Source organism: Balaenoptera borealis (genome assembly GCF_965194805.1).
Source record: "Balaenoptera borealis genome assembly, chromosome: 13".
Taxonomy (NCBI): domain Eukaryota; kingdom Metazoa; phylum Chordata; class Mammalia; order Artiodactyla; family Balaenopteridae; genus Balaenoptera; species Balaenoptera borealis.
In genome coordinates this window covers 97529070-97599201 of record NC_138870.1, presented here as the reverse complement: position 1 = coordinate 97599201, position 70132 = coordinate 97529070, and the positions used below count along the sequence as shown (strand labels likewise).

The window sequence follows — 70132 nt, the reverse complement described above, 5'->3', positions numbered from 1 at the left end:
AAAGGTGCCAGCAGTGGCCCTGGCTGTCACCACCAGCCAGAAAAGGCCACTCTGGAGACTGTTCCAGAGAAAGAGATAAAGGCAGAGAGACAGCCAGAAAGATACCACCACCAGGAACAATCTCTCCCAGAAGTAAGCAGCCTGGCAAATACCACTTATCAAATAAACACAGGGAGGAGCCACGTCAAACTATTTACAACAGAAACAAGGAAAAGTGGGTCAGGGCATTGGTGCGGTGTGTTTGACCAGGTCAGATCCTGACGACAACTGATCCAGCAAGGAACAAGGTTTGCTGGAACAAGCCCTAGAGTCAGAGCCCTAGTCTCAGACTACTCCGTGCCCAGCACTGTTCTGAGCACTTCATATCCTCAGAACAGCTGGGCGAGGCAGGCATCACTTTCCCCTTTTAGAGAAGAGGAAACTGAAACTCCGGCCTGCAGTGGCTGGCCCCAGGCCACACGCAGGCCAAGGCCAGAGCACCTGAGGAACTGAGGACCATAGGGCCCAGAGCTCATGTGCTCTCCCTGCCAGGAGGCTGCCTTCTTACAGAATCAGCAGTGCTCCTGGACCAGGGCCAGAGGCCTGAGGAGCCCTGGGCCCGGTGGGAGGGGCTCACCTGAGACGTCACTGGAGCCCTGGTTGGGCCTCTTCCCCGTCACAAACTCCGCTTCGGCCAAGGCCTCGGGGGAGAGGGCACCGGCCGTGCTATTGGGCGCTGCGGGCCTCTTGGACCGCCGGCTGAAGAACCTGCTGCTGAAGCGCCTGCCCTCCTTGGCCGCGGTGGCCTCCCCGTTGGCAGTTTCTCCCCTGCCGTTTCGGGCAAGGGCCTCCCGGGGTCTGGGCTTCAGGTCCACACGCAGGTGGGAGACCACCCTGCCATCCTGACTCAGCTCTCCCGAGAGAACGGGCTCCACCGGGGGCAGCACCTGCTCCAGCGTGGCCAGGTCGTGCAGGAAGCTCTCCAGGCGCCGTGCTGACTCGCCGCCCTTGCCGCCCTCCTCCTGCCCCTCTGCGTTGCTGCCCGCCTCCCGCTGCCGCCGGGCAGCCCAGCGCGTCATCTCCCCAGGTGGGTGGCGGCCGCCTGCCACCAGGGTGTACTTGGGGTTGATTAGCTTGCGAGCCACAGTGGAGGCGTGGTTGAGGCCCAGCCTGCCAGCGCCTCCTGCCAGGCCCAGCTGCTGGTACAAGTCCACCTCCTCGGAGATGGCGTACAGCTCCCGGAACTCCACGTCGAAGGGCTCCACGTTCTGCCCCGTCAGGAGGAGGAGAAGGTTCCTGTCCACGTGGGAGGAACTCCAGGTGAATCTGGGAACGTGGGGACAGAAAAGCAACATACATGTGCCCGGGCCTGCAGCCTCGCCCTGCCAGCCGCCCCTCGGCGAGCCCATCTCAACACCCCGCTGTGCCCAGCCCAACCTGCTCCACCACTGAGGCTGGATGTCTTGCTGCCTTCGTGCTGGGGTGCTCTCCCTCCACAGACCCAAATCCTCCCTTGGCCCAGGTCTTGGCCTCAAATGCAGAAAGCAGGCAGTGGGTGCAGGGCAAGGGCAAGGGCAAGAGAAGTCAGGCCTGGATTCAAACCTGCTTTCTGCCCTGCGTGCCTTGTAAAATGGGGCTTGTAAGGGGTACAGTCACAGCGTTGTTGTGAGGCTCAAAGTCCAATAACGAATATAAAAGGTTTCGCTCAGTACCTGGCACAAACATACATTTAATAAGTAGTACCTATAGCTGCCACTACTGTTAGTATTCTGTTAGCATTCCATTCCTCAATAGTTCTTCTCTGAATTTTTAGAGCACTTAGCGTCTGCAAAACCCCATACTTTAACCATGTAAGAGGACTGACGCCATTTATTAATTGTTTCATGTGCCCGGGTCTCTTCCAGCCTCAAAAGGCAACCAGCTGTTGTGGACCATGAAAGGCAGGCAGTGCTTAATGCTCAATAAAAGTTGACCCTCTTTCTTGAATAATCCATTAGCCAGAAAGTTTGAGGGAAGGGACTGGCCAGGAGGCTATTCTTTGCTATCAGAATAGACAATAGCTCTTAAACTCATGATTGTGGAGGCTCTAGCCCAGCATCTTTCTGAACACGAACACTTCTGACCATGAACTAAGGCCTCCCAGGTCCTTCTCTGACCTGGCCCAACTCACCTGTAGGATCCAGTGGCTACTTTTTCACCATCTACCATTAGGAACTTGGATGACAGGGTCCCCTTGATCTTCCCCATGGGCATGTAAAAGCCAACACCTGTCACAGAGCGGACACGGATGTTCTGTTGAGAAGAGGAGAAGGGCACTGTCACTCAGGCTGGGGGCCCAGAGGCTCTAAGCTGAGTCTCTGCTTGGGCGGAGGACGAATGCTCTTGTCCACGGGACCCTGACTCTGCTTCCTACGGCCTGAGGAAGTCAGCAAATCTTGCTTTGGGCTCGGACGGGCCCAGGGTGGCCCCGGTCTGCTCTCAAAGCTCTTCAGAAGAGAAGCACAGCCCTGCCTTCAACCCTGACAGTGACTCTGCGGGCTGAGTGCCCGGGATTGGGCCGGAGCTGCCTCCTTAGCCTCAGCAGCCCTGGGATAAGATGTAAGCTGGGCGTGCCGTTAGGGTTATCAGTTCATGAGGCAAGGTTTTAGACACCAGGAAAGGGGTTGAGAGTGCTGTTCCCCTGGGCCCCTGAACCGGGGAGCAGGCAGAGGCAGTCTCCATCCCACTTCCTTCCCCCCTCCCGCCCCCAGCCCCAGTGGTACAACTTACCCGAATACGGAAGTCAGCGAGCTCCAGGCCCTGACACATCTCCAGGAAGTACTTCACGCCTGCCTCGTCCAGGATGATGTACACGGGGACTCGGCGCTTGGAGGCAGCATCCACGATGTCTTGGAAGATCTCACCATCAGTGAAGAGGTCCATGACCACAGCAATGACCTGGACAGGGAAGGGCACCAGTGAGGCACGTGGTGACTACACACATACAGAGTCACACTGCGGCCCACGGAGGACCAGCTGGGCTGGGGTAAGCGTTGGCCAAGAGTCAAAAATGCCATCTGCACCACTCCTGGGTTTCGCACATCCCCACCCACCTCTGAGCGCATGTGAGCAGGAGATGGGCTCCCTGCTCTGGGAAATGAAGATGGTGCAGAGGGTGCAGGCCATGCTGCTTGTGCTTCATCCTTGGCAAATTCCCACCACCCACCCTGGGGATCTTCCAGCGGCTCTTCAGAAGCCGTTGTCAGTGGAGATCTAGGAGGCTGAGGAAAGTTGGTTCTGGTGCCTTCGGGAAATAAGCAGGTTCTAGGAGCTGCAGTCACCGAGAGGCATGAAATGGACCATTTCCACAAGCTGCAGATCTGCTCAGATACCACTTTCTTTGCAGACCTGGGTGCTTTGATCTCCCTGCAGCTGTGCAAAGCCCTGTGCTTCCCTGAGCACAGATTCGGGCAGAGCTCCAGTTAGCTCGGGCTCCCTTGGCCTCCAGGTGTCCAGACCATCCCACTTCATCCTCAAATCAAGGTCCCTGCCTAGGACCCTTGATTTCCAAAAGCCAGTCTTGATTATCCATCCTGGAAGGCGAGGCCTTCCACAGCCTGAGGCAGATTTGCCTTTCTGACCTCAACCTCCTCCACTTCCCTATACAAACCTTCTGCTCCAGAGGCAGGGTTTTCTTGTTTGCCCCTAGCACTGTGCCCATGATGCAGAGGAAAGTATGTGCTTTGGGGTCAGAGAGATCTGATTATAACCACTTTCTATTTATGTAACCTTAGGCAAATCCCTTAACTTTGATGAGCCTCTGTTTCCTCATCTGCAAAGTGGGGATACTCTGTACTTGCTACATTTGGCATCAGGATTAGAAATAACATCTGTAAGCATCAACAATGCCTGATACGTAGGTAAGTCTTCAATAAATGGTAACCATTGTATGGTCGAAGGAGTCTGCTTGTTGTTGTAACTGAAAGCCTGAACGCTGAAGCCAGGCAGACCAGGCCTGGTTCACTGACTCCACTGCTCACTCATCAGTGCCCCAGCTTCCTTGGCAGCAAAATCGAGCTCATAGTAGCACCTGTCTCAAAGGGTTGTTGAGAAGGCTTAGAGAAGCAAACTGTGAAAGCGTTTAGCACAGTGCCGGCACATGTTAAGCTCAATAAGTGTATCCTCCATCACCATCGTCATCATCACAATCACCATCACCTTCACGTGTGCTCTGCCATTATCTCTGCCTCTAAAGACCACCCCTCAACACCATTTACACAATATTACATAAGGCCCTTCTTACCTCCTACATTTAATACCCAATCATTCATACAGGTAACATTTACAAATCCCCACAGGCAGAGGGAGGATCTATGGACAAACTATAGGCCCTAACTTCAAGGGGTTAATCCAGTTGGAATCATAAGACAGTCACACAAAATAATGACATAAGGTAAAACGAGATAAATGCCTTAGGAGATGCACAAATGATGTGTGATGTGAGTTCGAAGGAGGGGTGGTAGGAAGAGAAGGAGGGACTTAGGGAGGGGGAAGATTGAAAGATTACTTTCAGCCAGGGGAGAACAGGAAAGGTTTCACCGAGGAAGCTGAAACCTGAAGAATGGGCAGCCTTGGGTGCCATGAGAAATGAGCAGGGACTAAAAGCGAGCAGGGAAGTGGGCAGGGCTGCCATGCATGGGTATGCAGGTTGTGCACTGCACACAGGCACTGGGCTGATGGGGGTGAGTGGGAGCTGTGCCTGCCTGAGGAAGAGATGCCTTTTCCTAATCTGCGCACAGGTGCCACATGGGCTACCAGGGGCCTAGGAGGTGAACATTTCAGGCAAAGAAAACAGCACAAGCAAAGGCACTGAGGACAGGCATGACTGACAAAAACAGAGGAGATGCAAATAAAATACTGAATGAAGAAAGAGAAATAACTACAGATATATTTACTTTTCAAGAAATTCTTACTATTTAATAAATCTTACTATTTAAGAAATGGTAAAAAGACTAGGAACACTTACACATTGATGACTTTGAAAATGAAATTGACATGGATAAGTCATTAAAAGTGAATTCAACATATCAACTATAGTTCAGTTTTTTAAAAAGTAAATTAAATATAATACAGCATAATCAAGTAAGGTTATCCTAAAAATGAAAGGATTATTCAACATCAGAAACGTAGCAATTTATAACATTTATTGTGTCAAAGAGGGAAAATCATATATTATCTTAATAAGTTTTTAAAAAGTATTTGATAACACTATTTGTGATTAAAATTCTCAAAAAACTAGGAATAGAAGGGACCTTCCTTAATGTCATAAAGGCTATCTACTAAAAATCCTCATGAAACATACTTAAAGTTGCATTCCCTTTAAGTCTTAAGCAAGTTAAGAATGTTCACTTATCACCACTGCTGTTCAACAAAGTATTGGTGGTCCTGAGAAATGCAATATGACAAGAAAAAGAAATGAAACAGAAGGATTAGAAGAGACAAAACTACCAGTATTTAAAGATGATATTTTTTTAAAAAACCAATTAGAATGCAGAGAAAAACTATTAGAAGTAATAGGAGAATTTGGCAAGATTGCCAGATACAAGAAAAACTTACAAAAACCAATAGCATTCTTCTACTACAGCAATAACCAATTAAAAAAAGAAAAAGAAAAGAAGATCCATTCAAAATTGCAACTTAAGCACATAGTATTTAGGAATTAATACCTTTATGGAGAAATTTAGAAAACTCTATTAAAGGACAGTTACAAATATTTGAATAAATGAAAAGATAAACTGTGTTCATGGATAACATGATTTAATGTTTTAAAAATCCAGTTCTCCTCATATTAATAAAATCCAATGCAATTCCAATGAATGGTCAGTAAAATTTTTTGAGGAGCTCAAATATTTCTAAGATGTGAGGAAGAATGAAGATTCACAATAGCTAAGTCAATTTTGAAAAAGAAAAGCTAAAAGGGGACACTTGTCCTACTAGACAGTAAGACATACTGCAGAGCCAAATTAATAAGAATTGCGATACTGAGATAGGAAGGAACTGACAAATAGACCATGGGACAGAATAGAGAGACCAGAAATATATAGGTACCTACACACATACATAAAACTTTAAGTTAACTTAGTCTTAACTTTAAGGTAGAATCACAACTCAGTGGAGAAAGGATGCTGTTTAGTAGATGCTATTGGGACAATTGGAATACTAAATAGAGAAAAATAAAATGGATCCCTACCTCATACCATATATAAAGGTGAATTTCAGGTAGGCTGTATACCTAAATGCAGAAGATACAACTAATAAAGGAATTCATGAAATATAGGAAAATATCTTCATGGCATAGGTAAGATAGGATTTATTAAGATTCCAAAAGCATGAATCATAACACAAATAAAATTTTAAAAGAGGCATTTGGCAAATTAGGGATTTTCTGTTCAAAGAAAGATGTCAACAGACAAAGATAACTGACAGGGAGAAGATATCTGCAATATCTACAACCGAAAGGAACTAATAATATACAAGAGATGCTTGCATATCAGCAAGAAAAAGACAGAAAACTAATTAGAAAAATGGGCAAAGGATATGAATAGGCAATTCCTAGAGGAGATACCTGAATGGCTAATAAGTATGTCAAGAGAAGCAGACCTCATTAGTAAGCAGAAAGATTCAAATTAAAGCAAAGAGATAGTAATAACTGCAAATGAAGTGTAACCTTTAAAAATTGTATAAAAAATTTAAAATAAATTAAAAAAAAGCAAAGAGATAAGAGAGATACCACTTTACAACTATAACATTAACTAAAAACTAGAAAGTTGGATAGTCCTAAATGTTGGCGTGTGAGGAAAGGGGAACCCTCATTCACTGAGGGTGGGAGGGAACACTGGTACAGCTATTTCTTAGGGCAAGGGGCAGAGCTTCGTGGATTTAAGGTTGTGCATGCCTGGAAGCCAGCAACGCTACTCTTGGCCACACACCCAGGGAACCTCTTGGATCTTTGCACAGGTCTATAAGGGGGCAGGAACAAAGACATTCACTGTAGCTTTCTTTGGGATAGCAAGGAGTTGGCAACAACTTGGATGTCCATCTCTAGAAGAATGGGTGTGGAGAATGTGAGGGGTGCTCGGGACAGAGTGCTCTGCAGCAGACAGAAGCAATGGACGAGTTCCATGTGCAGAACCTGGGTAGTTCTTTTTTTTTTTTTTTTTTTAATTAATTTGTTTATTTATTTATTTTTGGCTGTGTTGGGTCTTCGTTTCTGTACGAGGGCTTTCTCCAGTTGCGGCGAGCGGGGGCCACTCTTCATCACGGTGCGCGGGCCTCTCACTGTTGCAGCCTCTCTTGTTGTGGAGCACAGGCTCCAGATGCGCAGGCTCAGTAGTTGTGGCGCATGTGCTTAGTTGCTCCGCGGCATGTGGGATCTTCCCAGACCAGGGCTCGAACCCTTGTCCCCTGCATTGGCAGGCAGATTCTTAACCACTGCACCACCAGGGAAGCCCTGGGTAGTTCTTTTTAAGATGAATGTTAGAGATAGAGATCTATAGCCTAATACCATTTATGTAAATAAAAACACACTACATAAAATAACTCTGCGAGTTTTTCAAGGATACGGACATGTCCAAGGACATACACTGCATATAGGAGGGTGGCTGCCTATGGAAGGAGAAAGGGACGGGAGGGAAGGAGAGAGTAAAATAAGAGGGGCCTTCCCTGGATTGACGATGGCAGCGGACCACGAACTGAGGTTCACAATCAGCTCTGCACTTGAGGTCCACAACAAACAAACAAACAAAAAACAATTGGCCTGCAACAGTTCAGGGTAGATGTAGCGTAAGGACAACGGGGTGGGGCTGGATCACGGAGGGTTTTAACAGGCCACTTTAGGCTTCATTCCAGCAGAACACAGCTCCCACCATCTCACAGGCCTCCTGATAGCTCCCAACTGCTGCCTGAGGCCAGAGTCTACTGTTTGCTCATTTCCAGACTCTCCAGTGCCCAGCTCAAAGCTGACTCTCAGTATGTCGCTGGGGAGGGCTTGGCTGGCTCAGGAAAGCGCTTCTGGATTCACTCTTGCTTTTGTTTTGTAATTGAAAGCGCAGGGAGCCAGCTCACCCTCACCCCCACCCGACAGAGGATGCGCTGTGAGAGCATCACAGACTAGAGGGAGAGACATCCCCAGGGGCCCTGCTTTCGGGAGGCTTGGTCTGCGGCGCCCTGGTGAGAGCCAGCCATCTGTGTCACTACCAATTAAGCAGTGAAATATCTGTAGTAGGAAAAAATCAATTGCTCGCTGACTCCTGCAATCTCGTTGTGGAGGAGAGGTGATAATTACCCTCCGCTTTGGTCTCTGAGGCCCTGCTTGACATTAGGATGCACGGCATCAGGCCCAGGAAAACGAGCTCCCCACTCCCTCCGCTCTGGTGTTTAATGTGCCACGTGATCCTACGAGCCAAATCTAACCTCAAGGCTCCCAGTATAAATGGAAAATCAGGTTTTATAAGAGAGACATCAAAGGCACAGAACCCGGGGAGCCGGATTTCGTCAGGAGGGAAAAGCCATCCCCTGGCCTCCAGGCAGGCTCCTAGCCTCCTTTACCTGGTTACCCACTGATGTGCAGCACCTGGGGAGAGAGGTTAATTTGAGGTGGCAGGAGTTTTTAGAAGCTGTCACAGGCTCTGGCAAAGCAGTTCTGATGCTGTAACACTTCTCATCAGGTGTTTGGTTAGCTTACCATCTCCTCCTTTGATATTCGGCCTCAGTGGTGGCGTGGGGGAACAGGGTGTGTTAGGGAGCCTCTGAATTCCACTCCATCTGTCACTTAACTTTAATTAAACTGCCAGCTTTTCAGATTCTCTTCCTGGACTCCTTAATTACCATTAGATTAACAAAATTAATGAAAAGGACTCCACCTTCCCCATGCACTCCACGGCAACTCTACTCAAGACAGCTGGGGAGGGGCTTCCCTGGTGGCGCAGTGGTTGGGAATCTGCCTGCCAGTGCGGGGGACACGGGTTCGAGCCCTGGTCTGGGAGGATCCCACATGCCGCGGAGCAGCTAAGCCCGTGAGCCACAATTACTGAGCTTGCGCGTCTGGAGCCTGTGCTCCGCAACAAGAGAGGCCGTGATAGTGAGAGGCCTGCGCACCGTGATGAAGAGTGGCCCCCGCTTGCCACAACTAGAGAAAGCCCTCACACAGAAACAAAGACCCAACACAGCCATAAATAAATAAAAAAAAAAAAAAAAAAAAAAAAAACTACCAGGAGATAACACTCCCCAATAAAATGGCTACAATTAAAAAAAAAAAAAAAAAAGAATCCACCTGCCAATGCAAGGGACATGGGTTCGTGCCCTGGCCTGGGAAGATCCCACATGCAGCGGAGCAACTAAGCCCGTGCACCACAACTACTGAGCCTGCGCTCTAGAGCCCGCAAGCCACAACTACTGAGTCCACGTGCCACAACTACTGAAGCCTGCGCAGCTAGAGCCCGTGCTCCGCTACAAGAGAAGCCAGGACATGAGAAGCCCGTGCACCGCTACAAAGACTAGCCCCCGCTCGCCGCAGCTAGAGAAAGCCCGCATGCAGCAACGAAGACCCAACACAGCCAAAAATAAATAAATAATTAAATAAATTTATTAAAAAAAAAAAAAAAAGACAGCTGGGGACTGACACCCTTGGTGTGTTTGGGTGACCCAGTCTGGACGGCCACTGCACTGCCAGTCTCCTCGTCACAGAGCTATGCTCACCAGCCTGCCCTGGAGGCCCTTCCAAAATCAATGTCCTCTAGGTCACCCGGGCCAGAAGCCCGAGTCTACTGGCCTCCTCCTTCTCCCCATGACCAAATCCAATCGGCCACCGATGCCAGCAGGTCCTCCTCTGTGCACCTTCTCTGTCTGGGTCAGCTCCGTTCTGTTCCCACTGCACTGCTGCCCTCGCTCGGGCCCCCCTCATTTCTCACTGCACTTCTGGAATAGTTTCCTAACTAGTCTCTCCTTCATCTCTGTGCTCCAATTCTTTCTCCGTAGCAGTGACCCTGCCAAAACAACAGACTGATGAAGTGGTGGGTCCCACAGCCAAACTCCTTAACTTGGCATTGAAGGGCCTTATGATGGCCCCTTTCCTCCTCTCCAGCTTCATCTCGGACCATCTCACGTCTGCCCCTTGTTTTCAGCCATGCAGGATGACCTGCAGTTACCCTAACTCAGGGTTTCTCCACTGTGGGACTTCCAGGGACCCAGGGACAGTATTCCTTGCTGTGGGGGGCTGTCCTGTGCATCGCAGGGTGTTCAGCAGCATGTCAGTAGCGCCACCCCCACTGGTGACAACCAAAAATGTTTGTAGACATCGATAAATATCTCCTGGGGGCAAAACTGCATCAACTCCCCACCCGCTTTTGAGAACAACTGCACACATCAGGCAGTTTCCAGTTCTGTTCCTACCCCTCCTGTACTCCTGTGAAACATCTACGCATCTTTCAAGACACAGGCAAGAATTTCCTGAACTTCTCCCCACCCAATATCGTTCACCACTCCCTGCTTCCTGCCCACGTTGTGTTCCGGGCACATAACAGAGGTCCTTGACATTTTATTGTAACATCTGCTGAATGGCTCTGTCCCTTACAGGGCTGTGGGCTCCCGGATGGCAGGGACCATCTGACTTCTCTCAGAATCTCCACCCTCAGGGGACATCTCAACACCAAGTCAGTTCTCCATGTTTGTGGAATGAATGTCTGGATGGAGGGTGTTTCATGTCTACTGTTTTATTTGCGGGGTGTGGACCTAGCTTTGTTGTTAACTCTTTTATTTCATTAATGACTAGACATTTCGGTGGAAGGACAAAAAAAAAAAAAAGAATGCTGAGCAAGATTCCCGGTTAGATCGTCCTGCTGGAAGGCAGAGTTGAAGTTCTTCCTCAAGGGCACAGAGAAGGGAAAAGAAGTGGCCGCCTTTTGGGACTACTGCCTGAGCCCCGGTCCCCGGGCTGGTCTGCCTCTGTTCCACCCGCCCGAGGTCTTGAAGGAGCAGCCAGCCCATTATTGAGGACAGTGCTTTACCAAGGGGTCAAAGTCCACGCCAAGAACATCAGACCAGGAAGCAGAGCTGCCACCAGCACGTACAGCCAGCGCCTCTGTGCAGATTACGAACGGGTACCCGTCCTCCCTGTGACGGAATGCAAGCCAGTAAGTGGAGCATGGGCTGCAAGTCAGCCCTACAAAGCCCCTGGGCCAGGCTCCAGTGCACTCGGCCCCTGCACTGAAGGACGTTCCAGGTGGGCAGCGCCTCAGAGCTGGGAGGAAACGTATCAGCTAGAGCCCAGCCCCAGGGTTAAGTTACCCAGCTGGGTCTTGGCAGAGGCGGGACTAAAGCCCAGGCTTCTGACCCCAGTCCAGAGCTGTCACCCCCAGATGATGTGGTCATGGAAGGCTCTGGGGACATCTACTCTGGCTAGGATCTGAGGTCACTTCTCGACACACAAAACCAGGATGCCTCCATAGAGCCAGACGATACCACCCTCTCCCTCACTGGTTTCCCCAGCTCTGCTGACGTGAGCCTAGGCACCGGGGTGGGCATGGCTGCTGCCGACAAAGACCCCCGTCCCGCTCAGCGCCGCGGTGGGGAAAAGGCAAGAGGCCCCAGGCCAGGCATGCTCCGTGCAGGTATGCGCTGGAGGTGGTCACTTTTTCCTGGGGGGGGAGGGGGGGAGGGAGGGGAGCCCACAGGGGCAGCTCCAGTCCCCACCTGACCACTGATCACCCATGTGAGCCTGGGGCCTGACTTTTACCTCCCACGCCTGCCCTGCCTGCCTCCCAGGGCCGTTGGGGGTTTCAGATGAGATCATGTCCACGAAATCCCATGAAAAAGCTGTGCGGTTTTGAGGGGCTATCACCAAACCAGGTGAATGGGGCCAAATGCCCACACCTCCAGCCCTAAGGTGCCTTGGGGTAGGAAGGGCAGCACCTGGGCAAACTGGTCAGCTGCTGCCTCCCAGAAGGTCCATCTGTCTGGCAGCCCAGGGGGGTCAGTTCTGGGCAGGCCAGCCAGCACCCGGCTCACACATCCCCAGCTGTGGATCGCCTTCTCTGATTTCCCCAGCGAGCGATCTAGGTCTCCAGGGCAGTGGCTGTCAAGCTCGAGCCTGTAGAGGATCAGCCGGGGCGGGGCGGGGCGGGGCGGGGTGTGCCCGCTGAATGTGCGCATGCTAGGGCCCCATCCTCAGAGAGTCTGACTCAGCGGCCCCTGGAAACGCGTTTTAACAACACCCTCCCCCTCAGGTGATCTGAATGCAGGTGGTGGAAGGATCACACTTTGAGTGACGGGGCCGGTGTTGGGAAGAGAATCTACCCTCTGGAAGCAGAAAGTCTCACTGGCTGTGGGGCCTTGAGTGAGTAATTTAATCTAAGTCTCCATTTCCTCATTTTAAAATGGGGAGGTGGTCCCTTCAGGGTTGTTCTGAGTTTTAAATGAGATAATGCAGCGGCACGAGGAACACAGTGCCTGGCCTGCTGTGAGCTGAGGGTCCACGTCGGCAGCCCCCTCTCTCCTCTGATGGAACCCAGAACAAAGGGGCCTCACTTCGGAGGCAGCTCCCAGGGAGCCAGCAGCACAGAGCTGCCCACCAGCCCCAGACATCAAGGTGGAGATGTCTTCCTTTGCCTGATACCATGTCCAGCAGGCCCAGCGCATGGTGATTAAAGCCCAGGCAACACTACACTTCCAGGAAGGTCAAAACTTGAACCGAGGGGAAGGGCAGCTCGATCAAGGGAAGAGTAAGTCAGTCTGTACAATGCACTGTCCCTCGAGTGATGCTGGGCATCAGCGCCCGCACACCGAGCGTGGAACGCACCCTAAGAAAACTGCGGCCCTGGGAATTCCCTGGTGGTCCAGTGGTTAGGACTCTGAGCTTTCACTGCCGAGGGCCTGGGTTCAACCCCTGGTCGGGGCCATGAGGCGCGGCCAAAAGAAAAAAAGAAAGAAAGAAAGGAAAGAAAACTGCAGCCTGAGTGGAGAGCACCTCCAGGTGGGCTCGGGACCCAATTGGCACGGCTGCCACTGAGCACGGAGAGGTGCTGCTGGAGGATGGACACAACTCACGGCGGAGGTGCCAGTGCTCCCGGCACACCGCAAAGGCTTTCTTTTGTCATCAAGGCTGCAACAGGCCCCATCCAATTTCTGCCCCGGTGGGATGTGAACAACTGGACAAGAAAGCCTTACCTTAAGCTTCCTTCCTGTCTGTGCTCCCTGGGGTGAGAGAGGAGAGGAAAGCCCAGGAGAGGAGGCCTGCATAACTGCCCGGGGAACACCCACGGACGCTGCCTGGCCCTGCCCCACCCGCCTTGCAGCCTCCTACCCGGGGACTCCAGAGTCATGTAGCTGAATCCCCAAAGTCCAAGGGCATCCTGCAGTGGGTGAAGCACAGACTTTGGAGTCAGGGGCCCCACAGGGGCGGTGAAACCACGGGTGTTACTTGACCCCTGGGAACTCTCCCTGTAAAGTGAGGCAGCCTCATGGTTCTTGTGAGGATGCAGAGAAACGCAGTGATGCCTGGAGAGCATCTGGCGCTGCGCTTCCTCCCCACAGCGCCTGGCGCACGGTGGTGGGGGCTCAGCGTCAGCGTGATGGGAGACTAGGGGTCGGTCCCCTGCTCTTGGCAGGTGGAGCCAATAGCCCAACCCTAATCGTGCCGTTTCCCTGCCCAAACCCTCGGCCTGAGTTCAGCCTGGCCAAAGACCCTCCGGGTGCTTCCAACCCACTCCCTCCCTTGACGATCAACTCCTCTGCGTTCTCCAAACACACCCAGCAACTCCCACCCTGGTGGCTTAACTCACCCTGTCACCACCTTCTCCCTGTGGTGATGGGAACATCCCTTCCCTGTTGAGGTCCTTACTTCACCCTCCCCCAGGCTGTCCCAGGTTCATTCTCGTCCTGGGTCCCCAGCCCCCAGGGCAGTGTGTGCCCTTTTCAGGAGGCACACCTGCTCAGGCCTGTGTCTCTCTGAGCACATGGTGGGGGGACAGAGACCTGTCATGCCGCCCTGCACTGGGCCCGACACGCGGTAAATGTCTAAACAGAGTACCTCCGCGGTAGGGGGCTTCCCTCGGGGGGGCTGAGGAAGCACTCTGGACCAGAGCCCTGGCCCACCGAGAGGACAGAGCCAAGACCACTGGGGTCTTGTTCTCTGCCTCGAGGCCGGGCTGCCCCCAGCCCAGCAGCCGGGCACCTGCGCTTTGTCAGCTGAGGCTTCCCAGCTGCCTGAGGCCATGCTACACTGTTTCAGGCTCACTAATTAGACGTCATTAAACACCAGGCTCCCTCCTGCACTGGCAGCCCAGCTCTGCCAGCCAGGCCACTTCCCCTCCCAGACCCCTTGGCCTCTGTGCCAGCTCTGCCCCCGCCTCTGCTGCGCACCACCGGGGCTCACTCCCCGTCCACCCCGGATCCGTACGAGGCACTCCTGACACCCATTCCCCAAACTAGGTGGATGAAGGGGTGATACAGAGGAGCCTCGGGCTGGCTCTCCAGAGAACAGGCTGTACCCCTGTGAGCGAGGTCAACTAACTCAGCCGTGAAGAACCATATGTGATCTGCCAGGCAGTGAGAAGAGCAATTCTTTTTAAGATCCTAGGCCAGCTTTTCCCTGCCCCGCGGCATGCTTCTGGGATGACTTCCCCTGCATTAAGTTGGTGTTAATTAGTGAAAATTATCTAATGCAAGCTCATTTTAACATTAGCTTAAAGCTAAACATAATTAGGAAGATAAATCAGCTGTTAAAAAAAAACCCAATGAGGATACACAGATGATTTTTAGGATCAGCTGCTGCTCTGGGTTACTGGCCTGGAGCTCTGAGCAACATACAATATGTGGGCAGAGTAAGGCAGGACTCGAGAAGTACCTTCTAGGTATTTCTTGATTGATCAATCAGGGCAAGACAACTGGAGTTGGCAGCTTGCCCGGGAGGTTCTGAGAAGCGGCAAGGAAAACTTGCTGGCCACTGCCAGGGCATGCCGCCTGGGAGGGCTTCGCCAGAGAGGCAAGTGGAGGGTGCGGGGAGCAGGGGAAGGTGGTCAGGAGGCGATGGGAGTAGTGTGAATCTGTGCACTCCTAGGCCTCCGGCCTTGCACACCCCGGCCCTCTGCCCGCCTTCCCTTCCATACTGGCTGCTTCAGCTGTCAATTCCCAGGAGGCCTCTGCACCCCTGGAGCTCAGTGGGATTCAGACTCAATCTCAAGTTCCCATCCAGCTCCACTATTTACCAGCCCTGTGACCTTACCCTCTGTAAAATGGAAAGTTGCTGGATTGTTGTGGAAGTTAAACGAAATAATATATTTTAAAAGGGCTAGCATGGTCTGGTATTTAAGTACTCAACAATGTATAGCTATTGACCCGCTCCCTCCAACCTGTCCTGCAGTTTATTTTCTTTTTCAGCGTCCACATTTTATTCACCTGTATATTTCCGGAATGTGGCACATGTGAAACATGGTGAGTGAATGAGCAGAAGTGGGGAATCTCCAAGCAGTCTGGGAACCCTCCCGGGAGGGGGAGTTAAGAACACTCACAGTTGGTCCTCAAAGACCCACAAAAAGGTAAGAATCCCTGGTCCCTGTCCCTGCCCCCGCCCTCTACTGACTCTGCTAGAAAACAGAACAGAAAGAGCATTTATCTGGAGCCTCCCACACGCCCCACCAGTGCTGTGAGAGGCCCAACAGGGGGACCACTGTACAAGCTGGGCTGGGATGAGTTAACAGATTACTAGAAACTCGGGCCAGAGAGACCACTAATTAGAAAAGCCATAGGCTCTTTTCCTGGGCTAAGATTCTGGGATCATTAGCAAGTCTACAGACTCCACAAATTCAGAGAAGGAAAAGAAAACGGGGGAAGGCAGCGGCCCCAGCTAAGGCTGACTAGTCATGGCCCCTGGGGTAGGAGGTGTGGTGGGAGGGAGGGGGAGGGCCAGGGATCACTAGAGTGACTCAGCCTGGGAGGGGGTGTGGTCAGGACAGTGCCAGGAGCAAAGGCAGGCGGTCAGCCAGGACCCAGCCCTGCTCGTTGGTCCTCTGCCCTGCTCCTCTCTCCCCGCAGACTGGAGGCCTGCCCCAGAACAGGCTCTGTCTGCCCTGTACACTGTGAGGGAAGGGAGGCGGATCTGACCACCAGCCAAGGTGAAGCAGTGAGGCAGCATCCCGGGGGTGCACCTGGACAGATGGGGCGGCGCGGGCGTGGGGTTGCCGGCGGGTCTCCCATTAAGGTCTCAGTTTGTCAGTGAGGGCCCACGTCCCAGAGGGCCAGAAAGTGGCCAGCAAGAGGACACTGGTCGGGGAACTAAGATCCCACAAGCCATGTGGCATGGCCAAACCAAAAATGTCCCTGGAAGCTACCTATATCCAGCTTCCTGGTGACACCTGTGCCAGTGCCACCAAGCAGAAAGACTCCTCTCCTCTCCCTCTCCCACCAAAGTAGTCCTGTACTTGTTTGTTTCCAGAGCTAGTTGGTGAGCTTCCCAGAACCTGGCTGGCAACAAATATACTTTGTTTCTGGAATTTCAGATGGAAGCGGTGGCCACAGGGGCAATCCCCAAAAGTAACTGCATGTGTAGCAGAAGGACACAAGCCTTGAATTCAGACCTGGGTGGAGTCCCAGCTTGCCTCTTATGAGATCTACGGCCTTGTGCTTTCCCTGAGCCTCTGGGAAAACCTCATTTCCCTTGCAAGGTGCTAAGGATTGAATTAATTAAAGGAAATAACACGCAGAGCACCTATCTTTCAACAACGTTAGCCCCTCTTAATATAAATCCCTTTTATCTGCATCTATTAGTCATCTTTTTCAAAATGCTGTCTCATAGAGTCTTGCATTGGAGTCTCAGAGCAATCTTGTGAAAGTAAGCAAGAAGACAAGAATGATCCCCATTTTACAGATGCAGAGATGGAGGCCTAGCAAGGTCAAATGATTTGCCCAAGGTCACCTGGTAGAGGAGGAAAGAGAGAGCAAGAATGAAGACACCCAGGCTCCCGGCTGCCAACTGTGTACTCCTTCCCCTGCAGTGACCTGGCCTCCTGAGACCACTGCCCAGCAAACGTGGCTAAGCTACCATGAGACCAAGAAGTCATGAAGAAGGCACCCCTTTACTGAGGCCCCATCTTCTACTTTTGAACTCCCCGGGAAACACCCATCCTCAGAGTTTCAGGGACCTAAAGTGTCAGATTTCAGAGGAACCAAGCCTCAGCCTCCCTCTTCTCCAAAGACAGAAACACAGCCTGTCCCCCACCTCAACCCACCCCACCCCCGTGTCCCCATGCCCCAGCGCCTACTTGTGCAAGCTTTAGTCCTTGACGAGTCCTTCCAGACTGCCCTCGGGCTCTTTGAGCTGGCCCTTCCGGGTGACTCTGCAGGGGAACGCCCTCAGGGACCCCTGATTCAGGGACCGGGGAGCCTCCGTGCCTTCCTGTCTCATCTCGGCCCGTGGCAGATCCTAGAGAAGACCCTTGGCTGAGTACTCAGTTACCACAGCCCTGCAGACGAGAGCCGCCCTGACAAACGGCCACATCAAATCAAGGCAGCTGAGAAGTGTGGGGGTGGGGGGGGGAGGGGAGGGCAGTTGGAGCGGCTCCTCTCACCCAGAGGAGGAAACAGGAAGCGCACCTGCACAGGGCCTCCAACCTGAGGACGAGAAGCAACCCCTGACCGTCCTAACTCTGATCTCCTGGCCGGCAGCCCCGCGTCCCGGGAGGAAGCTCAACCACACTTCCCTCCCTGCTCCGAGAGGGGAGGGGACAGCGACGGCAGCAGCACCTCTCCAGGACAACTGGTATTTGTACGATACTTTCTTGGTATCCTCTGCTTCCATACAGTTTCTTCCTTATTTTTCAAAACCATCCAGAAATCTAGGTAATGCCCTCCAATTTTGCAGGTCAGGAGTCCCAGGGAGGGAAGTGATTTACCCCAAAGGAACACAGTTTGTAAGTAGCCAGGTCAGGACAGAAATCAAGACCTTTCAACTTCAGAGCCTATTCTCTGTCCTTGACGTGAAGCTGGGTCTCCATTGCCCAGAAACCGCAGCTCCCAGGATCAGTGACTGAGCATAAAAGACAGAGACTCAGAATCCAATAGCCACAGAGCCAAGGGCTTGGCAGGGATGCTGGGACAGGCCGAGGCAAGATCCTGGAAGGACTGTGAAGTGCTCAGTCCCTGGAACTGCAGCTGCATCATTATCCGCCAGCCTCAAGGGGACAAGGACTCTGGAACTGCCCCGCGCCTCGGAAATAACGCCCGTGAGGAATGGTCACTCAGGGAGGGAAGAAGAGTTAGGCAGGGGGGACAGTGTGTTGGACCCACAGGTCACGGGCTGCCCTGAGAGGCCTTTTCTTGCTCTGCACAGCGAATCAGGCTTTTCAAAGGCAGCTCAGAAGCTCTAGATAAAGCCTCTGACATGGAACGTCAGGAGAACGGGGAAAGGTATCAGGCGAGAATCGGGACCAGCTCTCGAACAAGGCTGCGAGGTGGCTAACGAACGTATCATCAGACTCAGATTTCACAAACCAGTAATATTTAAGTATATATATATATGTAAACGCTTTCTTTTGTTTCCTCTCTCTCTCTCTTTTTTCTTTTTGAATCTGCTTCATGTCAATATCCCAGTGCCCAGCATGGTGCCTGGTACAGGCACCTGGTACAGAGAAGGTGCTGCGTGCTATTTGCTGGATGTATCTGAATGAGGGAAGAGCCAATTGGGGCTAACGGGGGAAGACAGTGGCAAAGGCTGCCACCTGCAAGCTGAGCCTCCTGGTGAAGTGAACTGGAGCCTCTGAGACTTTGCCACATCCCCTGGGCATGTGTACCCAGCTGTTCACCCCCATCAGCTGCCCAGACCTCTAACCAAGGCTGCTAACCTGGCCAGCCATGCCTCCTGCCCTGGAGCCTTCCCCCAAAGCCCTCTGCACCCCCTCCTCCCAATTTAGAGCATTCTTCTCTCTGCTGCCAGGTGGCTTTAACAATGGGGATTAAAGGGGTCCCTCGGTAATGTGCCGTTCAACTGGGGACTCTCCAGACACTTGCTTCCCCAGAGGGATGGAGAGGGGCGGGTGGCCAACAGGAGGCAGTTTCCAATCAATTAAACAAACATCATTGGTTGCCCGTGCCGCTGGGGCCCTACAAAGATGACGGAGAGGTGTAGGAGGGAGTCTCAGCTCTTCCAAAGCTGCTGTTTCCCGAGGATAAAATGGACTCTCCTAAATCGAGCTGTGTGCCAGGCACACACGTGGCACAAACCAGGAGCCACGTCTGAGAACAAAAAGTCACTTTTGGATTGAAAATTTGATAAACAGCCAAAGAAGGGTTAGCCTCTGAGCCAGGCCCTGAAGGAAAGGGACAAACCATTGACAGGCAGAGATGGGGTAGGGCTGGGCCTGCTACCCATGCCCCTCTGTCCCCCACCAACCAGGTGGGCCTGCTCCTCTCACTGCCACAGGAATAAAGAGCAGCAGCTCCCAGTTAATCACAGCTTCCTAGCCCAGCAGCCACCCTCTCCTGGGTTGTGTTTATATCTACACGGGGTCATTGGTAGTTCTGACCGGGGACCTGGGGAAGCTGTGTCCTCTCCTTGTCCTTGGTCTGAAGACAAGTCATGAGACCCTTCTGGACCTCAGGGGCCTCCCCTCTGCCCGACACGGTTTTTGAGGCCCAAAGGAAATGCTGCGGGAGGCACGGTGGTAAGCAGTGAGGAGCTGGGTAGTTGGTACCCTTGAGTGTGGGGCTCAGGAACGCAGGGGCCAAGGATCAATCTTCAAGGTGGGTGGCCAGTAGGTTTTCCTCTGCTCCTGGAGCACAGGCAATACTCTGTAAACCTACCCAGTAGACCCAAAAATGGATGCCGCTGGTCAGAAGGGAGCTGGGGTGCAAAGATGGGTGGATGCTTGGTGCAATCTCACCCTTCTTGCTGCATTCAGACACGCCTGTAGACAGGCCCTCAGCATCAAAGGTCCTTCCCTCACCCGGTTCAGGGGCTGGTTCAGTGCCCCTCCTGCCACGCCCTCTGCTAAGCACCCATCATTCTGTATTAAAATGATGGTTTATTAGACTATTAGGCTATTTAAGAGCAGAGGTGTGTTTTATGTCTGTTTTCTACTGAAGTGCTTAGCACATAGTAAACCTCGAAATATTTGTCCAATGACCAAATGCACTATTCTTCCAAACCGCAGTAATTTGGTCCTCTCACTCTGCCCTTGTAAATGAGAACCGTTTCCTTGTCTACACATGGTCTCGATTTAAGTCCAGTCCCCCCTGCCCCCTCCCTGCAGTTACAGTGGTCACAGCAGCCCAAGCGGCAGCAACCTCCCCTGGTCCTCTCTGCCAGCGTGGGAGAGGCCACGGACTCACTTCTGGGTCCCTGAAGGCATGTTTTCTGCCTGTACTTTAAGCAAAGTACATCATTCAGTGACACTAAAATAAGCAGATCACCTAAGGGGTATTAAAACAACAGGAAAAACCGCACCCCCCCCCCCCCCCCCCGCCGGAAGGAACCAGGGCCGAATGTCTGAATGCTGGCTCTCCAGAACAGCCAGGAGGGCGTTCTGCCATTTGCAGAGGCCCAGAGAGCAGATAACTTAAGACTGACCAACTCAAAGGCCTCCTCCCATTCCACGTGGTCCCACCTCCACCCCTGCTGGGCTGTTTCCCCACTGGCCACCACCCTCTGCCCCTCTTCCCCAACCCCCAATCATATTTTCAAAGTGTCCCCTAGTTAGGCTCCTGTGTCCATAACCCTGAGGCCCAGGTTCAAAACCCTCACTGGTCTGCGCCTGTGGGCAAGTCACAGCCACTCCCCCTGAGGCTTGGTTTCCTGTTTTTCATTCAGGAATAAAAATGACAGCCCCTCATGAAGTTATTCTGAGGATTAAAAGAGATAAAATATGAAATTCTGGCACACAGCTGGACGTGTGTACTAGGTCCTTCTGACCCTCCCCCGCTTTTCCCCAACAGTCACCTGTGTCTCTGCACATAAATCATCTGGGTCTGTCCCACCCAGCCTCACAGCAGCCAGACTCTCCCTGGAGACAAAGGAAACTCCCTCCAGGGTGTTTCAGGGTGAAAAGGAAGGGGGAAGGATCTAGAGGGTTGCTTGCCAGTTGGACAAGCTGGGGTTGGGGAGGTGGGCAGGTAGTTGTCGGAATGTGTAGCCTTTAGAGCGGAAGCTAGGGATCTGGGTCTTTCCATAACCAACCATGTGACCTTTGGGCAAGCCCCTTTTCTTCTTTGCGCCTCAGTTTCCTCACCTGTGAAACAGGGTCAACCTCTCTGCCCTGCCTACTCACAGGATCTTTGGGAAGAAGGTACTGCACAGATGTGAGTGGCAGTGATTAACAGTTGGGGTCCAGAGGGCTTGTGGGTTTCGGGCACAGATGGGGCCAGAAGCTGCTTCTTCCTGAGGGGTGGTCACCTGCTTTGGACCCAGTTTTAGGACCAGGCTCTAAACACCAGGCCCCCCACATACTCAGCTCCCACCACAACAGCTCTTTCCTCCTGCCAGTCAAAGCCACTTGCTGTTTTGAAGCGAAAATCTCTCTCTCCTGAGTCTCTTAAGGAGAAACTGCCCATTCCACTTTCCTTCTCTCTCTCCTTTCAACTCTGCAATTTACGTCCCTAGGGAAATCCTCCAGATTAGGCATATCCAGCCTCAAAAACTGTTTTCCTTGCAGCACATCTCCCAGCATTTGAATTAACTCTTGGAGGGAAAAGGCCACCTTATATCCTCCTATGGCTTAGTGCCTGGCACACGGTAGGCACTCAGGAAATAATTACTGGTTTAATATGTATGCATTGGATCGGTTCACAGTTGTTAAAGTTTCTGTTGTTAAATATTTAAAGAGCTAAGAACACTCCACTACATAGGAGATTCCTGACATCCCATATGGGACTAGAAGTTCTAGTGGGCAGGGCCCTCTCTCCACCTTCTTGTAACAGGGGTTCACAACCTGCAGCCCAGGTTGTGACCAGGCTAGTTCCATTCCAGCTCCTTGGTTTAGTCTGTTGCACCATCATCCGACAGCACAGCAGTTAAGAAGAAGGACTTTGGTGTTTGAACCCTGGCTCAGTAAGTGACTTAACTGTTCTGAATCCAAACATAAGGAAAATACCCATCTTACTCCGTAGTTGTGAAAAGCAAAAGAAAAAATGCAGGTAAATCATTAGCACAGTGGCTGGCACATATTAAGAATGCATAAATCAAGGCTTGTTAGTGTTACATCGTGAGCCCTGACCCCTGACCCCAGCTGCACCCTGCTGCACAGTATTGTCACCCGCGTCCTTTCTCCTCCTCTGTCCAAACTTGTTTTTCTCTTTTGCAGAATGCAATATACAGAGAACGCTCAGGTAGACAAGCTGGAATTCTTCAGAGAGGGAGGGTGGAAACATGGACAGTGAAAAGTTAACCCTTCCTTCTGGCAGCCAATCTAGCCGACTACCTGCATCGCGCCTTCCAGGAAGAGGAGGCCCACCACTGGTCTTTCTAGGCTCGTTCAGCCTCCAGGGATAACAGGGCTCCAACCACAGTTACTGAGTTGAATCAGAATGGTGAACCCAAGCCACTCCTGCTGTATATTCTGAACTGGGCACCGAAGGCTGCTGATGTTTCTTAACAAATCTCAAGGTAGGGGAACCAGACTTAGCAAATAAAAATACAGAATGTCCCCATTAAATCTGAATTTCAGAGAAACAGTGAATGACTTTTTAGCATCAGTATGTCCCAATGCAATATTTGGGTCATACTGAATACTACTAAATTTTTTCTTGTTGTTTATCTGGAATTCAAATTTAACAGGACATCTTATATTTTATCTGGAAGCCCTACCCAGGTACCCCTACCCAAGGGCACAGAGTAAATCTTCCCCCTGCCCTATGAACTACTGGCCCTACCAGTAGTAGAATACCAGCCACTCTGGAAACATCACCTCCTTTCAATCCCCAGGTAGAGTAGACGCCCTAAGTGGGAGCTTCTTCTTGACCTGCTGAGTCCAAGGATCTGCCTTGTCAAAGCACCCAGCACAGAGTCAGGTACACAGTAGGTGCTCAAAATACATCCCTTAATTCATCCTAGACTGCTTGAGCTCTAGCACTGGGCCCAGAGCCGGAGTGAATGCCAGGGGCCAGGGGCCAGGCCAGCCTTGACTCTGGGGGGCCTCCTAAGAGCAGCGAGGCTTGGGGTGGGAGGCCACACCGCACTTCCTGGGGTTGCCTGAGGATCAAATGAGAAAATGGCCAGGGACATGTTTTGTAAATCCCTGGGCAGCACATAGGTTATTATCAAGACCTCTGAGTGGCCCATTTTACCACAGGACTCCACAGCCCACACTCTTCTCTAGGGAGAGAAACCAGACAAGGAAACAGAAGCACAGAGCAGAGGAAAGCCAGCGCCTCTGGACACTGTAATGGTGACGACAAGCAACTGTCCCAGCACCTTGTAATTTGCCAAACACGTTCACATCCATGCTCTCCAGAGGACTCACCAGCCCCACGTCAGAAGGCAGGGTTCTGGACCCATTTTCCAGAGGGTGGTCAGGGGGGCCAGGCCCAGGCCTTGCCTCGGAGGTGGCGCCTGGTCCGAGGGGACAGGCGTGGGGCGGGGCGGGGCCTACCTTCTGGGCCTCTTGGATCATCTGCCGGACCACCTGCTTCAGGTGGGGCGCCTTCTCCTTCCTAGGGGGGTGAGTGAAGAGGCTGACGCGGCTCACGCCACGGTAGAAGCACGATTCGGTCCAGCCCAGCTCCAGCGGGGGCACCTCGGTGTCGGAGCGGTCGGGCCAGTAGGCCAGGGACTCGCCGGACTCGGCCGCGGCCTGCGTTGGGGTCTCGGCCACGGCCTTGCTCTTGCCCCGGGCGGCGGCGGCGGCGGCGGCGACTTCTTCGTAGGGGCTCCAGGCGGCGCCGAGGGCCTGACGCTCCTGGCTGGAGAGGAAGTCCCGCAGCTGCTCCTCCTTGACCCGTTCGCGGTAGGCCTGCTCGCCGCCGCCCAGCAGCGCTTCGAGCGCGGCCCGCCGCCGCTCGCAGTAGTAGAAGGATGCCTGCGCCGCGGTCACCTTCTCGTTCACGTGCGCCTCGTCCAGGCAGCCGAGCTGGGACTCGGCCATGGCGCCCCGGCCCGGCCCCGGCCCGGATCCTGCCGCCGCACCTGGAGCCGCCGAGGGGCGGGGCGCCTCACCTGGACGAGAGAGCGGCCAATCGGCGCGGGCGCGGGCGCAGGCGCGGCCGTCGGGCGGGGAGGGGCAGCTACGCCCTCCGCCTCTGCGGGGCGCGAGCGGCGCAGGCGGCCTCGGGGGCTCGGCTGGGGACGCGACGGCGCTTAGGCCTGCGGGGCCCAGCCCGGGGCGGGAGACCCGGAGCGGGCCGGAACTTGGAGCCGGGCCGTAGTTAGACCCACGTGCGGCCTCTGGCCCGCTTTCGTCTCCTGGCCCCGACCCTTCGGTGGGGGAAAGGTTGGGGACCTAACCCTTCCTGTTGCCGGGCCGGCCAGACACGTCCCAGCGCGTCCATTTTCCCCGCTGTTAGGGCCCCGAGCACGTGGTCTGGCCAGGGTGCTTCTGGGGTGGCCGATCTGACCACTCCTCGGTTGGGGGTCCGGGGGCCCTCTGCTAGGCCAGATTGTGACGGCCTAGCAGGGACGGTTGGTGTGCAACAGCGAAATGCTAGTAAAACCCCCAGCTCCCGGCCCACGTCCACGTGTCCCAGTCTGAGATCAGAGGCCCCTCCAGGGGCTGTCAATCCAACACTTTCACCAGGACAAAAATTTCTTTAAAAAAAAAAAAGCTACCCAGATACAGCAAGGATGTAAGCAGCAGCAGTGGAATTTTTTCCCCCCCATTTTAACTTGAAGTGGTGTGTGTGTGTGTGTGTGTGTGTGTGTGTGTGTGTGTGTGGGCAAGATAGGCTACCAGAGGCCTGATTACTATATTAGTGATCTAAAATATATGTTTGAGCTCAAGGGAGGAAGACACACACACACACACACACACACACACACACACACACACACACATATCACCAGCAGCCGCTCTGCTGTTTCCCATTGGATTAAGTACGATCTTCTTAGTCATTAACATATTATTTTGTCCATGCACTGCTGTACAGTTTGATTCTCCACATTCAAAATATTTTCAGATCATAGCAACCAAAGGTTCACATTTCTCTCATTTTATAACACAGCATCTTAGAGCTGGAAGGAGCTTTAGAAACTAATTCAACCCCCTCATTTTACAGAAGAGGAAAATAAGGCCTAGAAACATGTGGTTTGCCCAGGTCTCCCTGTAAAGGAGAGGCAACACAGGGGACTGTTAGGTTCTCTGTGTCTGGGAGATCTTTGCCCTGCACCACGGCCACCTTTGCCCTTTCTACTTCTCTTGTGAAATGACAGAAGGTTACTGGGGACATGGTTTTAACCCTGGGGACTTAGAAGAGATCACCTAATATTTCTGGGTCTTCCTTTGATGGCCTGGAAAAATGAGGGTTAGAGTTTCAAATATCTGCAACTTTTGTGACCATAGTCAATTCTGGCGTCCTGTGTCAGGTCAGGGATGGGGAGCAGAGACGCGTCCATCATCTCACTTGTGTCCTCTGCTATTCTTGGGAATTGGAAGGCCTCACTCCTAGTAACACTCTAAGTGTAGACAAATTTCATCTTTAGAAGGGAGAGAATTTAGTTTGTTTTCTGATGACTTGAGGCCCTATAAGATGCCAAACTCTATGCCCTGGGTATACAGAGGAGCTCAGAGCAGTGGGAGGAATAGAAAAACAAACACACAGGAGAATAACACAGGTGTGATGAAAATGCTTTTAATAAACTCAATCAGCAATGCATTGGGAGTAAACATTTACTCAATGCCTACTATGTGCCTGGCACACAGTATGTACTTACTACGATTTCTTTAAAAAAGAATGTATTAGGGCCAAGAAAAGGGTAGGTGCAAGGAGCTGTGGGGACTTTGAGGGAAGAAGAAATTAATCTGACTAGCGGGATGTAAATAAGAAGGTCTTCACCTAGCAGGAAGGGATCTTAAGTGGAGCCTAAAAGGAGAAGAAGAAGTCAAGGGGGAGAGAGGGAGTGAAGACATTCCAGGCAGAGGAAGTTGGGATTGGGTGCGGTCAGAGCATCATGCTGGCATAAGGCACACGTGGGTTCAGCTCAAGATACACAACCCTCAGAGCCTTAAGTATCCTCATCTACAAAATGGGATAACAATGCTGACCACCCCCCGACCCTGTGACCTCCCAGATTGTTGTAGGGATTAAATAAGATCACATATTTGATTTAATTAGCAGTTGTGTCTGACTGATGGAAAGCAGTTTACAACAGTACTTCTAAAACTTTACTGTGCCCAGTAGTCACCTGGGGGGATCTTGCTAAAATGCAGATTCTGATTCAGTTGGTCTGAGGTGAGGCCCAAGAGTCTGCATTTCTAGAAAGCTCCCACGTAATGTTCGTAGTGCTGGTCCATAGACCAATTGGCATAGCAAGGATTTCAGAAGCCAGTGAATAAGAGGGTGAACTTTCATGTCAGAGAGTCCTGGAATGGAATCCCACTTTCTTGGTGTAAGCTGTGTGTCCCTGGGGAAGTTACTTCTCCTTTCTGAGCCTTGGCCACATCATTAGTGACATATGGGTAATAATAAGTCCTACCTAATAGAGCTGTGCGAGAAGGGAAACAAATTAATGGATATACACCACTTAGTGGAGTGTCTGGCACAGCGTGGTAGCCTGTGAAGAGTAGTTAGTGTTAAAGTGTGGGAAGATGGGACTGGAAAGAGAGGGACCTGGAGTCCAAACTGTGGGGACCTTGATTTTATTTTATTTTTTGGCTGCACCACACGGCATGTGGGATCTTAGTTCACTGACCAGGAATTGAACCCCAGCGCCCTGCGGTGGAAGCGCAGCGTCTTAACCACTGGACCACCAGCGAAGTCCCTGGGGACCTTGACTTTAAATCTTATTCCGTAGCTAGGGGAGGCATTGAAGGTTATCAAGAGACTGATATGGTCATAAAAAAAATAGCAGCAATTACTATGTGCCAGGCACTGTGCAAAATATGTATCTTTCAAATAAATTCATATAATCCTATTAGAAAAATTATTATTATCCTCATTTTACAAGTGAGAAAACTGAAACACAGAGAGATTCAGTAGCTCACTCTAGGTCACCCAGCTGCTAAGTAGAAGAGCCAGGATTCAAACTCAGACCACCTGACTCCAGGGCTTGCCTGCCTGCCCACCTTGCTATACTGCCTCGGTTGAGAATGCTGGAAAGGGACATTAGAAAGAAAAAGAATTCCCCTTGTTTAATAATTTATCCATTCAACAAACATTTGCTGAATGTTTGTTGAATGGATAAATTCAACAAATGAGTGGTCAGAAACCACTCATTCATTTACCAAATCCTTATTGAGTTGTAACAATCACAAGGCCCTGCTCTAGGTGCTGAGGGTACAGCTCTGAACAAAACCAAGTTCTTGCCCATGTGGAGCTTACATTGAAGTGAATGACTGAGATAAGGATTTTGCTCTCAAAGACACAAATATTATGTGACACAAGTTAGAATAGGACAGAAGGTTAGAATCAGAGTAGACTATTTTAGTAACAGTTCGCAGTGGAAAAGAGCTTTCCTAGATCTAACTGCTATGAAACACACAGTGATCTTTTCGTGATAGTTCCCTTTACATACCAATGACTTATTTATTCAGCCAACTTTTTTGAGCAGTTGATGTGTACTAGATAACATGCTTGCCACTGAGAATAAAAAAGAGGAATCAGACGTGATCGTTAGCTGCTCTGGTGGCTCCCTTGGTTTAGCTGGGAGTCAGATACCCACAGCCTTCTTTACCAGGCAGGGTGACGAGTCACACAGCGGCATTCACAGAGAGGTTATAGGCTATGGAGGCACTGTCACGTACAGTTATCTAATTTGGTCCCCCCAATCTTTGGAAGTAGGCTGTGAAAGGGACTACCGTAAGGTGCTGCAGATGAACACGTTGAGGCCCTGGGAGGTGAGACAGCCTCTTCAAGGTTATCAGCCAACAAGTGGAGGTGCTGGGACACGCATCCCTGAGGCCTGATGCCCTGTGCATTATTAGTGAGATTTTTTAAACACCTTACCAGCCCAGAAACTGATTTCTTTTACGCACAGGCCCAATTTACCTTGTGTCTGTGGACATCCCATGCGGTGGTGACTCCCTAGGAAAGGCTCTGGTCCTCTACCAGTCCCTCAAGTCCTGGATCTGGTGTTTCCCTGAGCTGGGGGGCCCATCACGGTTGCATTTCTTCCAGCTTCGGAAGCCACCTTGCCCAAGGTGACTGGGCCTTCCTGAGAAATTGTGCCTCCTCCTCCAGTTCCCCTCAGGCCTCCTTCTCCTCCAGAAGACACCTCCCCCTCTGCCTGGGCTCTTGGCTGTCACTCGCCTTCCCCTCGCCCCGCGCACACTGCCGGCTGGGTGTGCAGTTGAGATCTGACCCCTTGGCGTTTACATTCATTGTAGGTGCGTTCATCCCTGTTTGCATCTATTGACCTAGGTCCTCCTGTGTAATTCGAGTCACAGAATAACCCACCTCATGATATATTCTAAGATAAGCTTCTCAGGGCTGACTTTTTTTTCCCTCTGCGGCAATTTGTGTCATGAAGACCTGTTATAAAACTTTGGGGGCTTTCTCACGCCTCTATGAGATTCGTGCTTTGCTGCCTATTCCCGGAGAGGATGAGAGAGGAAGAGGAGGTGATTATAGCTGGGGCCGTGGAGGAGGGGTGTAGATCCTGGTACTGAACTAGCTGAGCGGCCTTCACCTCCGACCCACTCTGCAGCCCAGAGAAGTGAACACACCGAGGCCTCTCCCCTGCCATTCACGACATATCTCGGGCTTTCATCTGTTCGTTCAGGGGTGATTTATTGCACGCTGATTTTGGACTAGGCAAGTACCTGCCCTCCCCGACCTCCAGACTTGGGGACTTGGTTGTATCTGCAACTTTGGAAGCCTATAGGCTCCTCTCCCCGCCGCTTCACAGCTGCCCTTGCTTCCCGACAGCCCGACTCCCTGACCTCTCTGCACCTCCCGCCACTCCTTCTCCGCCTCTTTTGTCCATCCCTTCAACGTTGGCGTCCCTCAGCGCTCGGCCTTGGCCTCCTCGTTGTTTAGACCTCACACGCTCCATGGGTGCTCCCACTCCCTAGGGCTCGAAGGACTCTCCCAGTCCTCTCTCAGCTCCAGAACTTTCTCCTCTGCTCCATACCAGTAGATCAGGCTGCCTGCTGCTCATCTCTGCTCAGACGCCCCACAGGCACCTCTGAGGCAGCGTGTCTCAAAGGAACCCCTCACCCTCTCCTCCTCTACCTGCTCCCACTACACGTCCTTCTGGGTCCCTCTCCTCCAGAATGACACCACTACCTGCCTGGTGGCCCTAGTGGGACACATGGATGCATTTGGACTCTTCCCCCATCTCACAGCCACCAGGCCAGATGAGGCTCCTCTGTGATGTCTCCCATCAGCCCTTTTCACTCCATCCCTGTTGCCACTCCCCCCATCCCAAGCATTGTTACGAAAGCCTCCTAATGAAACAGAGCAGGACCCTCTGGTCCTTGCCCCTGCCACCACCATGTCTTCAGCCTGCCTTTTGTCTGTGGAAAACCTTTAGCCAAAGAATAAGTTTAATCAGAGAAGAGAGAAAATGCAGAAACAAAGGAAAACCGTCAAAGGAGACCAAATAATCACTTAGTCATATAGTCAAGGACCTTTTGTGCCTCCTCAAGGGCTGTAGACAATATTCTGAGCCATGTCCTGTGAGCTGTCTTATAGATACTGAAACTCCCACCAGGTGGAAGAAGTGAACTACATGATGACCAGACTGTAGCCACGACATAAGCTGCCACAATTCTGAGAAATGGCCTCAAAGAAATGGAAACAAACCGAACCTGGAACTGAAGATTAACTGTACCTAAAACAAGCAAGATGAGGCTGGTCAGACCACCAGTGACCAATTTCAAGATGACTGTCAGAGCTGACTGTATTGTTTCTGCATGTAGGCCCCTCCCTCTGTAAAAGCTCTTGCCCCCTGATTGTTGGGGGCGGGGCATCGGCCTTTGGACAGACATCCACACCCACCCACCCCACCCATCTCCGGGTGCCGGCATCCAAAATAAGGCGGCAAACTTTCCTTTCCACCAAACTTGTCTCTTTATTGTCTTTTGAGCGGCGAGCAGCCGGACCTGGGTTCGGTAACACTAACTGGTCTTCCCAACTCGATCTTCTCCTCCCAAATCCTTTCTAAAATGCAAATATATTACGACATTTCCCTGCACAAAACTCTTCCAAAGTTCCCTATTATCCCTACGCTACAAGTCAAGCGCCTTGTGACCATTTACGATCCAAACCTGTTAGGTTTCTTCTCCCCCTTCCTCAATACGTCATGGCTTTGCTTGGGGACTTCCTGCTGCCGAAATGCTTTTCTGTTCAGTCCATGTGCTACTCTTCTGAATCCTTTGTCTTCAGCCTGGTCAATTCCTCCACAACATCTCTCCTGACCCTCCAGGTCTGGGTCAGGGCCCCTCACTTCACGCTCAGCCCCTGTTTAGCACTCAAGCTCTGTGCTGATGGCCTGTCTCCCCCAGCAGGTGGTAGGTTCCTGGAGGTCAGGACTCTCTTATTCAGTGTGGTGTTCCCAGGCATTATACCCTAAACACTGGACTTTCACCCCAGTTTCCCCCTTTTCCACCATCGTTTTACTTCAAACTGACCAGGAATTCCTTCTTAAAAATGGGTAAGTAAAATAGATAGCTAATGGGAAGCAGCCACATAGCACAGGGAGATCAGCTCGGTGCTTTGTGACCACCTAGAGGGGTGGGATAGGGAGGGTGGGAGGGAGACGCAAGAGGGAGGAGATATGGAGATATATGTATATGTATAGCTGATTCACTTTGTTATAAAGCAGACACTAACACACCATTGTAAAGCAATTATACTCCAATAAAGATGTAAAAAAAAAAAATGGGTAAGATTTTCTCTCTTCCTCAGCATAGATGAAGTAAGAACATAGGAATAAGAACCTGGAAGTCAGGGGACTTTCCTGATGGTCCAGTGGTTAAGAATCTGCCTTCCAATGCCTGGGAGGCGGGTTGATCCCTGGTCGGGGAACGAAGATCCCACATGCCGTGGGGCAACTAAGCCCGCATGCCACAAACTACAGAGCCCACGCGCGGCAACAAGAGATCCCGCATGCTGCAACTAAGAGCCAACGCAGCCAAAAATAAATTAATAAATAAGTCAAAGATGAAGCTGGATTTTGCCATCCACATCCTCCTGGGAGGTGCAAACGGAAGGGCAGGTGGGGTTGGGGGCAGGATCAGGAAGGGAACAGAGGGCAGAGTTCAGCCAAAGTCCTGCCTAGGAAGAGGCCCAGGGGATTGTGCTTTTCCCCACCTGGAGACTCCTCCCCTGGCCCTTCCCCCTGGGGCCTGGTTGCTGCGTTCTTTGTCAGAGTCAGACCACTGTGTGACCTGGGATGCAGTGACCTAGAACAAAAGCTGGTCACTGGAGAGGTGGCCATGGCAGATTAGCTTGAGTTCTGCCCTGTGGTCTTCAATGCCTCGTGCTCCGGCTGTTTCTGCTGGTTTAATATCAGAAGGAGATTTCTGACCACGAAGTAGGTGGACCAAGACAACCTTACACCCCAAACCAGGCTTTTGCCCCACCTCGTCTCTCACTGCCCGGGCAGAGACACTTAGCCTGACCAGAACGGCCCCATCCCAAGGGCTTCACACCCAGAGTCAGAGGGCAACACGATCGCAAGCAAACATGTTGCCTCCGCTGTTAGATTAAGTTTCCAAGGTTAGGAACTGTTGTGGTTTGCTTTGTGTTTCCCATAGTATCTAGCCAGAGTGCATGCACTAAATATTTATTGGACTGAATTCTGAGTATTGTTATCAGTGAATACAATGATTCTATCGGCAAACATACATAGAGCATTATGTTACAGGGGACTTAAGTAAAAACACAGACACACTCCCAGCTCAAAAGGAGCTCAGAAAACAAAGGGACTTCCAGAACCTGTCTCCCCTGCTGTCCTTGAAACATCGAAGGAGGCAGGATTTCTATATTATTTCAGGCCAACTGAATATATTCAAAAGACTTCAAAAATATTGACAAGGTTAATAGTAGGATAGGGATCATGATCCAAATAATTATTTAATTTCTGGAGACAAAAATTCAGATTCAACATATTTTCTAAGCATTTTCTAGGCTCCAGGCATACATTTGCTCATTTCATCTTTACATTTATGTGTTACAACCTGTTCACGATGTAACTGATAAAGTTGAGGCTCAGAGAGGTTTAGCAACCCAATCAGGGTCACACAGCTAAGGATTCAAACCCAAGTCCACTTGCCACCAATTTCGTGGGACCCAAGGGCCAGAAGGTTTTATAGTAGAACTGCACTGTCCAATATGGTTGCTACTATTTAAATTTAAAGTAGTCAGAATTAAATAAAAGCTATTAGAAAGCTGGCTGAATAGTAAGTACTTCTAGGAGAAGTAAGAAAACTGTGCTCTTCACATTTGCATCCCAGCTTTAATATGGACCTGGCACCAAGGGAATGTTGAATGGATGAATGAATGAATGAGTGAGTGAGTGAATGAATGTAATGCTCAAAGCAAATACAGGTTAAACAACAAATTAGTTTGGGTCATGTAAGTGTGTATATATGTGTGCATTTATGTGTGTATATAAAGTGTGTATTTATGTGTATGTATGTGCATGTATATATGTGTGTGTAAGTGTGCACATGTGCATATGTGTATGTCTGTATACATGTATGTGAATATGTACATGTGTGTGTGTTTCAGGGATGGGGCAAGGATGGGAAGAGCGATGGGCCAGAGATATAGGTTGCCTCATGAAAGTTCTTGAATCTTTTAATCTTGAATCTTTGAATTCTTGAATCTTTGAATTCCAAGGTGAGTTTGAACTTAACTCTGTTGGCAGTTGGGAGCCATGGATGGTTCGTGAGCTGGGAAATGGCAGGATGCAAATGGTGCTCGAGATGGATGTGCCTGGCAGAGAGAGCCCGTGGTGGACGACATTAGGTGTTAGAGAAAGAACTCTGCTCTGAGGCTGGGAGGCTTTAGGAGGGAAGCCGCGGGGAGGGACGGAGCCTCCTCTCACTTCCTCTTGGCGGCAGCACAGACGTGGGGAGTTCCTGGAGCAGCACACCTGGTAGGCTGTAGACGCAGGGCGGACGCGGGGCAGCGTGGGCAATCTTCACCCCTTTGGGCAGAGTGCTGCGAAGCTCCTCCTCTTCCCAGTGGCTGGCAGTGCTGGGAACCGGGCTGTGTCTGCAATAGTTTTAGACAAATTTTATGACAGCTCTGACCCAACCAAGGGACCTGGGCTGGAATTATTTGTTTGCTTAGTATCTGCTCATCTCTGTCTTTGGGGAACTGGAACCCCCAAAGTCACAGGGCACAGGCTTCGAGGGCACACATCCCTCCAGGGCAAGGCCAGAGAGCAAGCGTCAGGAGAAGTTTCTGCAGAGGGAGAGTTACTCCAGGCTGAGGGTGGAATCAAGGAATCAATCAAGGAGGTGGCATTTTCCCTGGCCTTGCAGGCTGGCTAGGATGTGGACAGAGGTAAATCGAAAGGAAGGGGAAATTCAAGTGGGGACCTGCAGGAGCACAGTCTCCAAAGAAGGAAATGCCGGGCAAGGTTCAGGGCAGAGGAGCCCAGACATCCTGCCTCCACCTCCCCCCCGCATCTCCGGGAGGCTCCTTGAACCCCAAGCCAGGCATGGCAGGAGAAAGGTTTTCCAGTAGAGAAAGTGCCCGATCTGGGTAGCGGAGAGCGTGGGGGCAGGCAGACCAGCCAGAGGAAGTCATGGTGGCTGCGGGACACCTCTGCCTGCCCTGGCATTCTCCCTTCAAGAATCACTCCTTCATCTGGCCAACACCCTCTGTACTTTGTCCCCGGTGGGCCACTATGGCAGGGCAGCTGTCACCCGGAAGGGGGTGGGTGAGGCCCAGGGAATAGAGCTCCCCCAAAGTTGATTTACTACATCAGCAAGTTATCAACTTGATAGGGGCGGAGAGACTCACCCCAGGGGGCTGAATACAGGGCAGGTAAGTTTCAAAGCAGAGGAGGCCTTTGCAGCAACATGTCTGGGGTGGGGTGGAGGCGTGAGGAAGCCCATCTCTGCCAAGATGGCAGGGGTGGGGGCCTGCCCACCGTTTGCTGGGCCCTCACCAAGCAGTTCCTATCATTCTGCTTACTTCTCATGACAACTCTGTGCTACTCTCTCCAGTTCTCTAGAATAGCTCAGAGAGGTCAAGGAAGTTGTCCAGGCTCAGGACTCGTCAGGGGCAGAGTCTGGACTGGGGCCCAGATCTGTCTGACTCAAAGCTTGTGATTTCTCGGCTTTTCCGCATTGCCTACAGGAGTGTTAGAAAGAAGGCGGGACTGGGGTGCATGACTCAAGGATGGGGCTTTCTCTGCCCGGCTGGGAGGGTCTAGAGTGCCCCAGAGCAGAGCTGGCAGCTAGCTGAAAGGCCACTTGCCCTGACCACCCCAGTGATTCTCATTCCCTGTGCACAAGGTACTAATGCCTCCTTCTGCCCCCAGCCGGGGGGAAACTCTGTTGAGGGGGTGGAGAATGTTCCCTGATATGACTCCAGCATCCTGGGGCACATTCAGACACGATCCTTTACGCTGTGTGTGTATGGCAGTAGGGAAGGATCAGACGTGGCCAAGACTTAGAACTGGACCAGGAAGGCAGGGTCTAGGAGGAAGGGCAAAACACATCAGCTGCTTGGGGTAGGATGGGGTCACAGGGGCCACCTGTGACAACGGGCATTGTGTGGTGGTGGTGGCCGTGGCATGCAGCTGGCACACCAGGGGCTCTGGCACAAGGGCACGGGAATGCTGAGGGGTAAAGCAGCCTGCCGTATTTGGAAATTCAGGTGGGCAGACAGGCAGGATGGCGGCGGGGTTAGGAAACTTCAGTAGAAGGAGTCTGGATTCTGGGAGGGGGATTGGCATGAACAAGGGGCAGGGGTGGTGAGGAGCTGGGTCCTGCAGAGGTGCCAGCATGCGGGCCTGGGCGGGGAGCTTGTTGCAGGGACCAGGGAAGAGGGTGGGACCGGGTCTCAGAATGAAGGCAGGACCAAGTAGCAGACCCCAGAGGCTAGTGCAGAGCCCACACTGCAGGAGTCGGGGCTGGCCCCAGCAACCTGGGAAGGGCTGGGCCTGTGACGTGGCTCCAACGGGAAAAGAAGGGCCAGTAGAGCCCAGATAGGACAGAACGCTTTAGCAAGCTGTGACCCTAAGGGGACTTCTTTAGGAAGTCTGGGTTTGGAAAAGGACCCGGGGAGCCCCATGGACTTACGAACATCAATTCCAGAAGCTAAATTTCTGCCAACAGAAGGAAGATTCTCTGCAACTTCTTTTTTTTTTAACATTGTGTAAGTTTTTTTTTTTTTTAATTAATTTGTTTATTTGTTTTTATTTTTTGGCTGTGTTGGGTCTTCGTTGCTGTGTGCGGGCTTTCTCTAGTTGCAGTGAGCGGGGGCTATTCTTCTTTGTGGTGCACAGGCTTCTCATCATCGTGGCTTCTCTAGTTGCGGCTCTAGGCTCGCGGGCTTCAGTAGTTGTGGCACGTGGGCTCAGTAGTTGTGGCTCACGGGGTCTAGGGTGCAGGCTCAGTAGTTGTGGCACATGGGCTTAGCTGCTTCGCGGCATGTGGGGTCTTCCTGGACCAGGGCTCGAACCCGCGTCCCCTGCATTGGCAGGCGGATTCTTAACCACTGCGCCACCAGGGAAGCCCTCTGCAACTTCTGCTTTTATTTATTTTAAAATTTATTATTATTATTATTTTTGGCCTCACCGTGCAGCATGTGGGATCCTAGTTCCCTGACCAGGGATCCAACCTGAGGCCCCCTGCAGTGGAAGCGTGGAGTCTTAACCACTGGACTGCCAGGGAAGTTACAGATTCTCTGTAACTTTTATGTGTCCTAATGGAGACACAGGTTTGCTAGTTTCTCTATTTTATTTTAAAGGCAAATAACTCAACCCATTCCTTTTCTGCACTCATGTTGAGTCATTCTTACCTAAGAGGAATCTGATGATCAGTGTTTATTTAGTTTATGCTGCCTGCATGTGTCAGCGGTTTAGAGAGAAAAGAGACCCAGCCTCTCCTTCATTTGACTGACAAGGAAACTGAAGCCCAGAGGGGTGAATAGACTTCCCCAAGGTCCAGTGGTCCAGAGAGAGTGAGGGCAGAGTCCAGGCTGCAGACCCCCGGCCGGGGCTCCCTTTCCTTTGCACGCCCCAACTCATCTGGACTTGCCATGGTAAACAGGCCTCCTCGGCGGCGTGGGAAGCAGAGGCCGCGTAGCGGTTACCTAGCAACTCCCCATAACCAGGTCAGAGCTGGAGTGAGGCACCATGCGCTGCTCTCCCTGGGGAATTCAGACCTGTCAAAACGGGGTCACCCACATCAGACCGTGGCCAAGATGACCCTGGATAGAGCCATACCTGGAAGCACCTGCATGGGGGCGCCTCACACCAGGACCAGAGAGTTGCTGGGAGTATGGCTGAGACCTGGGCTGGCTGGGACCTCTGTCCCCACAGCAGACGCCGGGCCTTACTATGTACAGTTCTGGTTTCTTTGAACAGCATGGAACCTGTCCCCATTGACGTGTTGGCTCAATCTGCACGTGGGAATCCATAGAGGAGGGCTGATGGCAGGGTGGGTTTGTGTGTGTGCATGTGTGTGTGTCCATGTAGGTATTTCAACCTGGAGAGGGAATGTGGGGAGCTGTGTTCCCTCGCACCGCCTTCTTGTTCCTTAATATCTCAAGAATGCCTATGGAATGGCCTGGTCATAAAATAGGTGAATCTTCTTCTAATATTCCCTGTAGATTGGGTCTTGGCAGCCATTGCCCACTGCCACCCACCCCTACCTGCTTCTTCCATGCGGGCAGAGTCCTGCCTGGGTTCCCAGGTTCTGCCTCCTGGAGGGTCCCACTAATTGGCCTAAGCCAGTCACGGTGGTCTCATCCCTTGGAAGCGGTTGGTTTAAGTACGGCATGTGATCTAGTCATTGCCGCTGGGATCTGTAGGAATGGCTGCTGAAGGGCTTCTGGGTAAGGTTTTTCTCACTAACTAAAATTGGGGGGGAATGTGCCTCTTCTTCACTGGACGTTGTCGGCCTGCATGTTATGCCTGGAACTGCGATGGCCGCCGAGGAGAGACACCACTGACCCTCCGAGGATGGCGTCGTTGAGCCATTGAATTCAGCAGCCAGGAACTGCCCTCCTTCTGGACATCTTATGTGGGGCATCACAGACCCGTGGTTGTTTAGGATACTTCCGGTCAGGATTCCATGTTCTTGCAGGCGAGCCCTCCTAACTGATACCCTTGCTTCCTAGCCTCAGGCTCACCCACTTTCCTCTAATCTGAGTTGGGTGCTCAGCAGATGCCTGGACAAGGCTTGGTATTGAAGGTAAAGGACCCAAAGGAAACAAAGGTCTCTCTTCCTGAATAAGTCAAAGACATGACACCTCAGTCCTTTATCTGATGGTTTAGAACTGAAATCAGACCTGCAGCTGCATGCCCAGCTTCTTGCAGGTCTGAATAAGCTTCTTCCTAAAGAGCCTGAAGGCATCTCTTATATTTCCAGCATCTAGCACACTTCATTCATTCTTTCATCTATTCATGCAGTGGTGTGCTGGAGCTGGCTCCTACCACCACTGGATTGCATTTGTGAGAGCCGATCCTGCACATCTCTTCCCCATTCTGAGTTCAGTGATGTCATGTTGGTAGCTTGAAGTCAACCATGGTGGGTTTTTTTAAAAAATAGACTTGATTTTTGAGCAGTTTAAAGAGTAGTTTTTAGAGCAGAAGATAGAGATTTTTCTTATCCTCTGCATCCCCACACATGCATAGCCTCCCCCATTTTCAATGTCCCCCACCACAGTGGTCCATTTGTCCCAGATGATGAACCTATATTGATACATCACTATCACCCGAAGTCCATAGTTTATGTCAGGGTTCACTCTTGTTGTGGATTTTGACAAATGTATAATGACATGTAGTCACCATTATAAAATCAAAGAGATTAGTTTCACTGTGAAGCTCTAAAAATCCCGTTTCACCTATTCTTCTCCCCAGTCACCCTTGGTAACCTTTGATCTTTTCACTGTCTCTATACTTTTGCCTTTTCTGGAATGTCATATAGTTGGAATCATACAGTATGTAGCCTTTTCAGATTGGTCTCTTTCATTTAGTAATATGCATTTAAGTTTCCTTCGTGTCTTTTCATGGCTTGATAGCTCATTTATTTTTAGCGCTGAATAATATCTCATTGTCTGGGTGTCCTGCAGTTTATTTATCCATTCACTTACTGAAGCACATCTTGGTTGCTTTCAAGTGTTGGCAATTATGAGTAAAGTTGCCGTAAACATTCACGTGCAGGTTTTGGTGTGGACATAAGTTTTCAGCCCTTTGGGTAAATGCCAAGGGGCATGACTGCTGGATCATATGTTAAGACTAGGTTTAGTTTTGTAAGAAACTGCCAAACTGGCTTTCAAAGTGGCTGTACCATTTGATGTCATTCACACCAGCAGTGAGTGAGAATTCCTGTGGCTCCACATCCTTGCCAGTATTGGGTGCTGTCAGTGTTTTGGATCTTGGATTTTCTAAGAGGTGTGTAGTGGTATCTCATTGCTTTAATTTGCATTTCCCTAATGATATATGATGTTGACCATCTTTTCATATACTTGCTTGTGATCTCATTATCTTCTTCAATGAGGTGTCTGTTCAAGTCTTTTGCCCATTTTTGAATTGGGTTGTTCATTTTCTTATTGTCGGATTTTAAGAATTCTTTGTTTATTTTGGATAACAGTCTTAAATAACAGATCTATCAGATATGACTTTTGCAAATATTTTCTCTCTTTCTGTGCCTTGTCTTATTCTCTGGACACATAATAGGAATATTTACATCACAGAATTGGCAAATACAACAAATCAGGGCTTTTCCTCTGAGCTAGTTAAACCTTTACCAGTGCACTTATGCATTCATGTACCAACCATTCATCGGGTGAACTGTTTGCCCTTGTCCTCAAAAATGTTCAGTCCAGTGGGGGAGGCAGGTTGATGCATCACTGGCTATAGAGAAGTTCTGAGTATGGGGATAGAAACAGAGCAAGGATGCTACAGGACACAGAGGAGGGGCATCTACATCAGCCATGAATTCGGCGTGGCTTCCCGGCACAGAACTTGAGCCCTGAGCTAAGTACTGTAAAGGGATTAGCAGTTGTCTGGGTCCATACTGCCCAATAAGGTAGCCACTTCTGGCTATTTAACTCGCTTGCACTAGACACATTGCATGTGTGGCCAGAGGCCACCACATTGGACAGAGCAAATAGAGACTTTTCCATCATCATTGCAGAAAGTCCTATTGTACAGCACTGGTCTAGACCAAAAAGTGGGAGAAAGACATTCCGGGCAAAAGGAACAGGGTGGGAAGACTCAGAGGTCTGAGACAACGTGGCTCATTCTGGGGAGAGATGGAAATTTCGGCTGAACAAACAGGCAGCAGTCAGACCACAAAATGTCTTTAGTGTGAAGCGAAGGAGGTTAAACTCTAGCCTGAAAGCCATGGGGAGGCCCTGAAGGCTTTAACAGAAGCCTGATGTCATCAGCTTTGCATATTAATAAGCTCTCTTTGGCAGTCTGGATTGAGGGGGCCAGCCAGGAGGCAGGGAGGCCAGTTCTGAGACCATGGCAATCACCTGGGAGGGAAGAGAGGGAAGTTTTAAATGAGGCAATGACTGTGGCACAGGTGCAGAGACAGGGCAGGGTCGACAGATGGAAAGGACCCAATGGCTGATTGTGTGTGGCCCCTAGGCGTGCTTTGTAAATATTTGTTGATTTAATGAATGAATTATAACCAAGCCCAGACTGTACAACTTGGGTGCACATCCCCTGGGACCCTATTGCACAATTGAAGAGGTACAGGGGCATTTATTTCAGCTGAAGGAAAAAGGGGCAATAGGGAGAGAGACAGAAAAGAGAGATGATGGGGCAGGTGGCATCCCTATCCTGTCTGATGGAGAGAGGGCTCTGGTGAGAAGGGAGCAAGCTGTGAGGGACCCTGGACCCAAGCAGTGCCTCTCTGGGGCCCAGGGACAAGAGCTACTCAGAGTTGGGTGCAGGCTATTCTCCCCCCCACCCCTTGCCACATGGACTGTGGAGCAGATTTGGTTTCCTGAAGGATTGGCCCATCTCACCAGCAGACAGATGCAATGCACAGTGTATCTGCAGCATCAGGGGAGACGCTGTCAGCAGAGGGTGTCCTGGGCAATGCAGAGGAGGAGACGCAAGCAGACTGGTGCTTAAACACATGAGAGACACCAGCTTCTGTCTCTTGGGCTTCCAGAAGTAACTGGAGATTTTGAGGGCAGATGGCTAAGAGCTACTATAACTTGGGCATCAATGTTAATATCACCTTGTTTGTACCTATGGGTCTGTAAGGCCTGGGACATTTGGGTTACAGAATGAATGACAAGTAAGATGAGGCAGTTCTCACTTGTTCATTCATTAAACAAATATTTATCGAACCTGGGTGTGCCATGAATCGTGCTAGATGCTGGGTGTACAATGGTTTACAAAACAGAGACAATCTTGTCACCAGGGAGCTTACTATCTAATAGTCATAGTAATCAGTCTGGCACCATCATCTGTATATGTGCTATTCAGGAAAAGTACCGGGAACCACGAGATAGTCTAACGGGAAGGATTAGTATTATTATTTTTTGGCTGCAGCACGTGGTTTGTGGGATCTTAGTTCCCCGACCAGGAATTGAACCCAGGCCCTCGGCAGTGAAAGCACAGAGTCCTAACCACTGGGCCACCAGGGAAATACCGGGAAGGATTATTTTAGATTAGAGGTCAGGAAAGGACAATTTAAGAAAGTGACATTTAAACCAAGACCTGGAGATGTATAGGAGTGAGCCAGGTGAAGAGCAGGGATATGCATTCCAGGTAGAGGGAACAGCAGGTGTGAAAGGTATGGGGACAAATCCTTGGCCATCTGGAGGCTGAAAGAAGGCCAGTGGGTCAGGGGCATGAAAGCAAGGAGGAGAGAGGAACCAGAGGAGGCTGGGGAGGGAGGGAGGGGCCACACCTCACAGGGCCACATTAGGACTTTGGATTTAAACCTAAGTGTAGTGGGCAGGGGAGTGGTGCCTTCAGATTCACTGTGGAGAATGAATTGTGTTCAAGAGGGTGTGCAGGGAGGAAAGGGTGGAGGTGAATTCAGCTGCCTAAGGGAGAGATGATGGTGGCGTGGCTGTGGTAATAGAAAGAAATGGAAGAGTCTAAGGAGTATTTAAGAGAAGAATTGAGATGACAGGTTTTTCTTAGGTTCTTGCCTTGGTATAGACAGGCCAACTTGAGACAAAGCAAACAGCAAATATTTTGACCACGCCAGTCTGTCCCACACGTGGCCTGTTTTGCTTTGAGTTACCCGAGATCTGATGACGTCACAGGGCTATCCCCCCAGCCTCCAAGCAGGATCACAGCTGATGGGAGTTTAAGGATTTCCTGAGAAAGCTTTCACAACTTCTGTAACCACTGCTCGTGTTTACAATAATTACTGTTAGGAAATCCCTGTCTGTATTTCATCCGAATGCCTCTTGCCCTAAAGTTTCTTGATTCGAGATGGAGATGAAGATGCTAAAATAAGAAGTCTGGGCTGCCAAACGCAAATGATGTTATGACAGCTCTGAATCATGTCTGTCTATCCCACAGCCAAAGTGACTTACTTGTTAGCAACAGAGAAAAACGCCTAAATATCCCTAGAAGAGAGATTCAATTAGATTTTCGTAGACCGTTAGCTCACTGCCAAGTTCTTTGCCCTTGCTACTCAAGTGTGTTCTGTGGACCCAGCAACATCACCTCAGAGCTTGATAGACTTGCAGGACTGAACCAGACTCTGCATTTGAACACACTTCCCAGGCAATTCATAGGCAGGTTCATTTTGAGAAAAGCGCTGCCTCAGGTCACCCTAGGGCCATCTAAAAGTGGGTGGGCAGTGGCAGGTACAAGATATTTGAAATGCCGTGAGCCTCAGCAAGCGGTTAGGGAGACCGAACTGGTCCAACAGGAACCAGATTTTCTCTGGAAGTTCCAGGTGGCCCCCAAGTCACGCAGAGTGATTCATTCAACTGAATTCAGAGACAATGTGTTGTTTCCTGGTTGTGTGGTTGATGAGAGGCCCTGGGGGGACCCGCCCCTGGTGCTGAAATGCCCTTGGGTGGAGAGCAACTTCCCCTGGGCAGCACCAGAGGCCTCCCCTCCCCCGACAGTGTGGACAGCGGGGTCCTGGGCCTCTTAGTCCGGTCCCTGAGGGCCCTTGTTCTCTGTGGGTGGTTAGGATGACTCTCAGTTCCTTCTGGATTGAGCCTCAAGATGAGCAGGGACGAGGCTGTTTGAGCACCTCAATTAAAAGCTCTGGTGGAACAGAAAGTCCAGATCCAGGGGTTCTGAGAGCTTTGCCCACACTGCGTGGTCAGCTTCTCCAGGCCAGTGACCCCCGCCCTCCGCCAGAGAGGCGTGTGACACAGACACCAGACCCAGCCCAGCAAAACAAAGGCATTTGTTTTATTACTGCTTTCTTGAGGAGTGTTTCAAGGCACAAAACCCAGGTCAGAACCAAGTCGTTTCCCTCTGTCCTCCCTGGGGCTGGTCCTCCCACAGAATCAGACAAATGGACCAAGTTCGTGGACCGCTGAAAGCATATGGTTTGTAAATACTGTAAAATCAAACATTACTTTTGGCTTTTATTTACTGTAACCTGTTCACATCACCCAGCACCGAGAAACAGCTTATCCGGGCTCCTTGGCCTTTGTTCTTTTGTCTTGGTTCCTGCAGTGTCTTCTCTGTCCCGGTTCCTCCTGCCCACCGGCCTCTGTCCCTCCTGCCTGTGCCTCATCTGCCCCCAACTTGTCACTCCAGTGTCTTCCTCACCTGCCCCACTTAACGTCCCGTCCCTCTTCCTCCCTTCGGCCTCTCACGCTGCTCCTGGATCTTTTGAAATGTCTCCGCTCCCTTCTCCCTCCTGCGCTTTCATTTCCAGAGACCTCTCCCCACTCGTTGGACTCCCCCTGCCTCTCAGGCTATTTTCTCTTCCCTCCCGAGACCCACCGCAGAGTCTTTTCTTTTTCTCTTTTTCTCTAAAGGCGACATGGGGATCAGAGAATGGCAGATTTCAGAGTCAACAGGCCATAGCCTACGTTACACTGACAGTTACTTTTGAGTCAGAAACTCTTCCTTCTTACGTCACCTTGGGCGATGGCAGGAAGGGCTGGGAAGAGGACAAAGCAACAGGTCCCCACCCACCCCGGAGCTCCTTCACCAACACTTCCGCCAGAGCCCTTTCCTTCTGGTCTCAGTATACCCACCCACCACCCCTCCCAGGCACCCTCGGGGCGGACACGTTTGTTCTGGCTCCCCTAAGACACTGAGTTTCCTTCTCCAGTGTCCCTGCTCCCCGGCCAGCCTGATCTGCGCTTCACGCGCCCAGGCTGAGCCCTGGGAGACACGAGTCTATTTTGAGGTGAAGGAGAGACAGTGGCTGTGGGGTTCCTTCCCAGGTACAGCTCGTGGGGCGGGGAGGCGCCAGCGGTGGCCCAACAGTCGGAGGGAACAGGAAGCTCTCTCAAAGCCAGCTGCCACCCAGGGTCATGGCCAATCAATCAATCCATCAGTTGCTAAGCAGTGCTCTTGAGGAGTGGGCTTCTCTCTGTGTTGCTGGGCAAAAGCATCTTCAAAACACAGGAAACCAAGAGGGAAAACAAATAGAGCCCTGAAGAGACACCCCTGTAACCATAAAACAGTGGCTCTGAAATCTGCCATTCTCAGCCGGGGCTTCTCTGGGCGCTTTACAGAGTCTAGGATGCTGCTTTCTTGGTTGCTGGGGAAACAGATATTACACTCAAGTAAGCCAGTGGGGGATTTGTGAAAAACCGCTCCGTTTCCCAGTGCTCGTTTCTCACAGGGCCTGCATTTCTCCGCCTCAGCCACAGGGAAGAGAATTAGTTGGGGAGTGTTCGCTTGAGGGAGAGGAAGGTCTCAGGTGAGCATCGGCCAGGGGACTAGTCTTGCCCAGGCCCCGGGATGCCCCCTGCTCCAGCCCTCCCCTCACATCCCCTCCCGCTCCCAGCTCAGAGCTGCACCCTCATCCTCCAGCCGGCAGTGCCCACCCCGCGGGCAGAGGAGGGCAGCAGCCCCGCGCACCCTCGGAGGGGGCGGGGAGCAGGACGTGCAGGGAAACGAGAACATGCTCCGCCAAGTCCAACCCCACCCTGTTTTCCGCGTCCAATACCAGGTGTGCATCCCGCTTAGCTCCTCTCGGTTAGAATTCCCAAGACGAGGAGGGAGCAGTGCCGACTTAAGGACAGGAGGCATTTCCGTATCATTTCCCTGCCTCCCACTTCCCAGCGCCCCCACTGCCTTCTGCACACCCGCTGAGGGGAGCAGAAAAATAAGTATGAATATAATTCTCCATCTGAGTTCCTTTCATATCAACTAAGTAACCAACTAACTTGCCAATAAATTACTATTATAAATGTGTGGATACATAGGCATATATGTGTGTGTGTGCATATGTATATACACACATATATATACACACACACGCACATATATATATATGTATGTGTAGTTCCAGATTTTCTTCCTTGTTCCGTCACTTGCAGGCAGCTTCAGACAAAAGCTTCCGAGCCCTCCAGAAGGGCCTCATCGGATCACGGGGGCCACGTAGTTGGCAGGGAAGAGGCCCAGCTTGTTGTGCAGGCGGCCGGTCCACCAGGATGGGTTGGAGCTGTCCAGGACCTCAATCACCTCTCCGCAGCGGAACCCCAGCTCATCATCTTCGAGAGCCTCAAAGTCGTACAGCGCCCGGGCCCACCGCACTCGCTGCTGGGGGAAAACACAGAGAGAGGTCCTGCTGAGCTGGGGCCGGCCGAGCTGGTTTCTGAGCCACGGGCACATGGAAGAGGATCTGCTGGCCCTGGCACCAAGACAAAGCTCGCCGTGAGCTGCCTGCCCTGAAGGCTGACGGGTGGCTCTCCAGAGACATTTCAAGCCCCATTGCAACTGAAAGCAGACCCAGATGCCCAGCTCTGAGCAACCGAGATGTAATTCTCCAAGGCCCCAAGAGGATCCTTGAGAACTACCCTCTCTACATCAATAGGTGGTCTTTTTATTTTCTTCAAGTGACAAACAGAACGCAGTGTGCCCAGACTAACAGCCCTCGATGCCAGCGCAACAGATCTCCCTCTGCTCGAATTGCAGTCAGGAAATATGAGGATCGGGCAAGGCCCGACAGCCAAACTGAGAACAGCAGGCTGGATGGTGCCAGCTGGGATCAGCTCTACGGGGAACTCTTGCCCCACCATCACTCGCTGGGTTCCCACCACCTCTGTGCGCAGTTTGACGTCTCTCGTGGAGGACCAACCGTTTCTCTACTTGACCCCTTGGCCTCCTCCACTGAGCCCAGAGAGGGAAGTTCACATACCCCGGCTGCTTGGAGTTGCACGGGGTCTGTGTGTCTCCGGTGCATGAGGGCGGCATTCATTTCGCTGCTGTTGCCTATGCCACAGTGCCCGTCGTTTATGTCCAGGCTGCCTCCACGGCGTTCCTAGAAACAGATGTGACAGAAGAGCCATCACCACATCGCCGGAAGCGTCCCTCACAGGCTCCCCCAGCACCTTGCTCTGATGCCATGGACACAGCCCGTGCTCCAAGGATACTTACTGCTGAGGACAACAAACCCTAGATAATGGAGAGAGGGAAAAGGATGAGAAGCAGACCTTAGACTGCGAAGATGATGCCAGATTTCATTCGTCCAACCAAGGAGTATTTATCTGGCACCTACCATGTGTCTAGTACCGTCTTGAGGATACGTAGCTGGAAAGAGAAGGCCCCTATCTTCATGGAACATCAGTTTCGAGGGGGAACCATACACTTTTAAGTGAGGAGTGAGCATAGAGAAGAGAGTGTAAGTTGGCCTGGGTGATCAGGGAGCAGATGATGCTTGAACTCCAGCTTCAAGAGGAGCAGAGCTGACGAAGAAAGGGCATTTCAGGCAGAGGGGACAGCATATAAGAAGCCTCAAAAGCATGAGAGAAAATGCAGTGAAAAATTCTGGTAACTAAAGGGAGTGCAGCGTTGCCAGAATGTATGTTCACGTGGCGCGGTAGCAGGGGATGGGGCTGGGGAGACAGATAGGGGCAGCTCACAAAGGACTTTTGTATGCCCTGCTGTGGAATTCAGGGATGATGTTATCTGGCTGTATTGTCACTCTGGGCAAGCCACGTAAAATCCCATCTGGAACAAGGCGGGGGATAAATAAATAAATAAGCAAGGCTCCATTTCTGGTGCTCATCTGTTTTACTTGTAGATCTTGACAGCCAGATGGGTTAAAGGGCATGAAAAGATTTGGAATTGTGCTGATAGGAAAATGAAACAATTGTTCACTGAGTCCTCAGGGTAAGAGAGAGAGTGTGTGTGTGTGTGTGTGTGTGTGTGTGTGTGTTTTCAAGCAGGGAGCCATTTAATTCACAGAGACTTCTTCGCCAAGAGCAGTTTCCATATTTCTGCCATCTGGGGGTCCAGGATCTTCTATATGGGCCCAGTGAGAGCTGATGGGGCCAGGCCTGGATTGGGACGTTCCTCCCCAGTCCTGGACCCAAAACAGGCCCCCAGCGTTTATTTGCTTTGGTTGTTTCCGGCACTGTGGGGAGTTTTCACACACTAAGTGGCAGTGGGGACAAGGTGACTGAAGCCTGGGGGGGAGAGCAGGTCCTCCTCCCCACCTCGCTGTGCCCCACTTCATTCTTCCCGGATACCTGATGAAAATGCTGCTGGTGCAGGTACCGCTGCTGTGGTGGCAGTGGTGCGGGGGCAAACTGCGAGGGGGGGGGCGGGGGGTGATCCGACAGCTTCCGGTTCATCGAAGGCCGGACTTCTTCTCCCACAGTCCCACTCAGGGGTGGGCCTCCCTGGGACCTCCGGTCCAGGCTGTTGCCCCGCTGACCCTGGGAGAGAACAGAGATGATGCGGTTCCATCCTCCTCAAGCATCTCCTGGCCCTGCCCCACTCTTCTGGCAGCTGTTCCCAGACTTAGCTCGTGACAGCTCCAAGAAACAGCTGATGGGGTGAGGGCAGCTTAAGGAGAATCGATGGTTCAGACCATTACATTTTCAAAGTGGCCGCTGCATGCTCAGATTCTCCCAGTTTGGGGAGTTTGGATCTCTGGTTCACAGACTTTCCACGTGGTACCCAACTAGCCCCTTCCTAGTGGGCTTGTTTTTCTCTGTGTAATCAAGCTTAAATGTTCCATTTTACCGACACAGTGCCCCCTCCTTATCGCATGTTGCCACACTGCTGGACGTCCTATCCCCCAGATAAGCTCTGCTATTGACTTTGCATGATTTTGAACTGTCATTTATAGCCTGGTGATAGAGACCCAAACAGCAACGCTCTTGCAGCACCATGGAAACCAGGCCTGCTGCTGGGCACGTTGGGAAGAAACAAGATCTTTCTCCTGACTGCTACCACAACCTCGTGACTCAGAGACACTTTCTTGTTATTTTTATCTAACAAACAATTACACAGGGCCCTCGGCTTCGTATATGCCAGGCACTGGTCTAAGCACTTTGCAAAATGAACTCATTAAATCCAGTTTAATGCAGTTTTATATTTCCTCTTTCACCTCAGCCTGCACATCCTAATAAATGAATACCTCTGTCCATTTCCTGGTTAAAAGAATTTACAAGGTGGGGGGGTTAACCTTTGTTTATCTTTCTGAACTTCTGTGTGCATTTGGGAACACTCTTTCCTCCTTTGACTGTAACTTCTCAGGCTTAAAATCAACCCATTACTTGCAAGGGATGGTTTTCTTTACTTTCCTGAAGCACATGTTGCTTTGAAAGTCTCAATGCCTTTTCAAATAACCTGTCGCTGGGATTTCAACTCTTCTAGTCAATGCTTGTTCCTGTAATACCCATCTCCTATAACCATGTTATTTCCTTTGAAACATATTGTATAGATTGTGTGTGTGTGAATTTACTTATGGAGGCTAGTTAACATTTCCTTAGTGCCGACTGTGGACCAGACCCTGTGGCAAGGGCTGTAATGATGTCTCATTTATCCTCACAACAGCCCAATGAGGGAAGCATTATAGTCTCTCCATTCTATGGAAGAGAAAAACCGATACTCAGAAAGTTTTCGTCTCTTGCAATGAAATCAGGTTTTAAAGAAAGCCAGGTCTGTCGGATGCATTTTCTTTAAAACAATACTTCATATCCCAAACTGTTTCAAGAGCAAGAATCCCACCTCCAGTTTTCTCCTCCAATGCCCCCTGCTTCTACCCTCCCCCACCCCCAAATTCGGTCACAAAGCTCTACCTGCTGCATTAGTCCTGGACTCTAGGCTCTAATATCCCCACGTATAGTGCCCCCCCATCTCCCCCCCCGCCTTCATCCTTGGGCAACTCCTGAGCTAGGCTGAAAACTGTGACATAGTAACGTCTGTGAATAACAAAATAAGAGCATCCATAATAAGAGCCCACATATACTGAGTGCTTGTGGTGTGATTAGGAATGATGCAAGGAATGGGGATACATTGTCTTCTCTAACCTTCATGCCATCCTATGAGGTGGCTGTCGCTATTATCTCAATTTTAATGGATGAGGAAACTGAGGATTAGAGAACTTTCCAAAGTCACATAGCTGGGAAGTGTTAAGCTAGGATTTAAACTGAGATCTCTGCCTTTCAGAATACGCAGGGACCTGCCCATCAGATGCATGGTCTTGGTGGTTCGTGTTTGACCCGAGCTGCCCAGAATCTCTGGACTGGGGCCGACGGGGACCTGCAGCATACCTGTTCCTCCCGGGTCCTGTCCCTCAGAAAGATCTGCTTCTGTTTGGAGATGGAAGTCGTCCTGTAGTAGTCCACCAGCTTGTTGAGGGATGGAAACTTCTCTGTCCACAGGAAGTAACTACCCTTGTTGTCTTTCATGACTTTGAAGTGCTGAACGTCATCCTCATGCCTAGAGATCAAGGCAAATCCAAACTGTCTATTACATGGTGACCATGTCCTTGCCTCCAGGGCTGACTGCATCCAGGGATGCTGGAGTTCTGTTTGGGCAGGAAGCAGAGGTATGGGTGGCTGGCCCATCCCTGGGCAGGTGGGCTGGCCCAGGCAAACTCCATGGGGAGATTTGTGGGAGGGACGGCTCCGGACACAGGCTGAGCTAGAGGGGATTTTTTTTTTTTTTTTTTTTTTTTTAACATGAGGAGAAGGTAATCTTTCTTCTGACACTGGAACTGACCTTTTATAAGAAAAAAATGTTCCCAGTGCTTTAAAGACTACAAGGTCAAGGACTTTTTTTTTTACAATGTTTATTTGAAACATGGCAACACCTGAGAACCTACCAGGCTAAGGACTCTGCCAAGACTCGGAGGAGAGGAGTTTTTCAAGCCCTCTTTACCTGTCTGTTAACAGAAAATAGTTTGAACCAGCTCCTTTAAGCCCATAAACTACCCTGAGAAATCTGCCACGCTTTGCTCTCTACATAATGGGCATCTCTTGGTCTTGTTTTGCATAAATAAGGTTACAAAGTATTTTGAGCTTTTGGGAAAAAATGTGCTGAGCCTCAAAGAGGTGGAGGGGCCTTGTCAAGGTCACTGTGAGTGATTGGCAGAGCTGAGACAAGGACCCGGGGTCTCTGATTCCAGTCTAATGAGCTGGGCCTGTCACACCATGCACACGTGCTAACTTCTTTTGTTTTTTATTATTATTTTTTTTCATGCTAACTTCTTTTAGATCAGCACCTTTGACACCAGCTGGGCTCACAAGTGATGGAGCATGTTTGTACCGGGGATGGAGAAATTGGATTTTATTCATTAGAAAGAGGGGACCGGGCCTTTACTAATAGCTCCAGCCTTTTTCCATCACCAAGTCATTCTCGTTGGGATGTCAAGGTTTTTTTTTTTTTGTCAAATGGATACGCATTTATGTCTAAAAATAAACTGGCGTTAATGACACCAGTTGCCTGATGCAGAAGAAAGTTCACAAACTTAAAGCATGTTGAAGAGTAAAGATACCTTGTTCTTAGGGATGGATTTCGTGGTCCGTGTTCAGAGGGGACAGGAATTCTTTTTTTAAAAATTTACTTATTTAATTAATTAATTTATTTATTTTTGGCTGCGTTGGGTTTTTGTTGCTGAGTGCAGGCTTTCCTCTAGTTGCGTCGAGCGGGGGCTACTCTTCGTTGCGGTGCGCGGGCTTCTCATCGTGGTGGCTTCTCTTGTTGCGGAGCACGGGCTCTAGGCACGCGGGCTCCAGTAGTTGTGGCACATGGGCTCAGTAGTTGTGGCTCACGGGCTCTAGAGCGCAGGCTCAGTAGTTGTGGCGCACGGACTTAGTTGCTTCGTGGCATGTGGGATCTTCCCAGACCAGGGCTCGAACCTGTGTCCCCTGCATTGGCAGGCAGATTCTTAACCACTGTGCCACCAGGGAAGCCAGGAGACAGGAATTCTGATCTTCCTTCTCATCTTTTGTGTGGGTCTCTGCTCATAGCCAAGTGAACCCATGCAGTGACCTCTGCTTAACCACCTTGGGGGTCGTAGCCAACACTTTGGCAGTCATTGCTTGCTCTTCGCCTTTTGGCTGTGGTCACTCACATATGCTTTCTTCAGTGCAACACCACATGGCTCAACTCACAGCCATCACTCCCCACATCGGGGTGAGGAGGAGGAAATATTCTTGTGATACAATTATTCATCCACCACCTCTTAGTCAAAGAACTCAGAATGAGAAACATTAACCCTTTCACTCCCATGTGCTGAGAGGATGGATGTCAGGGCTGTAGTGGGTCATCTGGGCGCTGGAGAGAGAGTGGCTGGACCACTGTCTCGGGTTCTGAGAGGGACAGAGGAAGGGTGTAATTCAGGGCTCCAGACTCTAAAGTCTAGTATTTCAGACCCCTAACAAATGCTAAGTGATAGAACTACAATTAGCTCTTAATTATCTGTGCCCATGACAGAAAGCAGACGTATAAATAAATAAAAATGATTCTGCTTTGGAATATATTATGCTACATTTCTGCAGAAGAGGTAATACTGATTACAGTAATAATCACCATCACGAGAAGCTGCATGGCCTCAACGGCAGGGGAAGACCATGGCAGACGTCAAGGCTGATCGTTTTTTGTAGAATTCAATTTAATCAAGGAACTAGAAACCCTAATTCCTCACTGAAAAAGCCAGACTCAGCAACATCATGCAAACCAAAGGCACCAAGAAATGCCTTTCAGTCGAACAATTTGCTTGGTCTTGCCTCGAATTATGGCCCTTAAGAAATAGGTTTGACTTGCAAGAGTTATTAATAGAGCAAAATCTCATTAATTAAGACCTAACAAGTTTAGAATTTGTGATACATCAATATTGGCCTGAGCTAAAATTTACCATCACCCAAGATGTGAAAAAGAACACTTAAGTTAAGGGAAATGAAGGGTTTAAGCCAGCCTGCAAGTGCAGTGCTTAGGAGACCAAGCTATTCTTGAGCACGTTGGGGGCACAAATGCACACAAATGGTTGACCCATTATTTTTAAGTCCTTCCTACTTATTCCTTACAGGACACTTTCTTTCTAAATAGCAAAGTGGCCTCCGTTTATTACCTGAGATTGGATTTATGAACTTAAAGCTGCACGCCTTTCAGATCATATTGCAGAATCCAGACAGCACTTCCGGTCAGGTAACTTGACAGTGAGGTTTCACTGTACGGGTTGCCGCGCCACCCCCTGTACTGCTATCACCATAATTCTTGCACTTTCACATGCGGTCACCAAGTCCGATGTGTGACTTGAGATCCCCAACACGCTGACCACGTGCCGTGTGTTCAGACTTGGGGCTTCTGCGTGTGGGGCTGTGTCGTGTTAAACTGAATCACTTCCTCCCTCCCGGGGGTGCTGCACATTAACGAGCCTTTGCTGTCACGGGCCCCCCACCCCAGGACTCCTGGGCTCTGCTCTGTTCCTGTCAGTTTTGCTGCATTACGGGGCATAGAGGTAGCCTTTCGTTTTGTGCAGCCGCTTACAACTCCAGATGTGTCCTACGGCGGTGACTTGGGGTTTTGATTTTTCTCTACCCTTCTTCAGGCAAGCATCAGTAGTCAAAGAAAAGGTTAAGATCGCAACCCCAAGACGGATGTGGACAGTTGGGAATTCTCTTTTCCTTCTCCATTCCCACGCCTTCCACAGATACTCATCCAGCACCTACTGGGTACAGGGTGCTGTAAAAGGCACAGAGACGAAGTTGATAAAAATCCTCTCTTTCCAGAAGCACCTGGGCTGGAGGGGGAGGCAGATGAATGCACATGTAATTTGGGCCACAAACTAAGGAGTTGTGTACGTGTGTTACGGAAAGAAAATGCACAGCATCACAGTTGATAAGATGCCTGGGCCCCTTGTCCGCCATGCTCCTGAGGAATAGGTCATGTTCAAGAGGTCACCTTGCTGCTTTAGTGCTTTAGTAGGTCAGGGAGGAGTCAGGAACAGCCGGTACCTGACGGATATGGAGAAGTCCCCTGGGGAGCTCTGGCTGGCCCGGATGATGAAGCAACCAACCTCCTTGCCCATCAGCAAGCTCTCTGCCTGGTGTCGTGAGAGGCCTTCGTGAAACCATCTATCAGGTGAGATAAAAGCAGAGGATCTTGGTGAGACGCCAGAGTGGTGGTAGGGGTGAGGGTAGGGAGGGAAGGAAGTAGGGGAGAGATGACCCAAAGGGAGAGAGGCTGGGGACTGCTCAGCAGAGAGCAGGCAGAGACCAAAGGGGGGCCAGGTGCTTTTGAAACTCAACAAACGCTCCAGCAGTTTGCAGGCGAGGCAAGTGAGTGTTCCCCTTGAGGCACCGCCTGTCCCGTCCCCCCAGGAGAAGTCTCTCTCCTGCTTGGAAATCCTGAATCATGGAAATGTGCCACTGCACCAAATGGGACAGCGTGGGAGTGACTCACTGCGGGGAGCGGCCGCCTGCCGGCAGCTGTGAGAGGGATGTCTCCAGAGAAGAACTGCAGGGACAGGGACCCCTCGGGGCACTGGGGGCAACGGGCAGGGCCTTGGGTGCCGGCTCCGGGCTGAGGCCTTGGTGGCCGGGAAAGAGAGTCACAGCGCAGGGCCCCTGGGTGGCGTGGGGCGGGAGCGGCTGTGCTCCGTGCCTGGCAGAGGCTGCAGGGCACATAGGGAGGCTCGCACACACACTTGGAAATAAGCGAGGCTGGCAGCAGCCAGAGAGAGGCGTCTACACAGCCAGCTCCTGGGCCCCCTCCAAAAACCAGGCTGGAAAATAATCTCTACCCTGGAAAAGAAGAAACCAAGGAGAAACTGCTCTTTCAGGCTGGCAGCCTTTGGAAGCATTGCTGCAGGGGGTACAGCGTATGTGAAAAAGGCCAAACACTTGCACAGGGGCAAGTCAAACAGTGGCTACAGCCACGGGGCAGGAGGCCAGAAACCTCTCTCAACCATAGCGAAGCGGAACAAGTGTTTGCAATCCCTCAGCGGCCAAAGGGGGGGCGGTGTCCTTTTGCTGCAAGGTGGCTGCTCTAATTGCCACCCCTGGAAAGCCAGTATGTGTGTCCCTTTAAGATGAAGGTCCAACAGGCCACAGCTTTGGATTCCTTTGTGAGCAGTTCCCCGTGCTCTTTGGAATGTAGGAACTGAACAGACAGGGGTGGCGGAAGAATGTCCTTCCTCCAGACCCGGGACTGCAGGGGAAGTTTGGTCGGGCTCTGAGGGGCCGGAAACAGAGGGTTTCTGCCAGTCATCTGCCTGGAGATCCTGCCAGAGTATTTGCCATACAAACCTACAGTGCTGATGAGTGACCACCACAGGAAATGTAAAGGGGAGGGGAAGAGAATGGGACCCCTCTGCAGCAGCCGTCCTCAGAGGAGATATCTCGGAAGAGGCAGTAAACAGTGAGGGGACTGTTTAGAAAATACACGCTTGTCCTCCACCTGGAATCTGATAAGTGACTTCCCTCAAGACTTGCAAAAATGTCCACACACTGCCTATGAAACGAGTGCCAGGTTTTCCTATTACACATCATTCCAAAAGCTATTCATTCATCGCTAGCAGCTTTTATTAAACATCTACTGTGTGCTGGGCCTCCTTCTGGGGATATAGCAGGTACAGTGGTGAGCAGCACAGACAAGGACCCTCGTGGAACTTCTTATATTCTAGTGCGGCAGGGAGAGACGCACCATAAACAACAAAGTAATTAGAATATTAAGTGTGTCAGCTGATGTAAGTGCTGGGGAGGAAATGAAGACAGAGGAGAGATGGGGAGGGGGAGTCATTTAAAATATGGTGATGGGGAGGGTCTCACTGGGAGGGCGACATTCTAACTGTAAAGGAGATGGGGGAGGCGAGGAGAAACCGGCAAAGGAGCCGGGGAAGGAGCAGCTAGGGAGGCGGGAAGAGAACCAGGAAGAAGGATGTTCTGGAAGCCAAAGGAAGAAAGTGTTTCCACGGGAGGGAGAGATTCCCCACATCGAATCGTGCTAACGTGATGGCCAACGATCGGCCACTGGGACCAGCAGTTCACGGTGACCTTGAAGTCGTGTGGGTTCCGGGGAGAATGGCAGGAGAGGACTTTAGGATGGCAAATATAACGATTCTTTTGAAGAAGTGGAGTCGTAGCTGGAAGGGGGTTTGGAATCAAGGGTTTTGTTGTTTGGTTTCGCTTTTTGGTTTTTGGTAAGATGGGAGAAACTGCGGCATCTTTGTTTGCTGCTGGGAATGATCCAGCAGAGAGGGAGGCAAGTTGATGCGCGAGAGAGGGGAGAACTTCTGCTCGAAGCGCAGACGGTTCTTTCCAAACAACTGCAGGAAAGGCAGTGTCTGCGCAGTTGCAGGATGTGGGTGGATGCAGCGAGTCAGGTCGGGTGGGGTCGAGGGGCTTTTCTGGGGGCCTCCGCTGTCCTGGAAGCCAGGCCATCCGCCGAGAGCGTGGTGGAAGAGGGGCTGCAGGTGTGCCGTGCTCACCTAGAAGATGACAGGGCAGCCTCAGGGGCCCCCTGGCTGAGGTCAGTGGTCATTCTATTGGTTCAGTGGTCAGTGCTGGTTCCTCACCAGAGTCACCAATACCTAACAAACCTTTGCTCTTCGGCTAGACCCTGACCCTCACACCACGTTAGATTTCTATCTCACCCCTGTGGTCAATTCTTGAGACGCGCGAGACCCAATCTCAATTTTTCGTTTCCTCTTTATGGAGGGAATTTCCCTGACCTCTCTCACTGGTGCGAACGTGGTTTCAGGAAGGCCGAGAGCTTTGCCCTCCTGGTTGGGATGGAGGGTGGGTTGGGAGATAAAAGAGAAGAGCCCTGAAGGAGCAGCTGTTGAGGTGGAGTGGCCGAGAGCGCCCCCCGCGCCCCGCCCGGAATTCTTGGAAACCCCATGGTTACAATTATACATGATGTTAGTTTATAAACTTAAAATAGGTGATTCTTGCCCATGGTATAACATTCAAACGAGAATGCTGTGCGATGCAAATCTCCCTCCCAGCCCTGGCCTTCAGCGACGTGGTTCCTTCTCCAGAAGCAACCATTTTTGACAGCGTCTGGGCTGCGCCGGGATAATTTTAGTGGCTGCTGCAGTAAAGGGTAGTGTGTGGGGCAGGCCCATCTCAGCAGGCTGGAAATACTTACTCAGGAAACTTGATGTCTATAAAATTCTTGGGCACGTATCCTTCTTGGCTCCTAAGCTCCGCCTTGAACCACTCCTCTTGGTTACTTAAGATCTACAGGGAGGAGAAGGAAGGACAAAGACACTGTGGGGAGGACGCCAAGAAGCGGGAGAAAGGGGTTGCAGGGCAAAGAAAGCGCTTTGGGATTTAGAGGAAAATAAGCCGAAGAAGCCACACAGTCGCTCGAGTGGGGAGCGGCTGGCTTGTCTTTGGAGTTTGGCTTCCCTTGACCCCAAGCTATTTCTGTCCACGTGGGCCACCCACTCATATGACCCCACCCTGGCGTGACCTCCCAGACTCAGGGCTCAGGGGCTTCCCTGAACCCCTTTTCTCCTTCTGTTTGGGAGATTCGTGTCCCAGATCTTAGCACTTTAAACTCCTTATCTAGGCAGGTAGTTAGTTTCTCCTTCTCTGCCAGGTAACAAGGAACCTTTTATAATTTTAATTTGCTCTTCCTTTTTTACACCAGCAGATTAAAACGTAAACATCAAGTGGGAGTAGCTTTGAAAACAGTAACTCTTGGTGTTCACACTCCATGTTTTCCCAAACAGTTTGGACATAACTCAAGATACCTGGAATGCCTTTGCTCAACTTGCTTTTAGACCCAGATCATAGGCAAAACCAGACGTTCTGTCTCATTACTGTAGGGTCTTACCTCGGCCACGACCTCAAATGTCATCACCTGCCCTGATTACTCATATGATCCTCCAGACATGGCTCTATGTGGCTTCTGGTTATTTCAGAAAATCTTTTACCATCAAAAGACAAATATTTGCCCCCTCCCCCCCCCACCCCCCACTGAGAATGTTTCTAAAATATGTAGCGCAGACTCAACAATAATTCAAAATGAAGATGGCAGAACAAAAAGATGGGAAGAAACTTGGCGACGTCATGGAGCCGCTGAATTAGCCACCCAGGAGCCCTCCTACTTCTGGACGTCGCAGGAGAAATTATAAATCTTCTGTTGTCGTTTAAGCCAATTTTAGTTTCTGTTTCTTGTAGCTGAAAATGTCATGCAATGATAAAGAGGAAAGCAGAAGATGGCTAGGAAAGGTTGCCCGGAGGAGAGGCCATCTGGGTTGCCCAGGCAATGAAAGGAGCTACCCAGGCGAAGTCTGATGGCAAAAGAACTACTTCCGGGGAGTGAGGAAGGAAGGTGCGTTCTGGGGACAAAACACCTCAGTCAGGGGGCAGTTTAGATTGTGACTCCAGGAGTAGAGAGAGGGGAAACCAGGGGCACAGGGCCTTGTAGCCCACGTTGAAAATTCTGGATTTTTATCTTGAAACGTATGGGGAGCCATGAAAGGATTTTCAGCAGGGAAACAGCACAGTGAGGATCAGAGTTAAGAATGGCATGCTGTATCAGAGCGTGAAGATGGATTGGTAGGTAAAGTCAGGGGAGAAAGTGTAGGAAGACGCGCGTAGCCATCTAGGCAAGAGACGAAGGGGATCTGGCCTGAGAACAGGTGAGGACAGATTTCAGAGGAATCAGGAAGCACAAATGGGCAGGACTTCCTGACTGTTCGCAGAGCTTAGGGAGAAGGGGGATTCTGGGATGGCTCCGGATTTCTGGCTTGGGAGACTGAGTGGGTGGCGATGCCTTTACTAAAATAGAAAATACAGGAGGAGGAGCAGGTCTGAGGGAAAACTCACAGACTTCAGATCGCCTTTAGGGGAATCAAGTTGCCCCGGGACGCTCTGAGAAGGAAGGCTTAGCGAGCGTTGGAAATGTGTGTCGGGCTCAGCGGAGAAGTGGGGGCTGGAGCTAGATTTCGGAGTCGAGTCATCCAAAAGTGGGTGGACTTGAAGCCTCTGGTTTCTCCCTCCCAGAGATGGGAAGAGAGCTGAAGAGAGCTAAGTAATTGAGAAGCAGGGTTGACCTATTTCTAATATCACTCCTGAGTTTTGGATGAGAAGGCCTGGGGTCCAGCTTGGTCCTGTCACTAGCTGTCTGACCTCAGGCGAGTCAATTACCATCTGCAAAATGGGGGCAATAAAAACTGGCCGGCACCTCACGGAGCTGATGCAAGGATCAAATGTGCCCTGGTACCTGGATGTCCTTCAGAGAGCCTGTGTTTTTAAATATAATTCTGTAAAATGTGGTATTCTTATGAGGGAGAACTCCAGCTCTGAAGGACACGGACCGGTTTACAAGTTCTTTAAAGTGTTATATTTGTATGTTTTGAATGTAATCATGTGTTCTGAAGAAATAAAAGTGTGTCCCATGTTTGAGTTCTAGAATTGCTGAGAAAAGAAAACTCTATAGTTTCTGACATCAAATATGACTGTCGGCATCACTAAGGGCGTGTGGGTACATGTGTGGTGAGGGGCCTATGGGGAAGGTGGGAAATCTAGGTCAAAGGAAGAACCAGGGAGCTCGGCAGCAGGGCCTGCCTGCACATAAGGAACACAGGGGCATTTCACTCTGCGCCATCTCCCCCAAGTTTAAAGACTTTGGAATTCCTTTCTCCCCTCGCATGGGAAGGCGATGTGTGGCTCGGGTAGCAGCTGTCAAATACCGGGGTGAGCAGGGATGAGGTAAAAGAGGCCATTTGGAAATCAATCCTGCATGGTAAAAACCACACTTCGCACTTAGCTCTCTGACCCCAAATTTAGTAATTTTAGTAATCGTGGCTCATACCCATCTACCCCCTCTAGCAACCAAAGATTGTCCCACAATGCCAGCCATTTTCCCTACCACCTGGTGCTCGGTCAGCCTGAGATTGTGTTCCCAGAGAGGCGCATTTATAGGCTTTCTGTGGTGTATAGAAGGCAAGGTTTTAAAAAGATCTCATTTTCTGCAAAGAAGAGTCTTTGGGGGGAGGTGGTTTCCTCCTGCCGTTGTTGGCTCAGGGCCCATACTTCCTCTTCCTCTCATCTCTCCATCTCCTCCGTCCCCCTATCTCTTTGCCCCATCGTGCAAAGCTGGGCAAGTTCAGCCTAAACGCATGAGGTTTTACCCTTAGCTTTGCTGTGACTTAATTCTTACAACGTTGCCTACCGGAATCATTTTCTGGGTTACATGGCCTGAGAATAAGTTAGACGTGGGAAGAAGACAAAATGTACGGTTGGGTGAATTTTAAAATTGGATGAAATTTTAGCTGTTAGAGGCATAGCAGAAATGTGAAGTGCTGAAGAAGTTAATTACGTAGGTCTAACTCTGGGGGCTTTTCGGTTGCTGTTTTAGTAGGAAGAAACGGGGTCGTGTTAGACGTATTACAGAAGCAGATAGAGATGGCCTGGGTCGAGAGACATTTTGTAATAATGACCGGCAGATTCGAGTGGGAAGTGTAAGTTGCGAGCTGTGTGCAGCTGCGGGTCCAGAGGGGCTGATACGTACACGAAACACCCAACCCCTGACTTTTGGAATGTGTCTCTCACAGGAGAAACGGGATCGAGTCATTTGGCCAGAGTTCTGTGTCCAGCGTCTTGTTCACCATTCTGGGATCAGCATCTAGTGAGCGCCTGCTGGCTGTTTGTACTTAGGTGCCGGGGATACAGAGATGAACAAGCTGGGGCCTGCGCCCCGGGGAACTCAAAAGTCTGCGGGGGGCAGTTGATGGTGAGCGAGACATTTTGTGTACCTTCTAATGAAAATGTCTGTTTAGTCTTTTAGCACTAAAGGCCAAACACGAAAGAACATTCCATGAGTGAATTGCCGGGGCAGTTAAGAGCTAGCCTTGAAAACAATTTCCCAAAAAAAAAAAAAAAAAAGAAAAGAAAAGAAAACAATTTCCAGGACCCTGGGGCTTGTTACCCATCTCTGGAGGAGAGGGTTGTACGTGGAGACCTACAGGCAGGCCCACTGACCACCATGATACAGACCTTCTGTGAGGCTCAGCCAACAAGCCCCCTCCCCTTTCCTCTTTACCCCTGTGGCCGCAATGGATAGAATTTGAAAAGAAGGAGGGGTCTGGCTTTCTGATGGAATTCTAAATGAGTGTGCAAAAACGCAGTTAACAATTCAAGAAATATGTACTGAGCCCCTATCTGGGGCCGTGACTTGCGTTAGATGCTGGGAATATACAAAGATGAACCCGGCAAAGCTCTGCTCTCACACCAGCGGAGGGATCACCCATTCGTTCATTCATCGAATGTTCATCACCTTTCTGTTGTTCTGGACACTGAGGCAGGCCCGGCCCCAGCCCGCGCAAAGCTCTGGGGAGTGGAACAGCCACGATGTGCGTGGACAGTCAGGATGGCACGGGGTAAGGGCAGCAGTAGAGGTGGGTGCTCAGGGCGCAGAGAGCTGAAGCTCGGCCTGCTTGTAAATAACTGTCCTGTGAGGCCAGGGTGTGAGTGCCTTGAACAGTGTGTGTGAAATGCTGTGGGGGAGCTGAAGAGGGAGTATTTATTCTACCAGGGTGGTCAGGAGCGGGGAGGATTAGTGAGGGTTCCCCGGTAGAGGTGGTCAAATATGTGTGTGTGAGAGAAGGGCATTCAGAATACGGGGAGAGCCTGAAAAAGGAGAGTTTGTATATTGCAGCGTGACCTGGGGCATTTCATACGCAAAGATGTGTGTGTGTGTGTGTCGCATGTGTGTATGTATGTATGTATATGTGTATGTATGTGTACATGTTCTTGCACGCGAGCATGATGAGGTTGGGCAGTAGGCTGGGGCCAGATGGCTTAGATTTCCATCACCTGGTCATGGGGAACCACTGAACGCTTCTGAGTAAGGAAGTAATATGATCTGATTTATCTTCTGGAAAGATCCTTCTGGGACTGGTACGTAGAATGAAGGAGGAAGAGACGGGAGGCAATGAGGCCAGTCAAGGGAACATAGCAATAGTCTGAACAGTCAGAGGCAGCAGGAATTGAGTGATATTGACAATACGGTGATCATTTATTGAGCATCCGATTTGGGCTGGGACCATTACCCCTAATCCTTTCTATACCTCTGCAAGATAGGCATGGCCTCCACTTATAGATGAAGACACTGAAGCTCAGAGGGGGCATGTGACCCACCCAAGGCCACACAGCTAATGGACTGGGACTCAAACTCAGATTTATCTGGCTCCAAAGTCCATGCTCCTTTTTATTGCACCAGACTCTTCTCCAGTGAAGAAGGGATTGCTTGGGAGATATGATAAAAGAAAAATATTCAGAGCAGAGTACAGTGTTTAGGTGTGGGACAGAGCTTCATTCAGATACAGGAGAGGGGCAGTTAGCAGTGTCTAATCCTACAGGCGTTTAGTAGGGTCCTTACATTCCACATTGAGGAGATCACCAGTGGACTTTAAGGGAGTGTTGGGGGTAAAAGACAGATTCCAGAGGGTTCCAGTGGCGTGAACAGGAAGTGAGGGAGTGGAGGCACCCAGCATAGAGAACTCTTCCCAGTGCTGGCAGTGAGGAGAGGAAAGAAATTAGGAGCTGAACAGAGAAGCAGAGTTGAGGAAGGTTGTTTTTTTTTTTTTTCCTTTTTCCTTTTCTGGGAAATAGGGAAAATTTAAGCCAGGTAGTAGGTTCTGTTTGAAATGGGAGATGAGGGACAGGACTTGCCCCCAACCCCCCAGGGAGGTTCTCTTTTGGGTGAAAACACTGGAGAATGGTAGATAATCACATGGTCACAATACCCCACAAGGAAGGGAGGGACTGCTCACCTTGTCGCAGACCCCTCTGTGACCTTGGTAAGACCCCAAGGAAGTGAAGGTCACTTTTTCCTGGGTCAGCGGCCCAAGCAATATTTTGACCTTGAGAAGTTCCAGCATTGAAGGCATACTCTTGGCAGCCACATTACCGGATCTTGCCAGATGAGAGCAGTCAGAGGGATAAACATTGGGGGGTTAAATTTCCAGACCACGTCATTCCACCTGGGTTGTGCTCCACAGACGCTTTCCGAGTCACCCTCTCACGTATGATAGGGTTCTTTCCATAGCAAGCATTTATCTTCGTGGAGAGACAATGGTGGTCTCAGTGCCACTGGGCAGTCTCAGGAGGCCCATATGGGTTGCTGAGGACAGGGGATCAGGGTATCTGAGGTGCTCTGAGGCCAGGAAGGGGGGCATAGGTGCCAGAGGCTCCCCAGTGGCCTCTTGAAGGCCTCCTATGCTATTTTGCACAAAACAGGGGCTAAGATGCAGAGTGCGTAAGCATGGTGCATGAAATGTGGGAGAAGTCCAAGGCCTCTTCAGCTCAGCAAGTGGCCACTACAACTCAAGTGCGGGCAGAAAAGTTGTAAGGAGCCCCTGAGCGGTCGGGTGTGCGTGGCCTTTGTTGACTCGCATCTCCTCCAGCTGACTTTCCAGGTGTCCCCATCCACACCTTCCTTCTGTAAGTTCCAGCCGTGCTGAAACTTGCAATGCTGACCTAATTCTGCCTGGGTTTGCCCATCTCTGAGCTTTAGCCAAAAGCCCGACTCACCTGCATTGTGTTCCCTGACAACTGATGTTGCCACCCATTCCTACAACTCCATCTTTCAAGGTGGGATCACTTGTCCCCTCACCTGTGCTCCTGAGCCCTCAGATAAGGACATCTATGACAGCCCTTTGGATGGATTTGTTTCCCTCTCCAGACCACGAGCATCTCAGGACAAGGATGGTGGCTTATGCCAATCGGATTTCCATCACCCGGCCTGGTAGCTGGTGCACAGGTGCTCAGAAGGAACCCTTTTGAATGAGGCAAACTTCACATTTTGCAAGGAACTGTGTGTATTTCTTGAGAAACAAAGGATGGATTGTTAGATTAACTCAGTGGCTAAACCAGAGTAACCTAAACTCTCCCCGGCTCTCCTGGGTCCCGCATCACCTACCTTCAGAACATCTCCAGCGTGAAAGCTCAGTTCATCCTCTCCTGAGGCCATGAAATCAAACTTGGCAATGGCTTCCATGTTGTAACGTGAAGCTGGAAGGGAAATAATGTGGTCATTGTGTCTTTCTGCCAGGAGGAGGGCAGTCTTAGCAGTTGGTGGAGAGGGTCCAAGGTCTCCAGGCCAGAGAGGGAGGCGTAGGCGCACAGTGAGGGCTTTTGTTTTCAGAAAGAGCTGCACGAGCTGCTAGGATCCACTTCCCGGCATCTTTCTCTGAATCCCCAGATGCCAGGAGCAGGAAATGAAGGCCAGCAACCGCCTTTCCCCTTCTCCTTTCATCCCCATTTGGTGTCCTGGCCTGTAAGCGTTTCTGGGGCACCCCTGTTTCCGGTTGATAAGGACGGAAGACTTGCTATCATCTCTAACTTGAGGCCTGGGGGGCTGGAAAGACTGTTCTGTAAACACTGTCCCGAGGCCGTCCCTCAACAGCTATATTTAGCCAGGCGGTGTTAATTAGACAGATGCCATTTTCTCTTTTACATCTGAATCATTTAAGAGAATTAGACAGCATTGGTCAGTGGGGAACTTAGCGGCCTTCTACATGGTTTCAGAGTGGAAAGCATTCTGGTTTTAGAATTGGGAGACTCAATGAGTCAGATTCCTTATTTTATTATTATTGTGTAAGCCAAGTACATTTTGGAAACTTGCATTTTAATACCTCTGAATTGAGTTAAAATATTGGCTCCTCCTAGTAATACATGAGACCTGTGTAAAGATAAATAAGTCAGCCCACAAATGAAATACGGTTGGGTTTTTTTAGGAGGCAGTGGGGTTGTAATAGAAAGAGAGCAGAGTCCTGGTTGTGTCGGTGAACAGCTGTGTGATCTGTGCAAATACTAAACCTCTTGGAGCCTCAGTTTCCTCGTTCGTAAAATGGGAATCATAATGTTCAACGAATAAGGATGTAAGATGAAATTAAAGAATAGATGCAAAATGTTATACAAGATAAAGTTGAGTAGCATAGCATTTATGTTTTAGAATAACTTTATGGAATGAATTTAGCCTCAGCAAAGGCAGCCTAGCCAAAAGCCGCAAAAATTTTCTTCTGGTTTCTCCCACCTCCTCTAAACTTTTCTCATTGAAATTTGAGGCTTGGGCTTCCCTGGTGGCGCAGTGGTTGAGAATCTGCCTGCCAATGCAGGGGACACGGGTTCGAGCCCTGGTCGGGGAAGATCCCACACGCTGCGGAGCAACTAGGTCCGTGAGCCACAACTACTGAGCCTGCGCGTCTGGAGCCTGTGCCCCGCAACAAGAGAGGCCGCGACAGTGAGAGGCCCGTGCACCGCGATGAAGAGTGGCCCCCGCTCACTGCAACTAGAGAAAGCCCTCGCACAGAAACGAAGACCCGACACAGCCAAAAATAAATTAAAAAAAAAAAAAAAAGAATGCATTGCTTTAAAAAAAAAAAAAAAGAAAGAAATTTGAGGCTTATTCTCCATGACGCTCAAGTTCTTTGGTTCTCTGCTAACTGTCAAGGACACCGTCTTGAGAGCTATTGCTTGGCATTTATGTTTTGTAAAATTTGCTTAAGTCTGAAACCCTGTAGGTTAGAAACCCTCAAACCTAACTGACTTTCAGCAACCAGGAAACTGGGACCACAATTATCCTCTCAGTGGGAATTTCTGCCCAAGTGACAAGATTTAGGTAAATAAGGAAGGTGGCTGCCCGTGGGAGGGGGTGGCACCCGGAGATCAGGGGCTTAAAGCAGACTGCAACCCTGGTGATAGCAAGGGGCGCCTTCCTCTGATTCTCCACATTTGCTTGGTCTTCCAAAGGCAATTTATAGAGATGAGTATTACCAATCCCAAAGATAGATATTAAGCAAAAAATATTTCAGGATCCAAAGGAAAATGTCATAGCTCACCGTCTGAGCTTTATCACCAGCCAAAACTTATTTCCAAACCCAAAATATATATACTTTTTGTGCACTTTCTTCAAGATCTGTCTGTCTAAGGCAAATTAAAATTTTTGTGACCTAGGATGACCCACTCAACAGGAAGAAGTATTCTGTCCTCCTGAGTGAAAGCTAAATGCCTTTGCTGATTTGATTCACCCCATTACTTTAACATGCAAAGCTTTCCCTAATTAAGGCCTTGCCTCTGGTGTGCAGGAAGATGGGCTTCTGTGGGTCACCCACATGGTATCAGCAGCAGACACTGGTCACATCAAGAGATCAAGTGTCAGGTGAATAGTCCTAAAAACCAAGATCCCATTTCTATGCAAATTTACCTTAATAAGCAGGACGGAGACAAGGGGAGGGCAAATGCTAAACATATTAGAAAGTCACATACATTAGAGATGAAAAAAAATATCCGACCCATGCTCTAGATATGACCTTGAGCTTGGGGAGATCTTTCCTACATTACATGTAACTCAGATCAGGCCTGGGTGCTCGGTCCAGGCTGACTGTAAGTCATTCAGTGAGAAGGCTGAGGCAGAAGTAAAATTGCTTCTGAATGGTGGCACTTTTCTCTGCCTTCCCCCAGGAGGCAGGTGGTGTGGCAAAGCCAACAACAGAGGCACATCACAGAGCTCCCCAGCTTGTAATATTAATCCTGGCGCAGGAAACCCAATTAAACAGGCCCACTCTTCATGAAATCACTTTGAAAAAATCTGTTTGCGTCCCATTTCCATTTGTGAAATGAAATCTGTTCAGATGTTGTTTGGTGGGAGGGAGATGCTCAGGGTGGAGTGGGGGATGCTCTGTTTTCATTCAAATCACCGGGCTCTGCAAGTTCTTCCCTTGAATTTACCATTCTCTGCTTCCCTAATAGCGGAGAATGGTAAATGTGCCAGCCCCAGGGGTTGGTCTGATGTTTGATCATAAAAATGCGTGGAAAGTTATATCCTATTCCTTTATATCCATTAGTTTTAATTTTGAAAAGTTAAAAATTACCACCAGGGAAAAAAGAAAACGGAACTAACATAGTTTATTCAGTATTTATCCATTTCGTTTGGTAATCTGTACCTACCACCACTGCATACTGCATCTGGAAAAGAAAACAAATAAATGATGGAGATAAAACATGGTAGCAACAATTCCAAGAGAGAAAAGAGTGGGGAGAGAGAGAGAGAGAAAGGGCAGCGGTCTCAAGAACTCAAGAATGTGGTGGAGCCTTCTTGCTGCTGTTTGCAGTTACGCCGCTGCTGACCTCAGGGGAAGATGAAGACAGACACCTCCTCAGAGAGCCTCACAGATGGGTTAAATGCGTTTTCCCTTCCAGTGATCAGCTTTAGAAATGGCTGCAATGCTACCTGCCATAGAGCGTGAATGATAAGTGACAGCATCCAGGTGCCAGGCCCCTGCCAGCAGCCTCCCCCCTTCATCCCAGCCTCAGTGATGGGGCCATTTGTTCAGGAATCCCGCCTCTGAACCGTGCAGGGCTCCTGCCTCTTGATGCTGGCTCTGCTTCCCACCAGCCCTCTGCATCTCTCTCACTCTCCTGTTTTACAAATTGCACGGAATACCCATTAGCAGCCCTGAGACACAGATCACCACTGGACAACACCACACAGGACATCCTCAGCACGATTTTCTCTGCCCTGGCTTTTCCATTTAGGCTTCTTGTACCACCAAAAAACCTGAAAAATAGTCAGGCTATATACCAGGAATGCTTACCTACTTCTAAAATATAAGTCACCATGGAGGATGAAAATAAAAGCTAGGAGACAGCTCTTTAAAAGAGCCTCCATTTGAAAGCCAGAGTCAGGGGATATGTTCAGAAGAAACGCATAGTTAACAACAAAATGGTACCAGGCAAGCAACTTCTTGAACGATTTCAGTTCCTCCTAATTTGGCTATGAATAGTGAAGGTTTCCGTTTTACTCGTCTCTGAAAAAGAGCGATTGCATAACAGCACGGAGCTGTTCCGAAGATTCCGGCTCAGGACCCAGGGAAAGAAGGAGCCAGGTCCTAAACTGAATCGCGACAGCACTTCCTGTTTTGCTGGGGAGAGCCCTAATTTGAATATTATATGACTTGCCCCAGTTTCTGTTGTCATGTGGTTAAGATTATGTCTCAAAAAAAGAAGAGAAACATTGCTCTTGATAAGTATTTCTTATAGCCTATTTATCAGAACATGAGCAACATAATTTGTATTGATTTATGGATTGATAGAATAATAGTGAGGAGTTTACATTTCAGGACTTTGGCTGCACTGACCAAGAGGAGCTTAGCTAAAAATGTAAAATTATACCAGCTCTCTAGGTTCACATAATGCACATGCTTGGAATCCACACCCTTTCATCTGCCGGGCAAAGCCCCTCTTGGAGACGGTGGGGAAGGCAGTGCCTCCTCCTCCTCTGAATTGACAAGGTCAGCTCAGTGACTTTTCAGAAGTGGGAAACCTCTCAGTGCCAGGAAAAAATGATGATAGCTAAACCTCACTGTACACAATAGATCTGTTCTTGGAGAGTTATTATGAAGAGGGTATTTGCAAATAGAATCATATTAGCATGCATTATGGAGGCTCATTCTACAAAGGAACCCCGTGGTGAATCCCTTTACAAAATGGAAAGGAAAATTTGTTATGCAGATAGCTATCTTTTAATTGATCTGTTTGGAAGGCTGGGTTTTCCTGCACTGAGTCTTAAAACGGAGCGCACCTGTTTATCCCTTCTATCACCTCACACCGTGGATTAAATATTAGTTCCCCCTTTCCTTAACCCCCAAATGCTTTCTAAAAACCTCTCCTACTGATATATAACATCACACCTCGGAATATAGAGTAGGAGTCCTCAACCCTTTTCTGTAAAGGGCCAGAGAGAAAGGGTCTTCGGCTCCGCGAGCTGTACAGTCTCTGCCATGACCACACATCCGTGCCGTTTTCCAGAAGCCAGCCTGAGAGAACAGTAAACGAACAGGCAGAGCTGGGTTCTGATACAATTTTATTTATGCTCACTGAAACTTGAATTTCATATAATTTTTACATGCCACAAGATATTATTATTCTGATTTTTCCCCACCATTCAAAAAAAGTAATAACCATCTTAGCTTGTGGCCAAAAATATGTATGAGTCAAATTTGACCTACTGGCCGTAGTTTACGGACTCCTGGTATAGACGTTTTTATCAATATCCTATCTATCTCCCCTGATAGTCTGTAAACTTCTTGGGGTCTTAGGAGTAGCTGGACCTGGATTGGAACCTCAGATGTGGCATTTACTGCCCAAGTATCACGTTTTTTCATCCCTAACCCGGGAGTAGCCACCCTTACTTCATGGGGGTCCTGTGTGTAAATGTGTAGAAAGACCCTGGCGCACAGTATGCATCCAATAAATGGTAGTAACAGTCGTTATTTCTTCTTGGATGCCCTACGATACCTCACCAGTGCTTAGGCACCTAGCAAATGATTGTTGAGCGACTGGAAACATGATAAACGGCCTGCCGTCAGAGTTACAACTGTAATTGATTTCCTCAGGGAAGGGGCAGCAGACCGGAGGACCCATTTACAAGGATGGATTAATTTCCCATTCAAAGGTGCCCTGACTTCTGGGCAAACTCAGCCAGAGATAATGAAGCATGCACCCACGCTAAAGGTCTGATTTATTTAATCCAATAGAGGGCAATGGTGCGCCCCAAACAGTGGATTCCATCTCATAGCTTTTCTATGCATCTCGAGTCCCCGCAACCTCTCTCCAAACAGTTTGGCGACTGTCTTCTTTCTCTCCGGTGCGTTTCAAGGCATATAAACTTTAACGTTTCAAAGAGTCTCAAACCCATAAAATACAGAATTGCTTTGATGGATAAAAATTGGAAGACACCTGCTCCTACACATTTTCTGATGCTTAAATTCTCTCTGCGCTCCCTGGAAAGTTGGTCCCCTTTCATTTCAAAGTGACCAGTTCCTCTCTGCTACTTTTGAGTCTAGGTTTATGATTTGTGTTGAAATCCCTACTGTGTGTTTTTCTTTTATCTGAACCTTACAGTTGTGGTTAGGGCCTTTCTGCCTTATCACCTCTTACTGGGCATTGGACAGAGCAGGAAACCAAGAAAGGTCATAGATGGGTCTTCTTGAAAAGCTGTAAGCATAGGATGGACAACTACCTGTAACTCACCTGTTAGCCTCTGCTGAAATATTCTTCTAGAGACCCAAACCAATCTATTCTGGAAAAGAAAGTGAAAAAAAAAACAAGAAAGAAAAGAAAAAGGCTGCGCATGGCCAAGTGATCAAGGGCTGGCCTTTCCTCACTGTGCGCTCTCAAATGACAACATTTTGGCTCTATTCAAAACCAGCAGAACCCTTGCTTACAGGCTACCTCTTCATTAGCTGGCCATGTTGGAAATGTTAACCTTCTCTCTGAATGTCTAACAAGGCTTACAGATTCCTTTACTGTGCCTGTTCTTGAATTACTTCTAACTCATCCTCCGGGGCCCTTAACAAAGAGAGCCTCCAGTCCTATCCTAGTAAGATCCTCCTTCTGGTTTCTCGGGGGCCTTGGATCTGAGGCCAGGTGTGGAGGGTGAAGTGGAGTTGGAATCATGGCGGCTACAACCAAGCTTGCAGATAGCCGTGAACTTGGGAGTGGCCACCATGGGCTTCTCCTTTAAAAGATTTACAACCAACAACTCCTATGCTTATCTGGATCTCCCAAGTCAGAGAGGCAGGACCATTTCTTTTGGGGTTTAGGATCTCAGGGGCCTGCTCAGGAGGACCTGGCCTGTTTCCATAGGTACTCTCTCCACGGGATATAAACATTTCTGATTTTTATTGCAACCAGAGTAAGCCAAGACAAGCAAAATATACCCCACAAACCATTTCTGGCTAGTTGGCTGAGAGTTTAGTACTGTACCCTCTAAAAGCCTCCATTTTAAATGATTTTGTGCCCATGGGACATTCTTATTTTCCTCTTGTCCCCGGGGACTCATTATTTCCCCCTCATAAGCCCCAGGAAAGCATAAATCCCCTGGCATGACCAGCAGGGGTGGACACACGGAACTAGAGGGGCCCTTTGAAGCTTGTCCGAGGACGATAATTCCTCGGCGGCTGATCTGCTGACGCCAATCCTGAAGCCACTAGGAAGTGGCTGGTGAACAGAAGCTTTCAGGGAGCGCTCCATCTGCCCGCGCAGGTGTGTTCCACACAGAACAATGCATCCTCTAGCTGCTTCACTGCGGAAAGTGGCAACAGAGCGGTCTCTGATGACAGGTTAACTAATGGGCAGCAGGCAGTGGGATAGGAAACACGGGCAGGGGAGGCATGCTCTCTGCAATGGCCTCAGGCTCAGCCCATAACCATCCACTGCGAGGCTGGCGGTACCCACCCTGACCTTCTAATGCCTCTCTCTGCCAGCACCTCCTGCAGACCTGCCAGCCTCTTAGGTTCAGTCCAACCTGGGAACCCAGCCCTGCCTGGACCCCTTGGCTTTGCCCTGAGATTTTTTTCCTATTTTCCAAATGGGAACATCTCCCCAGCTAGAAGGCACTTGGTTTCCAGGTTTGGAAGGAAAGAAATATATTTCAAAGACTAACAGACAAACGTGACACAACTGGAGAGTCCCTCTAAGTCCCTGATATCCTTATTTAATCAAATTGCTCTTCTGCTGG

At 50.2% G+C, this 70132-nt stretch overlaps 2 protein-coding genes and 1 long non-coding RNA gene across 7 annotated transcripts in view; 1 reads left to right on the top strand and 2 right to left on the bottom strand.

Annotated features, from left to right (window-relative positions):
- The window catches only part of FAM83F (family with sequence similarity 83 member F), a 29964-nt gene extending 5792 nt beyond the window's left edge, over positions 1-24172 (bottom strand). The window contains exons 1-4 of one of the 4 annotated variants that reach the window (XM_082352766.1): positions 23589-24168; positions 2749-2916; positions 2150-2271; positions 617-1275 (exon numbers count right to left, since the gene is read on the bottom strand). In XM_082352766.1, coding sequence (XP_082208892.1) covers positions 617-1275; positions 2150-2271; positions 2749-2916; positions 23589-24080 — 1441 coding nt within the window. In that variant the 5' untranslated portion in view covers positions 24081-24168. Of the gene's footprint in view, positions 1-614; positions 1306-2149; positions 2272-2748; positions 2917-23588 lie in introns of those variants that run through there. The other 3 variants (XM_082352765.1, XR_014233783.1, XM_082352767.1) reach the window with 3 other exon arrangements.
- On the top strand, positions 7474-15931 carry LOC309610251. Its single transcript, XR_014233802.1, has 3 exons — positions 7474-11147; positions 12240-12349; positions 15391-15931. It is a non-coding gene; the product is annotated as an uncharacterized lncRNA (long non-coding RNA).
- Positions 24173-42788: 18616 nt separating the features above from the next.
- Positions 42789-62764, bottom strand: GRAP2 (GRB2 related adaptor protein 2). 2 transcript variants are annotated; one of them, XM_082352807.1, is made up of 7 exons: positions 62531-62764; positions 55742-55833; positions 52606-52725; positions 48919-49087; positions 46885-47073; positions 45552-45674; positions 42789-44950 (listed from the first exon to the last, which is right to left on the bottom strand). In XM_082352807.1, exons 1-7 carry the CDS (start codon positions 62606-62608, stop codon positions 44771-44773), a joined length of 951 nt encoding a protein of 316 aa, XP_082208933.1. In that variant the 5' UTR covers positions 62609-62764; the 3' UTR covers positions 42789-44770. The 2 variants fall into 2 exon arrangements, with proteins under 2 accessions (XP_082208933.1, XP_082208932.1); XM_082352806.1 differs by lacking the exons at positions 42789-44950; positions 52606-52725; positions 55742-55833; positions 62531-62764 and having other exon boundaries at positions 45021-45674; positions 48919-51979.
- Positions 62765-70132: the final 7368 nt, after the last annotated feature.

Coding starts and splice junctions, on each gene's coding strand:
- GRAP2 (XM_082352806.1), bottom strand. CDS start 49,452: ATGTTTCAAATAAACATTGTAAAAAAAAAAGTCCTTGACCTTGTAGTC. Junction 47,074..48,918: donor ACAGGACCCGGGAGGAACAG/GTATGCTGCAGG, acceptor GTTCTCTCCCAG/GGTCAGCGGGGCAACAGCCT. Junction 45,675..46,884: donor ACCAGCAGCATTTTCATCAG/GTATCCGGGAAG, acceptor ATCTGTTTCTAG/GAACGCCGTGGAGGCAGCCT.